We start from the raw sequence: 67,259 nt of genomic DNA on the forward strand, positions 1-67,259 counted from the left end.
GCTGACGGCCGCCGCAAAGCCCGCAGCCCCACGGGCTGTGGTGCCACGCGAGCGGCTGCCAAAGAACTTTCCAATGAGGCACGGCTTTCTCTCCTGGCTCTTCGGGCGTGGGAGCTGTGGCCAGAGCCTCGGCCCTACCGGAAAATGCTTCGCAGGCTGGCGCGGCGGCGCCAGGTGGGCGCCGGTGGCGCCGAGGCTGACGGCCACCGCAAAGCCCGCAGCCCCACGGGCTGTGGGGCCACGCGAGCGGCTGCCAAAGAGCTTTCCAATGAGGCACGGCTTTCCCTCCTGGCTCTTCGGGCGTGGGAGCTGTGGCCAGAGCCGCGGCCCTACCGGAAAATGCTTCGGGGGCTGGCGCGGCGGCGCCAGGTGGGCGCCGGTGGCGCCGAGGCTGACGGCCGCCGCAAAGCCCGCAGCCCCACGGTGTGTGGGGCCACGTGAGCGGCTGCCAAAGAGCTTTCCAACGAGGCACGGCTTTCCCTCCTGGCTCTTCGGGCGTGGGAGCTGTGGCCAGAGACGCGGCCCTACCGGAAAATGCTTCGGGGGCTGGCGCGGCGGCGCCAGGTGGGCGCCGGTGGCGCCGAGACTGACGGCCGCCGGAAAGCCCGCAGCCCCACGGGCTGTGGGGCCACGCGAGCGGCTGCCAAAGAGCTTTCCAATGAGGCACGGCTTTCCCTCCTGGCTCTTCGGGCGTGGGAGCTGTGGCCAGAGCCGCGGCCCTACCGGATAATGCTTCGGGGGCTGGCGCGGCGGCGCCAGGTGGGCGCCGGTGGCGCCGAGGCTGACGGCCGCCGCAAAGCCCGCAGCCTCACGGGCTGTGGGGCCACGCGAGCGGCTGCCAAAGAGCTTTCCAACGAGGCACGGCTTTCCCTCCTGGCTCATCAGGCGTGGGAGCTGTGGCCAGAGAGGCGGCCCTACCGGAAAATGCTTCGGGGGCTGGCACGGCGGCGCCAGGTGGGCGCCGGTGGCGCCGAGGCTGACGGCCGCCGGAAAGCCCGCAGCCCCAAGGGCTGTGGGGCCACGCGAGCGGCTGCCAAAGAGCTTTCCAACGAGGCACGGCTTTCCCTCCTGGCTCTTCGGGCGTGGGAGCTGTGGCCAGAGCCGCGGCCCTACCGGAAAATGCTTCGCAGCTTGGCGCGGCGGCGCCACGTGGGCGCCGGTGGCGCTGAGGCTGACGGCCGCTGCAAAGCCCGCAGCCCCACGGGCTGTGGGGCCACGCGAGCGGCTGCCAAAGAGCTTTCCAACGAGGCACGGCTTTCCCTCCTGGCTCTTCGGGCGTGGGAGCTGTGGCCAGAGACGCGGCCCTACCGGAAAATGCTTCGCAGCTTGGCGCGGCGGCGCCAGGTGGGCGCCGGTGGCGCCAAGGCTAACGGCCGCCGGAAAGCCCGCAGCCCCACGGGCTGTGGGGCCACGCGAGCGGCTGCCAAAGAGCTTTCCAACGAGGCACGGCTTTCCCTCCTGGCTCTTCGGGCGTGGGAGCTGTGGCCAGAGCCGCGGCCGTACCGGAAAATGATTCACAGGCTGGCGCGGGGGCGCCAGGTGGGCGCCGGTGGCACCGAGGCTGACGGCCGCCGCAAAGCCCGCAGCCCCATGGGCTCTGGGGCCACGTGAGTGGCTGCCAAAGAGCTTTGCAACGAGGCACGGCTTTCCCTCCTGGCTCTTCGGGCTTTGGAGCTGTGGCCAGAGACGCGGCCCTACCGGAAAATGCTTCGGGGGCTGGCGCGGCGGCGACAGGTGGGCGCCGGTGGCGCCGAGGCTGACGGCTGCCGCAAAGCCCGCAGCCCCACAGGCTGTGGGGCCACGCGAGCGGCTGCCAAAGAGCTTTCCAACGAGGCACGGCTTTCCCTCCTGGCTCATCAGGCGTGGGAGCTGTGGCCAGACACGCGGCCCTATCGGAAAATGCTTCGGGGGCTGGCACGGCGGCGCCAGGTGGGCGCCGGTGGCGCCGAGGCTGACGGCTGCCGCAAAGCCCGCAGCCCCACGGGCTGTGGGGCCACGCGAGCGGCTGCCAAAGAGCTTTCCAACGAGGCACGGCTTTCCCTCCTGGCTCTTCGGGTGTGGGAGCTGTGGCCAGAGAGGCGGCCCTACCGGAAAATGCTTCGCAGCTTGGCGCAGCGGCGCTACGTGGGCGCCGGTGGCGCCGAGGCTGACGGCCGCCGCAAAGCCCGCAGCCCCACGGGCTGTGGGGCCACGCGAGCGGCTGCCAAAGAGCTTTCCAACGAGGCACGGCTTTCCCTCCTGGCTCTTCGGGCGTGGGAGCTGTGGCCAGAGACGCGGCCCTACCGGAAAATGCTTCGCAGCTTGGCGCGGCGGCGCCAGGTGGGCGCCGGTGGCGCCAAGGCTAACGGCCGCCGCAAAGCCCGCAGCCCCACGGGCTGTGGGGCCACGTGAGTGGCTGCCAAAGAGCTTTCCAACGAGGCACGGCTTTCCCTCCTGGCTCTTCGGGCTTTGGAGCTGTGGCCAGAGACGCGGCCCTACCGGAAAATGCTTCGGGGGCTGGCGCGGCGGCGCCAGGTGGGCGCCGGTGGCGCCGAGGCTGACGGCCGCCGCAAAGCCCGCAGCCCCACGGGCTGTGGGGCCACGCGAGCGGATGCCAAAGAGCTTTCCAACGAGGCACGGCTTTCCCTCCTGGCTCATCAGGCGTGGGAGCTGTGGCCAGACACGCGGCCCTACCGGAAAATGCTTCGGGGGCTGGCACGGCGGCGCCAGGTGGGCGCCGGTGGCGCCGAGGCTGACGGCTGCCGCAAAGCCCGCAGCCCCACGGGCTGTGGGTCCACGCGAGTGGCTGCCAAAGAGCTTTCCAACGAGGCACGGCTTTCCCTCCTGGTTTTTCGGGCGTGGGAGCTGTGGCCAGAGAGGCGGCCCTACCGGAAAATGCTTCGCAGCTTGGCGAGGCGGCGCCAGGTGGGCGCCGGTGGCGCCGAGGCTGACGGCCGCCGCAAAGCCCGCAGCCCCACGGTGTGTGGGGCCACGCGAGCGGCTGCCAAAGAGCTTTCCAACGAGGCACGGCTTTCCCTCCTGGCTCTTCGGGCGTGGGAGCTGTGGCCAGAGACGCGGCCCTACCGGAAAATGCTTCGCAGGCTGGCGCGGCGGCGCCAGGTGGGCGCCGGTGGCGCCGAGGCTGACGGCCGCCGCAAAGCCCGCAGCCCCACGGGCTGTGGGGCCACGCGAGCGGCTGCCAAAGAGCTTTCCAACGAGGCACGGCTTTCCCTCCTGGCTCTTCGGTCGTGGGAGCTGTGGCCAGAGCCGCGGCCCTACCGGAAAATGCTTCGCAGGCTGGCGCGGCGGCGCCACGTGGGCGTCGGTGACGCCGAGACTAACGGCCGCCGCAAAGCCCGCAGCCCCACGGGCTGTGGGGCCACGCGAGCGGCTGCCAAAGAGCTTTCCAAGGAGGCACGGCTTTCCCTCCTGGCTCTTCGGGCGTGGGAGCTGTGGCCAGAGCCGCGGCCCTACCGGAAAATGCTTCGGGGGCTGGCTCGGCGGCGCCAGGTGGGCGCCGGTGGCGCCGAGACTGACGGCCGCCGCAAAGCCCGCAGCCCCACGGGCTGTGGGGCCACGCGAGCGGCTGCCAAAGAGCTTTCCAACGAGGCACGGCTTTCCCTCCTGGCTCTTCGGGCGTGGGAGCTGTGGCCAGAGCCGCGGCCCTACCGGAAAATGCTTTGCAGGCTGGCGCGGCGGCGTCAGGTGGGCGCTGGTGGCGCCGAGGCTGACGGCTGACAGAAAGCCCGCAGCCCCACGGGCTGTGGGGCCACGCGAGCGGCTGCCAAAGAGCTTTCCAATGAGGCACGGCTTTCCCTCCTGGCTCTTCGGGCGTGGGAGCTGTGGCCAGAGCCGCGGCCCTACCGGAAAATGCTTCGCAGGCTGGCGCGGCGGCGCCAGGTGGGCGCCGGTTGCGCCGAGGCTGACGGCCGCCGCAAAGCCCGCAGCCCCACGGGCTGTGGGGCCACGCGAGCGGCTGCCAAAGAGCTTTCCAACGAGGCACGGCTTTCCCTCCTGGCTCTTCGGGCGTGGGAGCTGTGGCCAGAGCCGCGGCCCTACCGGAAAATGCTTCGCAGGCTGGCGCGGCGGCGCCAGGTGGGCGTCGGTGACGCCGAGGCTGACGGCCGCCGCAAAGCCCGCAGCCCCACGGTCTGTGGGGCCACGCGAGCGGCTGCCAAAGAGCTTTCCAACGAGGCACGGCTTTCCCTCCTGGCTCTTCGGGCGTGGGAGCTGTGGCCAGAGACGCGGCCCTACCGGAAAATGCTTCGCGGGCTGGCGCGGCGGCGCCACGTGGGCGCCGGTGGAGCCGAGGCTGACGGCCGCCGGAAAGCCCGCAGCCCCACGGGGTGTGGGGCCACGCGAGCGGCTGCCAAAGAGCTTTCCAACGAGGCACGGCTTTCCCTCCTGGCTCTTCGGGCGTGGGAGCTGTGGCCAGAGCCGCGGCCCTACCGGAAAATGCTTCGCAGGCTGGCGCGGCGGCGTCAGGTGGGCGCCGGTGGCGCCGAGGCTGACGGCCGCCGCAAAGCCCGCAGCCCCACGGGCTGTGGGGCCACGCGAGCGGCTGCCAAAGAGCTTTCCAATGAGGCACGGCTTTCCCTCCTGGCTCTTCGGGCGTGGGAGCTGTGGCCAGAGACGCGGCCCTACCGGAAAATGCTTCGGGGGCTGGCGCGGCGGCGCCAGGTGGGCGCCGGTGGCGCCGAGGCTGACGGCCGCCGGAAAGCCCGCAGCCCCACGGGCTGTGGGGCCACACGAGCGGCTGCCAAAGAGCTTTCCAACGAGGCACGGCTTTCCCTCCTGGCTCTTCGGGCGTGGGAGCTGTGGCCAGAAACGCGGCCCTACCGGAAAATGCTTCGGGGGCTGGCGCGGCGGCGCCAGGTGGGCGCCGGTGGCACCGAGGCTGACGGCCGCCGCAAAGCCCGCAGCCCCACGGGCTGTGGGGCCACGCGAGCGGCTTCCAAAGAGCTTTCCAATGAGGCACGGCTTTCCCTCCTGGCTCTTCGGGCGTGGGAGCTGTGGCCAGAGCCGCGGCCCTACCAGAAAATGCTTCGGGGGCTGGCGCGGCGGCGCCAGGTGTCCGCCGGTGGCGCTGAGGCTGACGGCCGCCGCAAAGCCCGCAGCCCCACGGGCTGTGGGGCCACGCGAGCGGCTGCCAAAGAGCTTTCCAACGAGGCACGGCTTTCCCTCCTGGCTCTTCGGGCGTGGGAGCTGTGGCCAGAGCCTCGGCCCTACCGGAAAATGCTTCGGGGGCTGGCGCGGCGGCGCCACATGGGCGCCGGTGGCGCCGAGGCTGACGGCCGCCGGAAAGCCCGCAGCCCCACGGGCTGTGGGGCACGCGAGCGGCTGCCAAAGAGCTTTCCAAGGAGGCACGGCTTTCCCTCCTGGCTCTTCGGGCGTGGGAGCTGTGGCCAGAACCGCGGCCCTACCGGAAAATGCTTCGCAGGCTGGCGCGGCGGCGCCACGTGGGCGCCGTTGGCGCCGAGGCTGACGGCCGCCGCAAAGCCCGCAGCCCCACGGGCTGTGGGGCCACGCGAGCGGCTGCCAAAGAGCTTTCCAACGAGGCACAGCTTTCCCTCCTGGCTCTTCGGGCGTGGGAGCTGTGGCCAGAGACGCGGCCCTACCGGAAAATGCTTCGGGGGCTGGCGCGGCGGCGCCAGGTGGGCGCCGGTGGCGCCGAGGCTGACGGCCGCCGGAAAGCCCGCAGCCCCACGGGCTGTGGGGCCACGCGAGCGGCTGCCAAAGAGCTTTCCAACGAGGCACGGCTTTCCCTCCTGGCTCTTCGGGCGTGGGAGCTGTGGCCAGAGACGCGGCCCTACCGGAAAATGCTTCGCAGGCTGGCGCCGCGGCGCCACGTGGGCGCCGGTGGCGCCGAGGCTGACGGCCGCCGCAAAGCCCGCAGCCCCACGGGCTGTGGGGCCACGCGAGCGGCTGCCAAAGAGCTTTCCAACGAGGCACGGCTTTCCCTCCTGGCTCTTCGGGCGTGGGAGCTGTGGCCAGAGCCGCAGCCGTACTGGAAAATGCTTCGGGGGCTGGCGCGGGGGCGCCAGGTGGGCGCCGGTGGCGCCGAGGCTGACGGCCGCCGCAAAGCCCGCAGCCCCACGGTGTGTGGGGCCACGCGAGCGGCTGCCAAAAAGCTTTCCAAGGAGGCACGGCTTTCCCTCCTGGCTCTTCGGGCGTGGGAGCTGTGGCCAGAGACGCGGCCCTACCGGAAAATGCTTCGGGGGCTGGCGCGGCGGTGCCAGGTGGGCGCCGGTGGCGCCGAGGCTGACTGCCGCTGCAAAGCCCGCAGCCCCATGGGCTGTGGGGCCACGCGAGCGGCTGCCAAAGAGCTTTCCAACGAGGCACGGCTTTCCCTCCTGGCTCTTCGGGCGTGGGAGCTGTGGCCAGAGACGCGGCCCTACCGGAAAATGCTTCGCAGGCTGGCGCAGCGGCGCCAGGTGGGCGCCGGTGGCGCCGAGGCTGACGGCTGCCGCAAAGCCCGCAGCCCCACGGGCTGTGGGGCCACGCGAGCGGCTGCCAAAGAGCTTTCCAACGAGGCACGGCTTTCCCTCCTGGCTCTTCGGGCGTGGGAGCTGTGGCCAGAGCCGCGGCCCTACCGGAAAATGCTTCGCAGCTTGGCGCGGCGGCGCCAGGTGGGCGCCGGTGGCGCTGAGGCTGACGGCCGCCGCAAAGCCCGCAGCCCCACGGGCTGTGGGGCCACGCGAGCGGCTGCCAAAGAGCTTTCCAAGGAGGCACGGCTTTCCCTCCTGGCTCTTCGGGCGTGGGAGCTGTGGCCAGAGACGCGGCCCTACCGGAAAATGCTTCGCAGCTTGGCGCGGCGGCGCCAGGTGGGCGCTGGTGGCGCCAAGGCTGACGGCCGCCGGAAAGCCCGCAGCCCCACGGGCTGTGGGGCCACGCGAGCGGCTGCCAAAGAGCTTTCCAACGAGGCACGGCTTTCCCTCCTGGCTCTTCGGGCGTGGGAGCTGTGGCCAGAGACGCGGCCCTACCGGAAAATGATTCACAGGCCGGCGCGGGGGCGCCAGGTGGGCGCCGGTGGCACCGAGGCTGACGGCCGCCGCAAAGCCCGCAGCCCCATGGGCTCTGGGGCCACGTGAGTGGCTGCCAAAGAGCTTTCCAACGAGGCACGGCTTTCCCTCCTGGCTCTTCGGGCGTGGGAGCTGTGGCCAGAGACGCGGCCCTACCGGAAAATGCTTCGGGGGCTGGCACGGCGGCGCCAGTTGGGCGCCGGTGGCGCCGAGGCTGACGGCTGCCGCAAAGCCCGCAGCCCCACGGGCTGTGGGGCCACGCGAGCGGCTGCCAAAGAGCTTTCCAACAAGGCACGGCTTTCCCTCCTGGCTCTTCGGGCGTGGGAGCTGTGGCCAGAGCCGCGGCCCTACCGGAAAATGCTTCGCAGCTTGGCGCGGCGGCGCCAGGTGGGCGCCGGTGGCGCCGAGGCTGACGGCCGCCGCAAAGCCCGCAGCCCCACGGGCTGTGGGGCCACGCGAGCGGCTGCCAAAGAGCTTTCCAACGAGGCAAGGCTTTCCCTCCTGGCTCTTCGGGCGTGGGAGCTGTGGCCAGAGACGCGGCCCTACCGGAAAATGCTTCGCGGGCTGGCGCGGCGGCGCCACGTGGGCGCCGGTGGAGCCGAGGCTGACGGCCGCCGGAAAGCCCGCAGCCCCACGGGGTGTGGGGCCACGCGAGCGGCTGCCAAAGAGCTTTCCAACGAGGCACGGCTTTCCCTCCTGGCTCTTCGGGCGTGGGAGCTGTGGCCAGAGCCGCGGCCCTACCGGAAAATGCTTCGCAGGCTGGCGCGGCGGCGTCAGGTGGGCGCCGGTGGCGCCGAGGCTGACGGCCGCCGCAAAGCCCGCAGCCCCACGGGCTGTGGGGCCACGCGAGCGGCTGCCAAAGAGCTTTCCAATGAGGCACGGCTTTCCCTCCTGGCTCTTCGGGCGTGGGAGCTGTGGCCAGAGACGCGGCCCTACCGGAAAATGCTTCGGGGGCTGGCGCGGCGGCGCCAGGTGGGCGCCGGTGGCGCCGAGGCTGACGGCCGCCGGAAAGCCCGCAGCCCCACGGGCTGTGGGGCCACACGAGCGGCTGCCAAAGAGCTTTCCAACGAGGCACGGCTTTCCCTCCTGGCTCTTCGGGCGTGGGAGCTGTGGCCAGAAACGCGGCCCTACCGGAAAATGCTTCGGGGGCTGGCGCGGCGGCGCCAGGTGGGCGCCGGTGGCACCGAGGCTGACGGCCGCCGGAAAGCCCGCAGCCCCACGGGCTGTGGGGCCACGCGAGCGGCTTCCAAAGAGCTTTCCAATGAGGCACGGCTTTCCCTCCTGGCTCTTCGGGCGTGGGAGCTGTGGCCAGAGCCGCGGCCCTACCAGAAAATGCTTCGGGGGCTGGCGCGGCGGCGCCAGGTGTCCGCCGGTGGCGCTGAGGCTGACGGCCGCCGGAAAGCCCGCAGCCCCACGGGCTGTGGGGCCACGCGAGCGGCTGCCAAAGAGCTTTCCAACGAGGCACGGCTTTCCCTCCTGGCTCTTCGGGCGTGGGAGCTGTGGCCAGAGCCTCGGCCCTACCGGAAAATGCTTCGGGGGCTGGCGCGGCGGCGCCACATGGGCGCCGGTGGCGCCGAGGCTGACGGCCGCCGGAAAGCCCGCAGCCCCACGGGCTGTGGGGCACGCGAGCGGCTGCCAAAGAGCTTTCCAAGGAGGCACGGCTTTCCCTCCTGGCTCTTCGGGCGTGGGAGCTGTGGCCAGAACCGCGGCCCTACCGGAAAATGCTTCGCAGGCTGGCGCGGCGGCGCCACGTGGGCGCCGTTGGCGCCGAGGCTGACGGCCGCCGCAAAGCCCGCAGCCCCACGGGCTGTGGGGCCACGCGAGCGGCTGCCAAAGAGCTTTCCAACGAGGCACAGCTTTCCCTCCTGGCTCTTCGGGCGTGGGAGCTGTGGCCAGAGACGCGGCCCTACCGGAAAATGCTTCGGGGGCTGGCGCGGCGGCGCCAGGTGGGCGCCGGTGGCGCCGAGGCTGACGGCCGCCGGAAAGCCCGCAGCCCCACGGGCTGTGGGGCCACGCGAGCGGCTGCCAAAGAGCTTTCCAACGAGGCACGGCTTTCCCTCCTGGCTCTTCGGGCGTGGGAGCTGTGGCCAGAGACGCGGCCCTACCGGAAAATGCTTCGCAGGCTGGCGCCGCGGCGCCACGTGGGCGCCGGTGGCGCCGAGGCTGACGGCCGCCGGAAAGCCCGCAGCCCCACGGGCTGTGGGGCCACGCGAGCGGCTGCCAAAGAGCTTTCCAACGAGGCACGGCTTTCCCTCCTGGCTCTTCGGGCGTGGGAGCTGTGGCCAGAGCCGCAGCCGTACCGGAAAATGCTTCGGGGGCTGGCGCGGGGGCGCCAGGTGGGCGCCGGTGGCGCCGAGGCTGACGGCCGCCGCAAAGCCCGCAGCCCCACGGTGTGTGGGGCCACGCGAGCGGCTGCCAAAAAGCTTTCCAAGGAGGCACGGCTTTCCCTCCTGGCTCTTCGGGCGTGGGAGCTGTGGCCAGAGACGCGGCCCTACCGGAAAATGCTTCGGGGGCTGGCTCGGCGGCGCCAGGTGGGCGCCGGTGGCGCCGAGGCTGACGGCCGCCGCAAAGCCCGCAGCCCCACGGGCTGTGGGGCCACGCGAGCGGCTGCCAAAGAGCTTTCCAACGAGGCACGGCTTTCCCTCCTGGCTCTTCGGGCGTGGGAGCTGTGGCCAGAGCCGCGGCCCTACCGGAAAATGCTTTGCAGGCTGGCGCGGCGGCGTCAGGTGGGCGCTGGTGGCGCCGAGGCTGACGGCTGACAGAAAGCCCGCAGCCCCACGGGCTGTGGGGCCACGCGAGCGGCTGCCAAAGAGCTTTCCAATGAGGCACGGCTTTCCCTCCTGGCTCTTCGGGCGTGGGAGCTGTGGCCAGAGCCGCGGCCCTACCGGAAAATGCTTCGCAGGCTGGCGCGGCGGCGCCAGGTGGGCGTCGGTGACGCCGAGGCTGACGGCCGCCGCAAAGCCCGCAGCCCCACGGTCTGTGGGGCCACGCGAGCGGCTGCCAAAGAGCTTTCCAACGAGGCACGGCTTTCCCTCCTGGCTCTTCGGGCGTGGGAGCTGTGGCCAGAGACGCGGCCCTACCGGAAAATGCTTCGCGGGCTGGCGCGGCGGCGCCACGTGGGCGCCGGTGGAGCCGAGGCTGACGGCCGCCGGAAAGCCCGCAGCCCCACGGGGTGTGGGGCCACGCGAGCGGCTGCCAAAGAGCTTTCCAACGAGGCACGGCTTTCCCTCCTGGCTCTTCGGGCGTGGGAGCTGTGGCCAGAGCCGCGGCCCTACCGGAAAATGCTTCGCAGGCTGGCGCGGCGGCGTCAGGTGGGCGCCGGTGGCGCCGAGGCTGACGGCCGCCGCAAAGCCCGCAGCCCCACGGGCTGTGGGGCCACGCGAGCGGCTGCCAAAGAGCTTTCCAATGAGGCACGGCTTTCCCTCCTGGCTCTTCGGGCGTGGGAGCTGTGGCCAGAGACGCGGCCCTACCGGAAAATGCTTCGGGGGCTGGCGCGGCGGCGCCAGGTGGGCGCCGGTGGCACCGAGGCTGACGGCCGCCGGAAAGCCCGCAGCCCCACGGGCTGTGGGGCCACGCGAGCGGCTTCCAAAGAGCTTTCCAATGAGGCACGGCTTTCCCTCCTGGCTCTTCGGGCGTGGGAGCTGTGGCCAGAGACGCGGCCCTACCAGAAAATGCTTCGGGGGCTGGCGCGGCGGCGCCAGGTGTCCGCCGGTGGCGCTGAGGCTGACGGCCGCCGCAAAGCCCGCAGCCCCACGGGGTGTGGGGCCACGCGAGCGGCTGCCAAAGAGCTTTCCAACGAGGCACGGCTTTCCCTCCTGGCTCTTCGGGCGTGGGAGCTGTGGCCAGAGACGCGGCCCTACCGGAAAATGATTCACAGGCCGGCGCGGGGGCGCCAGGTGGGCGCCGGTGGCACCGAGGCTGACGGCCGCCGCAAAGCCCGCAGCCCCATGGGCTCTGGGGCCACGTGAGTGGCTGCCAAAGAGCTTTCCAACGAGGCACGGCTTTCCCTCCTGGCTCTTCGGGCGTGGGAGCTGTGGCCAGAGACGCGGCCCTACCGGAAAATGCTTCGCAGGCTGGTGCGGCGGCGCCAGGTGGGCGCCGGTGGCGCCGAGGCTGACGGCCGCCGCAAAGCCCGCAGCCCCACGGGCTGTGGGGCCACGCGAGCGGCTGCAAAAGAGCTTTCCAACGAGGCACGGCTTTCCCTCCTGGCTCTTCGGGCGTGAGAGCTGTGGCCAGAGACGCGGCCCTACCGGAAAATGCTTCGGGGGCTGGCACGGCGGCGCCAGTTGGGCGCCGGTGGCGCCGAGGCTGACGGCTGCCGCAAAGCCCGCAGCCCCACGGGCTGTGGGGCCACGCGAGCGGCTGCCAAAGAGCTTTCCAACAAGGCACGGCTTTCCCTCCTGGCTCTTCGGGCGTGGGAGCTGTGGCCAGAGCCGCGGCCCTACCGGAAAATGCTTCGCAGCTTGGCGCGGCGGCGCCAGGTGGGCGCCGGTGGCGCCGAGGCTGACGGCCGCCGCAAAGCCCGCAGCCCCACGGGCTGTGGGGCCACGCGAGCGGCTGCCAAAGAGCTTTCCAACGAGGCAAGGCTTTCCCTCCTGGCTCTTCGGGCGTGGGAGCTGTGGCCAGAGACGCGGCCCTACCGGAAAATGCTTCGGGGGCTGGCGCGGCGGAGCCAGGTGGGCCCCGGTGGCGCCGAGGCTGACGTCCGCCGCAAAGCCCGCAGCCCCACGGGCTGTGGGGCCACGCGAGCAGCTGCCAAAGAGCTTTCCAACGAGGCACGGCTTTCCCTCCTGGCTCTTCGGGCGTGGGAGCTGTGGCCAGAGACGCGGCCTTACCGGAAAATGCTTCGGGGTCTGGCGCAGCGGCGCCAGGTGGGCGCTGGTGGCGCCGAGGCTGATGGACGCCGGAAAGCCCGCAGCCCCACGGGCTGTGGGGCCACGCGATCGGCTGCCAAAGAGCTTTCCAACGAGGCACAGTTTTCCCTCCTGGCTCTTCGGGCGTGGGAGCTGTGGCCAGAGACGCGGCCCTACCGGAAAATGCTTCGGGGGCTGGCGCAGCGGCGCCAGGTGGGCGCCGGTGGCGCCGAGGCTGACGGCCGCCGCAAAGCCCGCAGCCCCACGGGCTGTGGGGCCACGCGAGCGGCTGCCAAAGAGCTTTCCAACGAGGCACGGCTTTCCCTCCTGGCTCTTCGGGCGTGGGAGCTGTGGCCAGAGACGCGGCCGTACCGGAAAATGCTTCGGGGGCTGGCGCGGCGGCACCACGTGGGCGCCGGTGGCACCGAGGCTGACGGCCGCCGCAAAGCCCGCAGCCCCACGGGCTGTGGGGCCACGCGAGCGGCTGCCAAAGAGCTTTCCAACGAGGCACGGCTTTCCCTCCTGGCTCTTCGGGCGTGGGAGCTGTGGCCAGAGCCGCGGCCCTACCGGAAAATGCTTCGGGGGCTGGCGCAGCGGCGCCAGGTGGGCGCCGGTGGCGCCGAGGCTGACGGCCGCCGCAAAGCCCGCAGCCCCACGGGCTGTGGGGCCACGCGAGCGGCTGCCAAAGAGCTTTCCAACGAGGCACGGCTTTCCCTCCTGGCTCTTCGGGCGTGGGAGCTGTGGCCAGAGACGCGGCCCTACCGGAAAATGCTTCGCAGGCTGGCGCGGCGGCGCCAGGTGGGTGCCGGTGGCGCCGAGGCTGACGGCCGCCGGAAAGCCCGCAGCCCCACGGGCTGTGGGGCCACGCGAGCGGCTGCCAAAGAGCTTTCCAACGAGGCACGGCTTTCCCTCCTGGCTCTTCGGGCGTGGGAGCTGTGGCCAGAGACGCGGCCCTACCGGAAAATGCTTCGCGGGCTGGCGCGGCGGCGCCACGTGGGCTCCGGTGGCACCGAGGCTAACGGCCGCCGGAAAGCCCGCAGCCCCACGGGGTGTGGGGCCACTCGAGCGGCTGCCAAAGAGCTTTCCAACGAGGCACGGCTTTCCCTCCTGGCTCTTTGGCCGTGGGAGCTGTGGCCAGAGCCGCGGCCCTACCGGAAAATGCTTCGGGGGCTGGCGCGGCGGCGCCAGGTGGGCGCCGGTGGCGCCGAGGCTGACGGCCGCCGCAAAGCCCGCAGCCCCACGGGCTGTGGGGCTACGCGAGCGGCTGCCAAAGAGCTTTCCAACGAGGCACGGCTTTCCCTCCTGGCTCTTCGGGCGTGGTAGCTGTGGCCAGAGCCGCGGCCCTACCAGATAATGCTTCGGGGGCTGGCGCGGCGGCACCACGTGGGCGCCGGTGGCGCCGAGGCTGACGGCCGCCACAAAGCCCGCAGCCCCACGGGCTGTGGGGCCACGCGAGCGGCTGCCAAAGAGCTTTCCAACGAGGCACGGCTTTCCCTCCTGGCTCTTCGGGCGTGGGAGCTGTGGCCAGAGACGTGGCCCTACCGGAAAATGCTTCGCAGCTTGGCGCGGCGGCGCCAGGTGGGCGCCGGTGGCGCCGAGGCTGACGGCCGCCGCAAAGCCCGCAGCCCCACGGGCTGTGGGGCCACGCGAGCGGCTTCCAAAGAGCTTTCCAACGAGGCACGGCTTTCCCTCCTGGCTCTTCGGGCGTGGGAGCTGTGGCCAGAGCCGCGGCCCTACCGGAAAATGCTTCGGGGGCTGGCGCGGCGGCGCCAGGTGGGCGCAGGTGGCGCCGAGGCTGACGGCCGCCGGAAAGCCCGCAGCCCCACGGGCTGTGGGGCCACGCGAGCGGCTGCCAAAGAGCTTTCCAACGAGGCACGGCTTTCCCTCCTGGCTCTTCGGGCGTGGGAGCTGTGGCCAGAGCCGCGGCCCTACCGGAAAATGCTTCGGGGGCTGGCGCGGCGGCGCCAGGTGGGCGCCGGTGGCGCCGAGGCTGACGGCCGCCGGAAAGCCTGCAGCCCCACGGGCTGTGGGGCCACGCGAGCGGCTGCCAAATAGCTTTCCAACGAGGCACGGCTTTCCCTCCTGGCTCTTCGGGGGTAGGAGCTGTGGCCAGAGACGCGGCCCTACCGGAAAATGCTTCGGGGGCTGGCGCAGCGGCGCCAGGTGGGCGCCGGTGGCGCCGAGGCTGACGGCCGCCGCAAAGCCCGCAGCCCCACGGGCTGTGGGGCCACGCGAGCGGCTGCCAAAGAGCTTTCCAATGAGGCACGGCTTTCCCTCCTGGCTCTTCGGGCGTGGGAGCTGTGGCCAGAGACGCGGCCCTACCGGAAAATGCTTCGGGGGCTGGCGCGGCGGTGCCAGGTGGGCGCCGGTGGCGCCGAGGCTGACGGCTGCCGCAAAGCCCGCAGCCCCACGGGCTGTGGGGCCACGCGAGCGGCTGCCAAAGAGCTTTCCAACGAGGCACGGCTTTCCCTCCTGGCTCTTCGGGCGTGGGAGCTGTGGCCAGAGACGCGGCCCTACCGGAAAATGCTTCGGGGTCTGGCGCAGCGGCGCCAGGTGGGCGCCGGTGGCGCCGAGGCTGACGGCCGCCGGAAAGCCCGCAGCCCCACGGGCTGTGGGGCCACGCGAGCGGCTGCCAAAGAGCTTTCCAACGAGGCACGGCTTTCCCTCCTGGCTCTTCGGGCGTGGGAGCTGTGGCCAGAGCCGCGGCCCTACCGGAAAATGCTTCGGGGGCTGGCGCGGCGGCGCCAGGTGGGCGCCGGTGGCGCCGAGGCTGACGGCCGCCGCAAAGCCCGCAGCCCCACGGGCTGTGGGGCCACGCGAGCGGCTGCCAAATAGCTTTCCAACGAGGCACGGCTTTCCCTCCTGGCTCTTCGGGCGTGGGAGCTGTTTCCAGAGACGCGGCCCTACCGGAAAATGCTTCGGGGGCTGGCGCAGCGGCGCCAGGTGGGCGCTGGTGGCGCCGAGGCTGACGGCCGCCGCAAAGCCCGCAGCCCCACGGGCTGTGGGGCCACGCGAGCGGCTGCCAAAGAGCTTTCCAATGAGGCATGGCTTTCCCTCCTGGCTCTTCGGGCGTGGGAGCTGTGGCCAGAGACGCGGCCCTACCGGAAAATGCTTCGGGGGCTGGCGCGGCGGCGCCACGTGGGCGCCGGTGGCGCCGAGGCTGACGGCTGCCGCAAAGCCCGCAGCCCCACGGGCTGTGGGGCCACGCGAGCGGCTGCCAAAGAGCTTTCCAACGAGGCACGGCTTTCCCTCCTGGCTCTTCGGGCGTGGGAGCTGTGGCCAGAGACGCGGCCCTACCGGAAAATGCTTCGCAGCTTGGCGCGGCGGCGCCAGGTGGGCGCCGGTGGCGCCGAGGCTGACGGCCGCCGGAAAGCCCGCAGCCCCACGGGCTGTGGGGCCACGCGAGCGGCTGCCAAAGAGCTTTCCAACGAGGCACGGCTTTCCCTCCTGGCTCTTCGGGCGTGGGAGCTGTGGCCAGAGACGCGGCCCTACCGGAAAATGCTTCGCAGCTTGGCGCGGCGGCGCCAGGTGGGTGCCGGTGGCGCCGAGGCTGACGGCCGCCGGAAAGCCCGCAGCCCCACGGGCTGTGGGGCCACGCGAGCGGCTGCCAAAGAGCTTTCCAACGAGGCACGGCTTTCCCTCCTGGCTCTTCGGGCGTGGGAGCTGTGGCCAGAGCCGCGGCCCTACCGGAAAATGATTCAGAGGCTGGCGCGGCGGCGCCAGGTGGGCGCCGGTGGCGCCGAGGCTGACGGCCGCCGCAAAGCCCGCAGCCCCACGGGCTGTGGGGCCACGCGAGCGGCTGCCAAAGAGCTTTCCAACGAGGCACGGCTTTCCCTCCTGGCTCTTCGGGCGTGGGAGCTGTGGCCAGAGACGCGGCCCTACCGGAAAATGCTTCGGGGGCTGGCGCGGCGGCGACAGGTGGGCGCCGGTGCCGCCGAGGCTGACGGCCGCCGCAAAGCCAGCAGCCCCACGGGCTGTGGGGCCACGCGAGCGGCTGCCAAAGAGCTTTCCAACGAGGCACGGCTTTCCCTCCTGGCTCTTCGGGCGTGGGAGCTGTGGCCAGAGACGCGGCCCTACCGGAAAATGCTTCGCAGGCTGTTGCGTCAGCGCCAGGTGGGCGCCGGTGGTGCCGAGGCTGACGGCCGCCGGAAAGCCCGCAGCCCCACGGGCTGTGGGGCCACGCGAGCGGCTGCCAAAGAGCTTTCCAACGAGGCACGGCTTTCCCTCCTGGCTCTTTGGGCGTGGGAGCTGTGGCCAGAGGCGCGGCCCTACCGGAAAATGCTTCCAGGGCTGGCGCAGCGGCGCCAGGTGGGCGCCGGTGGCGCCGAGGCTGACGGCCGCCGCAAAGCCCGCAGCCCCACGGGCTGTGGGGCCACACGAGCGGCTGCCAAAGAGCTTTCCAACGAGGCACGGCTTTCCCTCCTGGCTCTACGGGTGTGGGAGCTGTGGCCAGAGCCGCGGCCCTACCGGAAAATGCTTCGGGGGCTGGCACGGCGGCGCCAGGTGGGCGCCTGTGGCGCCGAGGCTGACGGCCGCCGGAAAGCCCGCAGCCCCACGGGCTGTGGGGCCACGCGAGCGGCTGCCAAAGAGCTTTCCAACGAGGCACGGCTTTCCCTCCTGGCTCTTCGGGCGTGGGAGCTGTGGCCAGATCCGCGGCCGTACCGGAAAATGCTTCGGGGGCTGGCGTGGCGGCGCCAGGTGGGCGCCGGTGGCGCCGAGGCTGACGGCCGCCGCAAAGCCCGCAGCCCCACGGGCTGTGGGGCCACGCGAGCGGCTGCCAAAGAGCTTTCCAATGAGGCACGGCTTTCCCTCCTGGCTCTTCGGGCGTGGGAGCTGTGGCCAGAGACGCGGCCCTACCGGAAAATGATTCACAGGCTGGCGCGGCAGCGCTACGTAGGCGTCAGTGGCGCCGAGGCTGACGGCCGCCGCAAAGCCCGCAGCCCCACGGGCTGTGGGGCCACACGAGCGGCTGCCAAAGAGCTTTCCAACGAGGCACGGCTTTCCCTCCTGGCTCTTCGGGTGTGGGAGCTGTGGCCAGAGCCGCGGCCCTACCGGAAAGTGCTTCGGGGGCTGGCGAGTCGGCGCCAGGTGGGCGCCGGTGGCGCCGAGGCTGACGGCCGCCGCAAAGCCCGCAGCCCCACGGGCTGTGGGGCCACGCGAGCGGCTGCCAAAGAGCTTTCCAATGAGGCACGGCTTTCCCTCCTGGCTCTTCGGGAGTGGGAGCTGTGGCCAGAGCCGCGGCCCTACCGGAAAATGCTTCGGGGGCTGGCGCGGCGGCGCCAGGTGGGCGCCGGTGGCGCCGAGGCTGACGGCCGCCGCAAAGCCCGCAGCCCCACGGGCTGTGGGGCCACACGAGCGGCTGCCAAAGAGCTTTCCAACGAGGCACGGCTTTCCCTCCTGGCTCTTCGGGCGTGGGAGCTGTGGCCAGAAACGCGGCCCTACCGGAAAATGCTTCGGGGGCTGGCGCGGCGGCGCCAGGTGGGCGCCGGTGCCGCCGAGGCTGACGGCCGCCGCAAAGCCCACAGCCCCACGGGCTGTGGGGCCACGCGAGCGGCTGCCAAAGAGCTTTCCAACGAGGCACGGCTTTCCCTCCTGGCTCTTCGGGCGTGGGAGCTGTGGACAGAGACGCGGCCCTACCGGAAAATGCTTCGCAGGCTGTTGCGTCAGCGCCAGGTGGGCGCCGGTGGTGCCGAGGCTGACGGCCGCCGGAAAGCCCGCAGCCCCACGGGCTGTGGGGCCACGCGAGCGGCTGCCAAAGAGCTTTCCAACGAGGCACGGCTTTCCCTCCTGGTTCTTCGGGCGTGGGAGCTGTGGCCAGAGCCGCGGCCCTACCGGAAAATGCTTCGCAGGCTGGCGCGGCGGTGCCAGGTGGGCGCCGGTGGCGCCGAGGCTGACGGCCGCCGCAAAGCCCGCAGCCCCACGGGGTGTGGGGCCACGCGAGCGGCTGCCAAAGAGCTTTCCAACGAGGCACGGCTTTCCCTCCTGGCTCTTCGGGCGTGGGAGCTGTGGCCAGAAACGCGGCCCTACCGGAAAATGCTTCGCAGGCTGTTGCGTCAGCGCCACGTGGGCGCCGGTGGCGCCGAGGCTGACGGCCGCCGCAAAGCCCGCAGCCCCACGGGCTGTGGGGCCACGCGAGCGGCTGCCAAAGAGCTTTCCAATGAGGCACGGCTTTCCCTCCTGGCTCTTCGGGCGTGGGAGCTGTGGCCAGAGACGCGGCCGTACCGGAAAATGATTCAGAGGCTGGCGCGGCGGCGCCAGGTGGGCGCCGGTGGCGCCGAGGCTGACGGCCGCCGCAAAGCCCGCAGCCCCACGGGCTGTGGGGCCACGCGAGCGGCTGCCAAAGAGCTTTCCAACGAGGCACGGCTTTCCCTCCTGGCTCTTCGGGCGTGGGAGCTGTGGCCAGAGCCGCGGCCCTACCGGAAAATGCTTCGGGGGCTGGCGCGGCGGCGCCAGGTGGGCGCCGGTGCCGCCGAGGCTGACGGCCGCCGCAAAGCCCGCAGCCCCACGGGCTGTGGGGCCACGCGAGCGGCTGCCAAAGAGCTTTCCAACGAGGCACGGCTTTCCCTCCTGGCTCTTCGGGCGTGGGAGCTGTGGCCAGAGCCGCGGCCCTACCGGAAAATGATTCACAGGCTGGCGCGGCGGCACCACGTGGGCGCCGGTGGCGCCGAGGCTGACGGCCGCCGCAAAGCCCGCAGCCCCACGGGCTGTGGGGCCACGCGAGCGGCTGCCAAAGAGCTTTCCAAGGAGGCACGGCTTTCCCTCCTGGCTCTTCGGGCGTGGGAGCTGTTTCCAGAGCCGCGGCCCTACCGGAAAATGCTTCACAGGCTGGCGCGGTAGTGCTACGTAGGCGCCGGTGGCGCCGAGGCTGACGGCCGCCATAAAGCCCGCAGCCCCACGGGCTGTGGGGCCACGCGAGCGGCTGCCAAAGAGCTTTGCAACGAGGCACGGCTTTCCCTCCTGGCTCTTCGGGCGTTGGAGCTGTGGCCAGAGCCGCGGCCCTACCGGAAAATGCTTCGCAGGCTGGCGCGGCGGCGCCAGGTGGGCGCCGGTGGCGCCGAGGCTGACGGCCGCCGCAAAGCCCGCAGCCCCACGGGCTGTGGGGCCACGCGAGCGGCTGCCAAAGAGCTTTCCAACGAGGCACGGCTTTCCCTCCTGGCTCTTCGGGCGTGGGAGCTGTGGCCAGAGACGCGGCCCTACCGGAAAATGCTTCCAGGCCTGGCGCAGCGGCGCCAGGTGGGCGCCGGTGGCGCCGAGGCTGACGGCCGCCGCAAAGCCCGCAGCCCCACGGGCTGTGGGGCCACGCGAGCACCTGCCAAAGAGCTTTCCAACGAGGCACGGCTTTCCCTCCTGGCTCTTCGGGCGTGGGAGCTGTGGCCAGAGACGCGGCCTTACCGGAAAATGCTTCGGGGTCTAGCGCAGCGGCGCCAGGTGGGCGCTGGTGGCGCCGAGGCTGACGGACGCCGGAAAGCCCGCAGCCCCACGGGCTGTGGGGCCACGCGATCGGCTGCCAAAGAGCTTTCCAACGAGGCACAGTTTTCCCTCCTGGCTCTTCGGGCGTGGGAGCTGTGGCCAGAGACGCGGCCCTACCGGAAAATGCTTCGCAGGCTGTTGCGTCAGCGCCAGGTGGGCGCCGGTGGTGCCGAGGCTGACGGCCGCCGGAAAGCCCGCAGCCCCACGGGCTGTGGGGCCACGCGAGCGGCTGCCAAAGAGCTTTCCAACGAGGCACGGCTTTCCCTCCTGGTTCTTCGGGCGTGGGAGCTGTGGCCAGAGCCGCGGCCCTACCGGAAAATGCTTCGCAGGCTGGCGCGGCGGTGCCAGGTGGGCGCCGGTGGCGCCGAGGCTGACGGCCGCCGGAAAGCCCGCAGCCCCACGGGCTGTGGGGCCACGCGAGCGGCTGCCAAAGAGCTTTCCAACGAGGCACGGCTTTCCCTCCTGGCTCTTCGGGCGTGGGAGCTGTGGCCAGAGCCGCGGCCCTACCGGAAAATACTTCGGGGGCTGGCGCGGCGGCGCCAGGTGGGCGCCGGTGGCGCCGAGGCTGACGGCCGCCGCAAAGCCTGCAGCCCCACGGGCTGTGGGGCCACGCGAGCGGCTGCCAAAGAGCTTTCCAACGAGGCACGGCTTTCCCTCCTGGCTCTTCGGGCGTGGGAGCTGTGGCCAGAGCCGCGGCCCTACCGGAAAATGATTCACAGGCTGGCGCGGCGGCAACACGTGGGCGCCGGTGGCGCCGAGGCTGACGGCCGCCGCAAAGCCCGCAGCCCCACGGGCTGTGGGGCCACGCGAGCGGCTGCCAAAGAGCTTTCCAATGAGGCACGGCTTTCCCTCCTGGCTCTTCGGGCGTGGGAGCTGTTTCCAGAGCCGCGGCCCTACCGGAAAATGCTTCACAGGCTGGCGCGGTAGAGCTACGTAGGCGCCGGTGGCGCCGAGGCTGACGGCCGCCATAAAGCCCGCAGCCCCACGGGCTGTGGGGCCACGCGAGCGGCTGCCAAAGAGCTTTGCAACGAGGCACGGCTTTCCCTCCTGGCTCTTCGGGCGTTGGAGCTGTGGCCAGAGACGCGGCCCTACCGGAAAATGCTTCGCAGGCTGGCGCGGCGGCGCCAGGTGGGCGCCGGTGGCGCCGAGGCTGACGGCCGCCGCAAAGCCCGCAGCCCCACGGGCTGTGGGGCCACGCGAGCGGCTGCCAAAGAGCTTTCCAACGAGGCACGGCTTTCCCTCCTGGCTCTTTGGCCGTGGGAGCTGTGGCCAGAGGCGCGGCCCTACCGGAAAATGCTTCCAGGGCTGGCGCAGCGGCGCCAGGTGGGCGCCGGTGGCGCCGAGGCTGACGGCCGCCGGAAAGCCCGCAGCCCCACGGGCTGTGGGGCCACACGAGCGGCTGCCAAAGAGCTTTCCAACGAGGCACGGCTTTCCCTCCTGGCTCTTCGGGTGTGGGAGCTGTGGCCAGAGCCGCGGCCCTACCGGAAAATGCTTCGGGGGCTGGCACGGCGGCGCCAGGTGGGCGCCTGTGGCGCCGAGGCTGACGGCCGCCGGAAAGCCCGCAGCCCCACGGGCTGTGGGGCCACGCGAGCGGCTGCCAAAGAGCTTTCCAACGAGGCACGGCTTTCCCTCCTGGCTCTTCGGGCGTGGGAGCTGTGGCCAGAGCCGCGGCCCTACCGGAAAATGCTTCGGGGGCTGGCACGGCGGCGCGAGGTGGGCGCCTGTGGCGCCGAGGCTGACGGCCGCCGGAAAGCCCGCAGCCCCACGGGCTGTGGGGCCACGCGAGCGGCTGCCAAAGAGCTTTCCAACGAGGCACGGCTTTCCCTCCTGGCTCTTCGGGCGTGGGAGCTGTGGCCAGAGCCGCGGCCCTACCGGAAAATGCTTCGGGGGCTGGCGCGGCGGCGCCAGGTGGGCGCCGGTGGCGCCGAGGCTGACGGCCGCCGCAAAGCCCGCAGCCCCACGGGCTGTGGGGCCACACGAGCGGCTGCCAAAGAGCTTTCCAACGAGGCACGGCTTTCCCTCCTGGCTCTTCGGGCGTGGGAGCTGTGGCCAGAGACGCGGCCCTACCGGAAAATGCTTCGCAGGCTGTTGCGTCAGCGCCAGGTGGGCGCCGGTGGTGCCGAGGCTGACGGCCGCCGGAAAGCCCGCAGCCCCACGGGCTGTGGGGCCACGCGAGCGGCTGCCAAAGAGCTTTCCAACGAGGCACGGCTTTCCCTCCTGGTTCTTCGGGCGTGGGAGCTGTGGCCAGAGCCGCGGCCCTACCGGAAAATGCTTCGCAGGCTGGCGCGGCGGTGCCAGGTGGGCGCCGGTGGCGCCGAGGCTGACGGCCGCCGCAAAGCCCGCAGCCCCACGGGCTGTGGGGCCACGCGAGCGGCTGCCAAAGAGCTTTCCAACGAGGCACGGCTTTCCCTCCTGGCTCTTCGGGCGTGGGAGCTGTGGCCAGAAACGCGGCCCTACCGGAAAATGCTTCGCAGGCTGTTGCGTCAGCGCCACGTGGGCGCCGGTGGCGCCGAGGCTGACGGACGCCGGAAAGCCCGCAGCCCCACGGGCTGTGGGGCCACGCGAGCACCTGCCAAAGAGCTTTCCAACGAGGCACGGCTTTCCCTCCTGGCTCTTCGGGCGTGGGAGCTGTGGCCAGAGACGCGGCCGTACCGGAAAATGATTCAGAGGCTGGCGCGGCGGCGCCAGGTGGGCGCCGGTGGCGCCGAGGCTGACGGCCGCCGCAAAGCCCGCAGCCCCACGGGCTGTGGGGCCACGCGAGCGGCTGCCAAAGAGCTTTCCAACGAGGCACGGCTTTCCCTCCTGGCTCTTCGGGCGTGGGAGCTGTGGCCAGAGCCGCGGCCCTACCGGAAAATGCTTCGGGGGCTGGCGCGGCGGCACCACGTGGGCGCCGGTGGCGCCGAGGCTGACGGCCGCCGGAAAGCCCGCAGCCCCACGGGCTGTGGGGCCACGCAAGCGGCTGCCAAAGAGCTTTCCAAGGAGGCACGGCTTTCCCTCCTGGCTCTACGGGCGTGGGAGCTGTTTCCAGAGCCGCGGCCCTACCGGAAAATGCTTCACAGGCTGGCGCGGTAGTGCTACGTAGGCGCCGGTGGCGCCGAGGCTGACGGCCGCCATAAAGCCCGCAGCCCCATGGGCTGTGGGGCCACGCGAGCGGCTGCCAAAGAGCTTTGCAACGAGGCACGGCTTTCCCTCCTGGCTCTTCGGGCGTTGGAGCTGTGGCCAGAGCCGCGGCCCTACCGGAAAATGCTTCGCAGGCTGGCGCGGCGGCGCCAGGTGGGCGCCGGTGGCGCCGAGGCTGACGGCCGCCGGAAAGCCCGCAGCCCCACGGGCTGTGGGGCCACGCGAGCGGCTGCCAAAGAGCTTTCCAACGAGGCACGGCTTTCCCTCCTGGCTCTTCGGGCGTGGGAGCTGTGGCCAGAGCCGCGGCCCTACCGGAAAATGCTTCCAGGCCTGGCGCAGCGGCGCCAGGTGGGCGCCGGTGGCGCCGAGGCTGACGGCCGCCGCAAAGCCCGCAGCCCCACGGGCTGTGGGGCCACGCGAGCACCTGCCAAAGAGCTTTCCAACGAGGCACGGCTTTCCCTCCTGGCTCTTCGGGCGTGGGAGCTGTGGCCAGAGACGCGGCCTTACCGGAAAATGCTTCGGGGTCTGGCGCAGCGGCGCCAGGTGGGCGCTGGTGGCGCCGAGGCTGACGGACGCCGGAAAGCCCGCAGCCCCACGGGCTGTGGGGCCACGCGATCGGCTGCCAAAGAGCTTTCCAACGAGGCACAGTTTTCCCTCCTGGCTCTTCGGGCGTGGGAGCTGTGGCCAGAGACGCGGCCCTACCGGAAAATGCTTCGGGGGCTGGCGTGGCGGCGCCAGGTGGGCGCCGGTGGCGCCGAGGCTGACGGCCGCCGGAAAGCCCGCAGCCCCACGGGCTGTGGGGCCACGCGAGCGGCTGCCAAAGAGCTTTCCAACGAGGCACGGCTTTCCCTCCTGACTCTTCGGGCGTGGGAGCTGTGGCCAGAGACGCGGCCCTACCGGAAAATGCTTCGGGGGCTGGCGCAGCGGCGCCAGGTGGGCGCCGGTGGCGCCGAGGCTGACGGCTGCCGCAAAGCCCGCAGCCCCACGGGCTGTGGGGCCACGCGAGCGGCTGCCAAAGAGCTTTCCAACGAGGCACGGCTTTCCCTCCTGGCTCTTCGGGCGTGGGAGCTGTGGCCAGAGACGCGGCCCTACCGGAAAATGCTTCGCGGGCTGGCACGGCGGCGCCAGGTGGGCGCCGGTGGCGCCGAGGCTGACGGCTGCCGCAAAGCCCGCAGCCCCACGGGCTGTGGGGCCACGCGAGCGGCTGCCAAAGAGCTTTCCAACGAGGCACGGCTTTCCCTCCTGGCTCTTCGGGCGTGGGAGCTGTGGCCAGAGACGCGGCCCTACCGGAAAATGCTTCGCAGCTTGGCGCGGCGGCGCCAGGTGGGCGCCGGTGGCGCCGAGGCTGACGACCGCCGGAAAGCCCGCAGCCCCACGGGCTGTGGGGCAACGTGAGCAGCTGCCAAAGAGCTTTCCAACGAGGCACGGCTTTCCCTCCTGGCTCTTCGGGCGTTGGAGTTGTGGCCATAGATGCGGCCCTACCAGAAAATGCTTCGGGGGCTGGCGCGGCGGCGCCACATGGGCGCCGGTGGAGCCGAGGCTGACGGCCGCCGCAAAGCCCGCAGCCCCATGGGCTGTGGGGCCACGCGAGCGGCTGCCAAAGAGCTTTCCAACGAGGCACGGCTTTCCCTCCTGGCTCTTCGGGCATGGGAGCTGTGGCCAGAGCCGCGGCCCTACCGGAAAATGCTTCGCAGTCTGGCGCGGCGGCGCCAGGTGGGCGCCGGTGGCGCCGAGGCTGACGGCCGCCACAAAGCCCGCAGCCCCACGGGCTGTGGGGCCACGCGAGCGGCTGCCAAAGAGCTTTCCAACGAGGCACGGCTTTCCCTCCTGGCTCTTCGGGAGTGGGAGCTGTGGCCAGAGGCGCGGCCCTACCGGAAAATGCTTCGGGGGCTGGCGCGGCGGCACCACGTGGGCGCCGGTGGCGCCGAGGCTGACGGCCGCCGCAAAGCCCGCAGCCCCACGGGCTGTGGGGCCACGCGAGCGGCTGCCAAAGAGCTTTCCAACGAGGCACGGCTTTCCCTCCTGGCTCTTCGGGCGTGGGAGCTGTGGCCAGAGCCGCGGCCCTACCGGAAAATGCTTCGGGGGCTGGCGCGGCGGAGCCAGGTGGGCGCCGGTGGCGCCGAGGCTGACGGCCGCCGCAAAGCCCGTAGCCCCACGGGCTGTGGGGCCACGCGAGCAGCTGCCAAAGAGCTTTCCAACGAGGCACGGCTTTCCCTCCTGGCTCTTCGGGCGTGGGAGCTGTGGCCAGAGACGCGGCCCTACGGGAAAATGCTTCGCAGGCTGGCGCGGCGGCGCCAGGTGGGTGCCGGTGGCGCCGAGGCTGACGGCCGCCGGAAAGCCCGCAGCCCCACGGGCTGTGGGGCCACGCGAGCGGCTGCCAAAGAGCTTTCCAACGAGGCACGGCTTTCCCTCCTGGCTCTTCGGGCGTGGGAGCTGTGGCCAGAGACGCGGCCCTACCGGAAAATGCTTCGCGGGCTGGCGCGGCGGCGCCACGTGGGCGCCGGTGGCACCGAGGCTAACGGCCGCCGGAAAGCCCGCAGCCCCACGGGGTGTGGGGCCACTCGAGCGGCTGCCAAAGAGCTTTCCAACGAGGCACGGCTTTCCCTCCTGGCTCTTTGGCCGTGGGAGCTGTGGCCAGAGCCGCGGCCCTACCGGAAAATGCTTCGGGGGCTGGCGCGGCGGCGCCAGGTGGGCGCCGGTGCCACCGAGGCTGACGGCCGCCGCAAAGCCCGCAGCCCCACGGGCTGTGGGGCCACGCGAGCGGCTGCCAAAGAGCTTTCCAACGAGGCACGGCTTTCCCTCCTGGCTCTTCGGGCGTGGTAGCTGTGGCCAGAGCCGCGGCCCTACCGGATAATGCTTCGGGGGCTGGCGCGGCGGCACCACGTGGGCGCCGGTGGCGCCGAGGCTGACGGCCGCCACAAAGCCCGCAGCCCCACGGGCTGTGGGGCCACGCGAGCGGCTGCCAAAGAGCTTTCCAACGAGGCACGGCTTTCCCTCCTGGCTCTTCGGGCGTGGGAGCTGTGGCCAGAGACGCGGCCCTACCGGAAAATGCTTCGCAGCTTGGCGCGGCGGCGCCAGGTGGGCGCCGGTGGCGCCGAGGCTGACGGCCGCCGCAAAGCCCGCAGCCCCACGGGCTGTGGGGCCACGCGAGCGGCTTCCAAAGAGCTTTCCAACGAGGCACGGCTTTCCCTCCTGGCTCTTCGGGCGTGGGAGCTGTGGCCAGAGCCGCGGCCCTACCAGAAAATGCTTCGGGGGCTGGCGCGGCGGCGCCAGGTGGGTGCCGGTGGCGCCGAGGCTGACGGCCGCCGCAAAGCCCGCAGCCCCACGGGCTGTGGGGCCACGCGAGCGGCTGCCAAAGAGCTTTCCAACGAGGCACGGCTTTCCCTCCTGGCTCTTCGGGCGTGGGAGCTGTGGCCAGAGACGCGGCCCTACCGGAAAATGCTTCGCAGGCTGGCGCGGCGGCGCCAGGTGGGTGCCGGTGGCGCCGAGGCTGACGGCCGCCGCAAAGCCCGCAGCCCCACGGGCTGTGGGGCCACGCGAGCGGCTGCCAAATAGCTTTCCAACGAGGCACGGCTTTCCCTCCTGGCTCTTCGGGCGTGGGAGCTGTGGCCAGAGACGCGGCCCTACCGGAAAATGCTTCGCGGGCTGGCGCGGCGGCGCCACGTGGGCGCAGGTGGCACCGAGGCTAACGGCTGCCGGAAAGCCCGCAGCCCCACGGGGTGTGGGGCCACTCGAGCGGCTGCCAAAGAGCTTTCCAACGAGGCACGGCTTTCCCTCCTGGCTCTTTGGCCGTGGGAGCTGTGGCCAGAGCCGCGGCCCTACCGGAAAATGCTTCGCAGGCTGGCGCGGCGGCGCCAGGTGGGCGCCCGTGGCGCCGAGGCTGACGGCCGCCACAAAGCCCGCAGCCCCACGGGCTGTGGGGCCACGCGAGCGGCTGCCAAAGAGCTTTCCAACGAGGCACGGCTTTCCCTCCTGGCTCTTCGGGCGTGGGAGCTGTGGCCAGAGACGCGGCCCTACCGGAAAATGCTTCGCAGCTTGGCGCGGCGGCGCCAGGTGGGCGCCGGTGGCGCCGAGGCTGACGGCCGCCGCAAAGCCCGCAGCCCCACGGGCTGTGGGGCCACGCGAGCGGCTTCCAAAGAGCTTTCCAACGAGGCACGGCTTTCCCTCCTGGCTCTTCGGGCGTGGGAGCTGTGGCCAGAGCCGCGGCCCTACCAGAAAATGCTTCGGGGGCTGGCGCGGCGGCGCCAGGTGGGCGCCGGTGGCGCCGAGGCTGACGGCCGCCGGAAAGCCCGCAGCCCCACGGGCTGTGGGGCCACGCGAGCGGCTGCCAAAGAGCTTTCCAACGAGGCACGGCTTTCCCTCCTGGCTCTTCGGGCGTGGGAGCTGTGGCCAGAGACGCGGCCCTACCGGAAAATGCTTCCGGGGCTGGCGCGGCGGCGCCAGGTGGGCGCCGGTGGCGCCGAGGCTGACGGCCGCCGGAAAGCCTGCAGCCCCACGGGCTGTGGGGCCACGCGAGCGGCTGCCAAATAGCTTTCCAACGAGGCACGGCTTTCCCTCCTGGCTCTTCGGGGGTAGGAGCTGTGGCCAGAGCCGCGGCCCTACCGGAAAATGCTTCGGGGGCTGGCGCAGCGGCGCCAGGTGGGCGCCGGTGGCGCCGAGGCTGACGGCCGCCGCAAAGCCCGCAGCCCCACGGGCTGTGGGGCCACGCGAGCGGCTGCCAAAGAGCTTTCCAATGAGGCATGGCTTTCCCTCCTGGCTCTTCGGGCGTGGGAGCTGTGGCCAGAGACGCGGCCCTACCGGAAAATGCTTCGGGGGCTGGCGCAGCGGTGCCAGGTGGGCGCCGGTGGCGCCGAGGCTGACGGCTGCCGCAAAGCCCGCAGCCCCACGGGCTGTGGGGCCACGCGAGCGGCTGCCAAAGAGCTTTCCAACGAGGCATGGCTTTCCCTCCTGGCTCTTCGGGCGTGAGAGCTGTGGCCAGAGACGCGGCCCTACCGGAAAATGATTCACAGGCTGGCGCGGCAGCGCTACGTAGGCGTCGGTTGCGCCGAGGCTGACGGCCGCCGCAAAGCCCGCAGCCCCATGGGCTCTGGGGCCACGCGAGCGGCTGCCAAAGAGCTTTCCAACGAGGCACGGCTTTCCCTCCTGGCTCTTCGGGCGTGGGAGCTGTGGCCAGAGACGCGGCCCTACCGGAAAATGCTTCGGGGGCTGGCGCAGCGGCGCCAGGTGGGCGCCGGTGGCGCCGAGGCTGACGGCCGCCGCAAAGCCCGCAGCCCCACGGGCTGTGGGGCCACACGAGCGGCTGCCAAAGAGCTTTCCAACGAGGCACGGCTTTCCCTCCTGGCTCTTCGGGCGTGGGAGCTGTGGCCAGAGACGCGGCCCTACCGGAAAATGCTTCGGGGGCTGGCGCGGCGGCGCCAGGTGGGCGCCGGTGGCGCCGAGGCTAACGGCCGCCGCAAAGCCCGCAGCCCCACGGGCTGTGGGGCCACGCGAGCGGCTGCCAAATAGCTTTCCAACGAGGCACGGCTTTCCCTCCTGGCTCTTCGGGCGTGGGAGCTGTGGCCAGAGACGCGGCCCTACCGGAAAATGCTTCGGGGGCTGGCGCAGCGGCGCCAGGTGGGCGCCGGTGGCGCCGAGGCTGACGGCCGCCGGAAAGCCCGCAGCCCCACGGGCTGTGGGGCCACGCGAGCGGCTGCCAAAGAGCTTTCCAACGAGGCACGGCTTTCCCTCCTGGCTCTTCGGGCGTGGGAGCTGTGGCCAGAGCCGCGGCCCTACCGGAAAATGCTTCGGGGGCTGGCGCGGCGGCGCCAGGTGGGCGCCGGTGGCGCCGAGGCTGACGGCCGCCGCAAAGCCCGCAGCCCCACGGGCTGTGGGGCCACGCGAGCGGCTGCCAAATAGCTTTCCAACGAGGCACGGCTTTCCCTCCTGGCTCTTCGGGCGTGGGAGCTGTTTCCAGAGACGCGGCCCTACCGGAAAATGCTTCGGGGGCTGGCGCAGCGGCGCCAGGTGGGCGCTGGTGGTGCCGAGGCTGACGGCCGCCGCAAAGTCCGCAGCCCCACGGGCTGTGGGGCCACGCGAGCGGCTGCCAAAGAGCTTTCCAATGAGGCATGGCTTTCCCTCCTGGCTCTTCGGGCGTGGGAGCTGTGGCCAGAGACGCGGCCCTACCGGAAAATGCTTCGGGGGCTGGCGCGGCGGCGCCAGGTGGGCGCCGGTGGCGCCGAGGCTGACGGCTGCCGCAAAGCCCGCAGCCCCACGGGCTGTGGGGCCACGCGAGCGGCTGCCAAAGAGCTTTCCAATGAGGCACGGCTTTCCCTCCTGGCTCTTCGGGCGTGAGATCTGTGGCCAGAGACGCGGCCCTACCGGAAAATGATTCACAGGCTGGCGCGGCAGCGCTACGTATGCGTCGGTGGCGCCGAGACTGACGGCCGCCGCAAAGCCCGCAGCCCCACGGGCTGTGGGGCCACGCGAGCGGCTGCCAAAGAGCTTTCCAACGAGGCACGGCTTTCCCTCCTGGCTCTTCGGGCGTGGGAGCTGTGGCCAGAGACGCGGCCCTACCGGAAAATGCTTCGCAGCTTGGCGCGGCGGCGCCAGGTGGGCGCCGGTGGCGCCGAGGCTGACGGCCGCCGCAAAGCCCGCAGCCCCACGGGCTGTGGGGCCACGCGAGCGGCTGCCAAAGAGCTTTCCAACGAGGCACGGCTTTCCCTCCTGGCTCTTCGGGCGTGGGAGCTGTGGCCAGAGACGCGGCCCTACCGGAAAATGCTTCGCAGCTTGGCGCGGCGGCGCCAGGTGGGCGCCGGTGGCGCCGAGGCTGACGGCCGCCGGAAAGCCCGCAGCCCCACGGGCTGTGGGGCCACGCGAGCGGCTGCCAAAGAGCTTTCCAACGAGGCACGGCTTTCCCTCCTGGCTCTTCGGGCGTGGGAGCTGTGGCCAGAAACGCGGCCCTACCGGAAAATGCTTCGCAGGCTGTTGCGTCAGCGCCAGGTGGGCGCCGGTGGCGCCGAGGCTGACGGCCGCCGGAAAGCCCGCAGCCCCACGGGCTGTGGGGCCACGCGAGCGGCTGCCAAAGAGCTTTCCAACGAGGCACGGCTTTCCCTCCTGGCTCTTCGGGCGTGGGAGCTGTGGCCAGAGACGCGGCCCTACCGGAAAATGATTCAGAGGCTGGCGCGGCGGCGCCACGTGGGCGCCGGTGGCGCCGAGGCTGACGGCCGCCGCAAAGCCCGCAGCCCCACGGGCTGTGGGGCCACGCGAGCGGCTGCCAAAGAGCTTTCCAACGAGGCACGGCTTTCCCTCCTGGCTCTTCGGGCGTGGGAGCTGTGGCCAGAGACGCGGCCCTACCGGAAAATGCTTCGGGGGCTGGCGCGGCGGCGACAGGTGGGCGCCGGTGCCGCCGAGGCTGACGGCCGCCGCAAAGCCCGCAGCCCCACGGGCTGTGGGGCCACGCGAGCGGCTGCCAAAGAGCTTTCCAACGAGGCACGGCTTTCCCTCCTGGCTCTTCGGGCGTGGGAGCTGTGGCCAGAGACGCGGCCCTACCGGAAAATGCTTCGCAGGCTGTTGCGTCAGCGCCAGGTGGGCGCCGGTGGTGCCGAGGCTGACGGCCGCCGGAAAGCCCGCAGCCCCACGGGCTGTGGGGCCACGCGAGCGGCTGCCAAAGAGCTTTCCAACGAGGCAAGGCTTTCCCTCCTGGTTCTTCGGGCGTGGGAGCTGTGGCCAGAGCCGCGGCCCTACCGGAAAATGCTTCGCAGGCTGGCGCGGCGGTGCCAGGTGGGCGCCGGTGGCGCCGAGGCTGACGGCCGCCGGAAAGCCCGCAGCCCCACGGGCTGTGGGGCCACGCGAGCGGCTGCCAAAGAGCTTTGCAACGAGGCACGGCTTTCCCTCCTGGCTCTTCGGGCGTGGGAGCTGTGGCCAGAGCCGCGGCCCTACCGGAAAATACTTCGGGGGCTGGCGCGGCGGCGCCAGGTGGGCGCCGGTGGCGCCGAGGCTGACGGCCGCCGCAAAGCCCGCAGCCCCACGGGCTGTGGGGCCACGCGAGCGGCTGCCAAAGAGCTTTCCAACGAGGCACGGCTTTCCCTCCTGGCTCTTCGGGCGTGGGAGCTGTGGCCAGAGACGCGGCCCTACCGGAAAATGATTCACAGGCTGGCGCGGCGGCACCACGTGGGCGCCGGTGGCGCCGAGGCTGACGGCCGCCGCAAAGCCCGCAGCCCCACGGGCTGTGGGGCCACGCGAGCGGCTGCCAAAGAGCTTTCCAATGAGGCACGGCTGTCCCTCCTGGCTCTTCGGGCGTGGGAGCTGTGGCCAGAGACGCGGCCCTACCGGAAAATGCTTCACAGGCTGGCGCGGTAGTGCTACGTAGGCGCCGGTGGCGCCGAGGCTGACGGCCGCCATAAAGCCCGCAGCCCCACGGGCTGTGGGGCCACGCGAGCGGCTGCCAAAGAGCTTTGCAACGAGGCACGGCTTTCCCTCCTGGCTCTTCGGGCGTTGGAGCTGTGGCCAGAGACGCGGCCCTACCGGAAAATGCTTCGCAGGCTGGCGCGGCGGCGCCAGGTGGGCGCCGGTGGCGCCGAGTCTGACGGCCGCCGCAAAGCCCGCAGCCCCACGGGCTGTGGGGCCACGCGAGCGGCTGCCAAAGAGCTTTCCAACGAGGCACGGCTTTCCCTCCTGGCTCTTCGGGCGTGGGAGCTGTGGCCAGAGACGCGGCCCTACCGGAAAATGCTTCCAGGGCTGGCGCAGCGGCGCCAGGTGGGCGCCGGTGGCGCCGAGGCTGACGGCCGCCGCAAAGCCCGCAGCCCCACGGGCTGTGGGGCCACACGAGCGGCTGCCAAAGAGCTTTCCAAGGAGGCACGGCTTTCCCTCCTGGCTCTTCGGGTGTGGGAGCTGTGGCCAGAGCCGCGGCCCTACCGGAAAGTGCTTCGGGGGCTGGCGAGTCGGCGCCAGGTGGGCGCCGGTGGCGCCGAGGCTGACGGCCGCCGCAAAGCCCGCAGCCCCACGGGCTGTGGGGCCACGCGAGCGGCTGCCAAAGAGCTTTCCAACGAGGCACGGCTTTCCCTCCTGGCTCTTCGGGAGTGGGAGCTGTGGCCAGAGCCGCGGCCCTACCGGAAAATGCTTCGGGGGCTGGCGCGGCGGCGCCAGGTGGGCGCCGGTGGCGCCGAGGCTGACGGCCGCCGCAAAGCCCGCAGCCCCACGGGCTGTGGGGCCACACGAGCGGCTGCCAAAGAGCTTTCCAACGAGGCACGGCTTTCCCTCCTGGCTCTTCGGGCGTGGGAGCTGTGGCCAGAGCCTCGGCCCTACCGGAAAATGCTTCGGGGGCTGGCGCGGCGGCGCCAGGTGGGCGCCGGTGCCGCCGAGGCTGACGGCCGCCGCAAAGCCCACAGCCCCACGGGCTGTGGGGCCACGCGAGCGGCTGCCAAAGAGCTTTCCAACGAGGCACGGCTTTCCCTCCTGGCTCTTCGGGCGTGGGAGCTGTGGCCAGAGACGCGGCCCTACCGGAAAATGCTTCGCAGGCTGTTGCGTCAGCGCCAGGTGGGCGCCGGTGGTGCCGAGGCTGACGGCCGCCGGAAAGCCCGCAGCCCCACGGGCTGTGGGGCCACGCGAGCGGCTGCCAAAGAGCTTTCCAACGAGGCACGGCTTTCCCTCCTGGTTCTTCGGGCGTGGGAGCTGTGGCCAGAGCCGCGGCCCTACCGGAAAATGCTTCGCAGGCTGGCGCGGCGGTGCCAGGTGGGCGCCGGTGGCGCCGAGGCTGACGGCCGCCGGAAAGCCCGCAGCCCCACGGGCTGTGGGGCCACGCGAGCGGCTGCCAAAGAGCTTTCCAACGAGGCACGGCTTTCCCTCCTGGCTCTTCGGGCGTGGGAGCTGTTTCCAGAGCCGCGGCCCTACCGGAAAATGATTCAGAGGCTGGCGCGGCGGCGCCAGGTGGGCGCCGGTGGCGCCGAGGCTGACGGCCGCCGGAAAGCCCGCAGCCCCACGGGCTGTGGGGCCACGCGAGCGGCTGCCAAAGAGCTTTCCAACGAGGCACGGCTTTCCCTCCTGGCTCTTCGGGCGTGGGAGCTGTGGCCAGAGACGCGGCCGTACCGGAAAATGATTCAGAGGCTGGCGCGGCGGCGCCAGGTGGGCGCCGGTGGCGCCGAGGCTGACGGCCGCCGCAAAGCCCACAGCCCCACGGGCTGTGGGGCCACGCGAGCGGCTGCCAAAGAGCTTTCCAACGAGGCACGGCTTTCCCTCCTGGCTCTTCGGGCGTGGGAGCTGTGGCCAGAGCCGCGGCCCTACCGGAAAATGCTTCGGGGGCTGGCGCGGCGGCGACAGGTGGGCGCCGGTGCCGCCGAGGCTGACGGCCGCCGCAAAGCCCGCAGCCCCACGGGCTGTGGGGCCACGCGAGCGGCTGCCAAAGAGCTTTCCAACGAGGCACGGCTTTCCCTCCTGGCTCTTCGGGCGTGGGAGCTGTGGCCAGAGACGCGGCCCTACCGGAAAATGATTCACAGGCTGGCGCGGCGGCACCACGTGGGCGCCGGTGGCGCCGAGGCTGACGGCCGCCGCAAAGCCCGCAGCCCCACGGGCTGTGGGGCCACGCGAGCGGCTGCCAAAGAGCTTTCCAAGGAGGCACGGCTTTCCCTCCTGGCTCTTCGGGCGTGGGAGCTGTTTCCAGAGCCGCGGCCCTACCGGAAAATGCTTCACAGGCTGGCGCGGTAGTGCTACGTAGGCGCCGGTGGCGCCGAGGCTGACGGCCGCCATAAAGCCCGCAGCCCCACGGGCTGTGGGGCCACGCGAGCGGCTGCCAAAGAGCTTTGCAACGAGGCACGGCTTTCCCTCCTGGCTCTTCGGGCGTTGGAGCTGTGGCCAGAGACGCGGCCCTACCGGAAAATGCTTCGCAGGCTGGCGCGGCGGCGCCAGGTGGGCGCCGGTGGCGCCGAGGCTGACGGCCGCCGCAAAGCCCGCAGCCCCACGGGCTGTGGGGCCACGCGAGCGGCTGCCAAAGAGCTTTCCAACGAGGCACGGCTTTCCCTCCTGGCTCTTCGGGCGTGGGAGCTGTGGCCAGAGCCGCGGCCCTACCGGAAAATGCTTCGGGGGCTGGCACGGCGGCGCCAGGTGGGCGCCTGTGGCGCCGAGGCTGACGGCCGCCGGAAAGCCCGCAGCCCCACGGGGTGTGGGGCCACGCGAGCGGCTGCCAAAGAGCTTTCCAACGAGGCACGGCTTTCCCTCCTGGCTCTTCGGGCGTGGGAGCTGTGGCCAGAGCCGCGGCCGTACCGGAAAATGCTTCGGGGGCTGGCGTGGCGGCGCCAGGTGGGCGCCGGTGGCGCCGAGGCTGACGGCCGCCGCAAAGCCCGCAGCCCCACGGGCTGTGGGGCCACGCGAGCGGCTGCCAAAGAGCTTTCCAACGAGGCACGGCTTTCCCTCCTGGCTCTTCGGGCGTGGGAGCTGTGGCCAGAGACGCGGCCCTACCGGAAAATGATTCACAGGCTGGCGCGGCAGCGCTACGTAGGCGTCAGTGGCGCCAAGGCTGACGGCCGCCGCAAAGCCCGCAGCCCCACGGGCTGTGGGGCCACACGAGCGGCTGCCAAAGAGCTTTCCAACGAGGCACGGCTTTCCCTCCTGGCTCTTCGGGTGTGGGAGCTGTGGCCAGAGCCGCGGCCCTACCGGAAAGTGCTTCGGGGGCTGGCGAGTCGGCGCCAGGTGGGCGCCGGTGGCGCCGAGGCTGACGGCCGCCGCAAAGCCCGCAGCCCCACGGGCTGTGGGGCCACGCGAGCGGCTGCCAAAGAGCTTTCCAACGAGGCACGGCTTTCCCTCCTGGCTCTTCGGGAGTGGGAGCTGTGGCCAGAGACGCGGCCCTACCGGAAAATGCTTCGGGGGCTGGCGCGGCGGCGCCAGGTGGGCGCCGGTGGCGCCGAGGCTGACGGCCGCCGCAAAGCCCGCAGCCCCACGGGCTGTGGGGCCACACGAGCGGCTGCCAAAGAGCTTTCCAACGAGGCACGGCTTTCCCTCCTGGCTCTTCGGGCGTGGGAGCTGTGGCCAGAAACGCGGCCCTACCGGAAAATGCTTCGGGGGCTGGCGCGGCGGCGCCAGGTGGGCGCCGGTGCCGCCGAGGCTGACGGCCGCCGCAAAGCCCACAGCCCCACGGGCTGTGGGGCCACGCGAGCGGCTGCCAAAGAGCTTTCCAACGAGGCACGGCTTTCCCTCCTGGCTCTTCGGGCGTGGGAGCTGTGGCCAGAGACGCGGCCCTACCGGAAAATGCTTCGCAGGCTGTTGCGTCAGCGCCACGTGGGCGTTGGTGGCGCCGAGGCTGACGGCCGCCGGAAAGCCCGCAGCCCCACGGGCTGTGGGGCCACGCGAGCGGCTGCCAAAGAGCTTTCCAACGAGGCACGGCTTTCCCTCCTGGCTCTTCGGGCGTGGGAGCTGTGGCCAGAGCCGCGGCCCTACCGGAAAATGCTTCGGGGGCTGGCGCGGCGGCACCAGGTGGGCGCCGGTGGCGCCGAGGCTGACGGCCGCCGCAAAGCCCGCAGCCCCACGGGCTGTGGGGCCACGCGAGCGGCTGCCAAAGAGCTTTCCAACGAGGCACGGCTTTCCCTCCTGGCTCTTCGGGCATGGGAGCTGTGGCCAGAGCCGCGGCCCTACTGGAAAATGCTTCGCAGGCTGACGCGGCGGCACCAGGTGGGCCCGGTGGCGCCGAGGCTGACGGCCGCCGGAAAGCCCGCAGCCCCACGGGCTATGGGGCCACGCGAGCGGCTGCCAAAGAGCTTTCCAACGAGGCACGGCTTTCCCTCCTGGCTCTTCGGGCGTGGGAGCTGTTTCCAGAGCCGCGGCCCTACCGGAAAATGATTCAGAGGCTGGCGCGGCGGCGCCAGGTGGGCGCCGGTGGCGCCGAGACTGACGGCCGCCGGAAAGCCCGCAGCCCCACGGGCTGTGGGGCCACGCGAGCGGCTGCCAAAGAGCTTTCCAACGAGGCACGGCTTTCCCTCCTGGCTCTTCGGGCGTGGGAGCTGTGGCCAGAAACGCGGCCCTACCGGAAAATGCTTCGCAGGCTGTTGCGTCAGCGCCAGGTGGGCGCCGGTGGCGCCGAGGCTGACGGCCGCCGCAAAGCCCGCAGCCCCACGGGCTGTGGGGCCACGCGAGCGGCTGCCAAAGAGCTTTCCAACGAGGCACGGCTTTCCCTCCTGGCTCTTCGGGCGTGGGAGCTGTGGCCAGAGACGCGGCCGTACCGGAAAATGATTCAGAGGCTGGCGCGGCGGCGCCAGGTGGGCGCCGGTGGCGCCGAGGCTGACGGCCGCCGCAAAGCCCACAGCCCCACGGGCTGTGGGGCCACGCGAGCGGCTGCCAAAGAGCTTTCCAACGAGGCACGGCTTTCCCTCCTGGCTCTTCGGGCGTGGGAGCTGTGGCCAGAGCCGCGGCCCTACCGGAAAATGCTTCGGGGGCTGGCGCGGCGGCGACAGGTGGGCGCCGGTGGCGCCGAGGCTGACGGCCGCCGCAAAGCCCGCAGCCCCACGGGCTGTGGGGCCACGCGAGCGGCTGCCAAAGAGCTTTCCAACGAGGCACGGCTTTCCCTCCTGGCTCTTCGGGCGTGGGAGCTGTGGCCAGAGCCGTGGCCCTACCGGAAAATGATTCACAGGCTGGCGCGGCGGCACCACGTGGGCGCCGGTGGCGCCGAGGCTGACGGCCGCCGCAAAGCCCGCAGCCCCACGGGCTGTGGGGCCACGCGAGCGGCTGCCAAAGAGCTTTCCAAGGAGGCACGGCTTTCCCTCCTGGCTCTTCGGGCGTGGGAGCTGTTTCCAGAGCCGCGGCCCTACCGGAAAATGCTTCACAGGCTGGCGCGGTAGTGCTACGTAGGCGCCGGTGGCGCCGAGGCTGACGGCCGCCATAAAGCCCGCAGCCCCACGGGCTGTGGGGCCACGCGAGCGGCTGCCAAAGAGCTTTCCAACGAGGCACGGCTTTCCCTCCTGGCTCTTCGGGCGTTGGAGCTGTGGCCAGAGCCGCGGCCCTACCGGAAAATGCTTCGCAGGCTGGCGCGGCGGCGCCAGGTGGGCGCCTGTGGCGCCTAGGCTGACGGCCGCCGCAAAGCCCGCAGCCCCACGGGCTGTGGGGCCACGCGAGCGGCTGCCAAAGAGCTTTCCAACGAGGCACGGCTTTCCCTCCTGGCTCTTCGGGTGTGGGAGCTGTGGCCAGAGCCGCGGCCCTACCGGAAAATGCTTCGGGGGCTGGCACGGCGGCGCCAGGTGGGCGCCTGTGGCGCCGAGGCTGACGGCCGCCGCAAAGCCCGCAGCCCCACGGGGTGTGGGGCCACGCGAGCGGCTGCCAAAGAGCTTTCCAACGAGGCACGGCTTTCCCTCCTGGCTCTTCGGGCGTGGGAGCTGTGGCCAGAGCCGCGGCCGTACCGGAAAATGCTTCGGGGGCTGGCGTGGCGGCGCCAGGTGGGCGCCGGTGGCGCCGAGGCTGACGGCCGCCGCAAAGCCCGCAGCCCCACGGGCTGTGGGGCCACGCGAGCGGCTGCCAAAGAGCTTTCCAACGAGGCACGGCTTTCCCTCCTGGCTCTTCGGGCGTGGGAGCTGTGGCCAGAGACGCGGCCCTACCGGAAAATGCTTCGGGGGCTGGCGCGGCAGCGCTACGTAGGCGTCAGTGGCGCCAAGGCTGACGGCCGCCGCAAAGCCCGCAGCCCCACGGGCTGTGGGGCCACACGAGCGGCTGCCAAAGAGCTTTCCAACGAGGCACGGCTTTCCCTCCTGGCTCTTCGGGTGTGGGAGCTGTGGCCAGAGCCGCGGCCCTACCGGAAAGTGCTTCGGGGGCTGGCGAGTCGGCGCCAGGTGGGCGCCGGTGGCGCCGAGGCTGACGGCCGCCGCAAAGCCCGCAGCCCCACGGGCTGTGGGGCCACGCGAGCGGCTGCCAAAGAGCTTTCCAACGAGGCACGGCTTTCCCTCCTGGCTCTTCGGGAGTGGGAGCTGTGGCCAGAGCCGCGGCCCTACCGGAAAATGCTTCGGGGGCTGGCGCGGCGGCGCCAGGTGGGCGCCGGTGGCGCCGAGGCTGACGGCCGCCGCAAAGCCCGCAGCCCCACGGGCTGTGGGGCCACACGAGCGGCTGCCAAAGAGCTTTCCAACGAGGCACGGCTTTCCCTCCTGGCTCTTCGGGCGTGGGAGCTGTGGCCAGAAACGCGGCCCTACCGGAAAATGCTTCGGGGGCTGGCGCGGCGGCGCCAGGTGGGCGCCGGTGCCGCCGAGGCTGACGGCCGCCGCAAAGCCCACAGCCCCACGGGCTGTGGGGCCACGCGAGCGGCTGCCAAAGAGCTTTCCAACGAGGCACGGCTTTCCCTCCTGGCTCTTCGGGCGTGGGAGCTGTGGCCAGAGACGCGGCCCTACCGGAAAATGCTTCGCAGGATGTTGCGTCAGCGCCACGTGGGCGTTGGTGGCGCCGAGGCTGACGGCCGCCGGAAAGCCCGCAGCCCCACGGGCTGTGGGGCCACGCGAGCGGCTGCCAAAGAGCTTTCCAACGAGGCACGGCTTTCCCTCCTGGCTCTTCGGGCTTGGGAGCTGTGGCCAGAGACGCGGCCCTACCGGAAAATGCTTCGGGGGCTGGCGCGGCGGCACCAGGTGGGCGCCGGTGGCGCCGAGGCTGACGGCCGCCGCAAAGCCCGCAGCCCCACGGGCTGTGGGGCCACGTGAGCGGCTGCCAAAGAGCTTTCCAACGAGGCACGGCTTTCCCTCCTGGCTCTTCGGGCATGGGAGCTGTGGCCAGAGCCGCGGCCCTACTGGAAAATGCTTCGCAGGCTGACGCGGCGGCACCAGGTGGGCCCGGTGGCGCCGAGGCTGACGGCCGCCGGAAAGCCCGCAGCCCCACGGGCTATGGGGCCACGCGAGCGGCTGCCAAAGAGCTTTGCAACGAGGCACGGCTTTCCCTCCTGGCTCTTCGGGCGTGGGAGCTGTTTCCAGAGCCGCGGCCCTAACGGAAAATGATTCAGAGGCTGGCGCGGCGGCGCCAGGTGGGCGCCGGTGGCGCCGAGGCTGACGGCCGCCGCAAAGCCCGCAGCCCCACGGGCTGTGGGGCCACGCGAGCGGCTGCCAAAGAGCTTTCCAACGAGGCACGGCTTTCCCTCCTGGCTCTTCGGGAGTGGGAGCTGTGGCCAGAGCCGCGGCCCTACCGGAAAATGCTTCGGGGGCTGGCGCGGCGGCGCCAGGTGGGCGCCGGTGGCGCCGAGGCTGACGGCCGCCGCAAAGCCCGCAGCCCCACGGGCTGTGGGGCCACACGAGCGGCTGCCAAAGAGCTTTCCAACGAGGCACGGCTTTCCCTCCTGGCTCTTCGGGCGTGGGAGCTGTGGCCAGAAACGCGGCCCTACCGGAAAATGCTTCGGGGGCTGGCGCGGCGGCGCCAGGTGGGCGCCGGTGCCGCCGAGGCTGACGGCCGCCGCAAAGCCCACAGCCCCACGGGCTGTGGGGCCACGCGAGCGGCTGCCAAAGAGCTTTCCAACGAGGCACGGCTTTCCCTCCTGGCTCTTCGGGCGTGGGAGCTGTGGCCAGAGACGCGGCCCTACCGGAAAATGCTTCGCAGGCTGTTGCGTCAGCGCCACGTGGGCGTTGGTGGCGCCGAGGCTGACGGCCGCCGGAAAGCCCGCAGCCCCACGGGCTGTGGGGCCACGCGAGCGGCTGCCAAAGAGCTTTCCAACGAGGCACGGCTTTCCCTCCTGGCTCTTCGGGCTTGGGAGCTGTGGCCAGAGCCGCGGCCCTACCGGAAAATGCTTCGGGGGCTGGCGCGGCGGCACCAGGTGGGCGCCGGTGGCGCCGAGGCTGACGGCCGCCGCAAAGCCCGCAGCCCCACGGGCTGTGGGGCCACGTGAGCGGCTGCCAAAGAGCTTTCCAACGAGGCACGGCTTTCCCTCCTGGCTCTTCGGGCATGGGAGCTGTCGCCAGAGCCGCGGCCCTACTGGAAAATGCTTCGCAGGCTGACGCGGCGGCACCAGGTGGGCCCGGTGGCGCCGAGGCTGACGGCCGCCGGAAAGCCCGCAGCCCCACGGGCTATGGGGCCACGCGAGCGGCTGCCAAAGAGCTTTGCAACGAGGCACGGCTTTCCCTCCTGGCTCTTCGGGCGTGGGAGCTGTTTCCAGAGCCGCGGCCCTAACGGAAAATGATTCAGAGGCTGGCGCGGCGGCGCCAGGTGGGCGCCGGTGGCGCCGAGGCTGACGGCCGCCGCAAAGCCCGCAGCCCCACGGGCTGTGGGTCCACGCGAGCGGCTGCCAAAGAGCTTTCCAACGAGGCACGGCTTTCCCTCCTGGCTCTTCGGGCGTGGGAGCTGTGGCCAGAGACGCGGCCCTACCGGAAAATGCTTCGGGGGCTGGCGCGGCGGCGCCAGGTGGGCGCCGGTGCCGCCGAGGCTGACGGCCGCCGCAAAGCCCACAGCCCCACGGGCTGTGGGACCACGCGAGCGGCTGCCAAAGAGCTTTCCAAGGAGGCACGGCTTTCCCTCCTGGCTCTTCGGGCGTGGGAGCTGTGGCCAGAGACGCGGCCCTACCGGAAAATGCTTCGCAGGCTGTTGCGTCAGCGCCAGGTGGGCGCCGGTGGTGCCGAGGCTGACGGCCGCCGCAAAGCCCGCAGCCCCACGGGCTGTGGGGCCACGCGAGCGGCTGCCAAAGAGCTTTCCAACGAGGCACGGCTTTCCCTCCTGGTTCTTCGGGCGTGGGAGCTGTGGCCAGAGCCGCGGCCCTACCGGAAAATGCTTCGCAGGCTGGCGCGGCGGTGCCAGGTGGGCGCCGGTGGCGCCGAGGCTGACGGCCGCCGGAAAGCCCGCAGCCCCACGGGCTGTGGGGCCACGCGAGCGGCTGCCAAAGAGCTTTCCAACGAGGCACGGCTTTCCCTCCTGGCTCTTCGGGCGTGGGAGCTGTTTCCAGAGCCGCGGCCCTACCGGAAAATGCTTCACAGGCTGGCGCGGTAGTGCTACGTAGGCGCCGGTGGCGCCGAGGCTGACGGCCGCCATAAAGCCCGCAGCCCCACGGGCTGTGGGGCCACGCGAGTGGCTGCCAAAGAGCTTTGCAACGAGGCACGGCTTTCCCTCCTGGCTCTTCGGGCGTTGGAGCTGTGGCCAGAGACGCGGCCCTACCGGAAAATGCTTCGCAGGCTGGCGCGGCGGCGCCAGGTGGGCGCCGGTGGCGCCGAGGCTGACGGCCGCCGCAAAGCCCGCAGCCCCACGGGCTGTGGGGCCACGCGAGCGGCTGCCAAAGAGCTTTCCAACGAGGCACGGCTTTCCCTCCTGGCTCTTCGGGCGTGGGAGCTGTGGCCAGAGACGCGGCCCTACCGGAAAATGCTTCCAGGGCTGGCGCAGCGGCGCCAGGTGGGCGCCTGTGGCGCCGAGGCTGACGGCCGCCGCAAAGCCCGCAGCCCCACGGGCTGTGGGGCCACACGAGCGGCTGCCAAAGAGCTTTCCAACGAGGCACGGCTTTCCCTCCTGGCTCTTCGGGTGTGGGAGCTGTGGCCAGAGACGCGGCCCTAACGGAAAATGCTTCGGGGGCTGGCACGGCGGCGCCAGGTGGGCGCCTGTGGCGCCGAGGCTGACGGCCGCCGGAAAGCCCGCAGCCCCACGGGGTGTGGGGCCACGCGAGCGGCTGCCAAAGAGCTTTCCAACGAGGCACGGCTTTCCCTCCTGGCTCTTCGGGCGTGGGAGCTGTGGCCAGATCCGCGGCCGTACCGGAAAATGCTTCGGGGGCTGGCGTGGCGGCGCCAGGTGGGCGCCGGTGGCGCCGAGGCTGACGGCCGCCGCAAAGCCCACAGCCCCACGGGCTGTGGGACCACGCGAGCGGCTGCCAAAGAGCTTTCCAAGGAGGCACGGCTTTCCCTCCTGGCTCTTCGGGCGTGGGAGCTGTGGCCAGAGACGCGGCCCTACCGGAAAATGCTTCGCAGGCTGTTGCGTCAGCGCCAGGTGGGCGCCGGTGGTGCCGAGGCTGACGGCCGCCGCAAAGCCCGCAGCCCCACGGGCTGTGGGGCCACGCGAGCGGCTGCCAAAGAGCTTTCCAACGAGGCACGGCTTTCCCTCCTGGTTCTTCGGGCGTGGGAGCTGTGGCCAGAGCCGCGGCCCTACCGGAAAATGCTTCGCAGGCTGGCGCGGCGGTGCCAGGTGGGCGCCGGTGGCGCCGAGGCTGACGGCCGCCGCAAAGCCCGCAGCCCCACGGGCTGTGGGGCCACGCGAGCGGCTGCCAAAGAGCTTTCCAACGAGGCACGGCTTTCCCTCCTGGCTCTTCGGGCGTGGGAGCTGTTTCCAGAGCCGCGGCCCTACCGGAAAATGCTTCACAGGCTGGCGCGGTAGTGCTACGTAGGCGCCGGTGGCGCCGAGGCTGACGGCCGCCATAAAGCCCGCAGCCCCACGGGCTGTGGGGCCACGCGAGCGGCTGCCAAAGAGCTTTGCAACGAGGCACGGCTTTCCCTCCTGGCTCTTCGGGCGTTGGAGCTGTGGCCAGAGACGCGGCCCTACCGGAAAATGCTTCGCAGGCTGGCGCGGCGGCGCCAGGTGGGCGCCGGTGGCGCCGAGGCTGACGGCCGCCGCAAAGCCCGCAGCCCCACGGGCTGTGGGGCCACGCGAGCGGCTGCCAAAGAGCTTTCCAACGAGGCACGGCTTTCCCTCCTGGCTCTTCGGGCGTGGGAGCTGTGGCCAGAGACGCGGCCCTACCGGAAAATGCTTCCAGGGCTGGCGCAGCGGCGCCAGGTGGGCGCCGGTGGCGCCGAGGCTGACGGCCGCCGCAAAGCCCGCAGCCCCACGGGCTGTGGGGCCACACGAGCGGCTGCCAAAGAGCTTTCCAACGAGGCACGGCTTTCCCTCCTGGCTCTTCGGGTGTGGGAGCTGTGGCCAGAGACGCGGCCCTAACGGAAAATGCTTCGGGGGCTGGCACGGCGGCGCCAGGTGGGCGCCTGTGGCGCCGAGGCTGACGGCCGCCGGAAAGCCCGCAGCCCCACGGGCTGTGGGGCCACGCGAGCGGCTGCCAAAGAGCTTTCCAATGAGGCACGGCTTTCCCTCCTGGCTCTTCGGGCGTGGGAGCTGTGGCCAGAGACGCGGCCCTACCAGAAAATGCTTCGGGGGCTGGCGCGGCGGTGCCAGGTGGGCGCCGGTGGCGCCGAGGCTGACGGCTGCCGCAAAGCCCGCAGCCCCACGGGCTGTGGGGCCACGCGAGCGGCTGCCAAAGAGCTTTCCAACGAGGCACGGCTTTCCCTCCTGGCTCTTCGGGCGTGGGAGCTGTGGCCAGAGACGCGGCCCTACCGGAAAATGCTTCGCAGGATGTTGCGTCAGCGCCACGTGGGCGTTGGTGGCGCCGAGGCTGACGGCCGCCGGAAAGCCCGCAGCCCCACGGGCTGTGGGGCCACGCGAGCGGCTGCCAAAGAGCTTTCCAACGAGGCACGGCTTTCCCTCCTGGCTCTTCGGGCTTGGGAGCTGTGGCCAGAGACGCGGCCCTACCGGAAAATGCTTCGGGGGCTGGCGCGGCGGCACCAGGTGGGCGCCGGTGGCGCCGAGGCTGACGGCCGCCGCAAAGCCCGCAGCCCCACGGGCTGTGGGGCCACGTGAGCGGCTGCCAAAGAGCTTTCCAACGAGGCACGGCTTTCCCTCCTGGCTCTTCGGGCATGGGAGCTGTGGCCAGAGCCGCGGCCCTACTGGAAAATGCTTCGCAGGCTGACGCGGCGGCACCAGGTGGGCCCGGTGGCGCCGAGGCTGACGGCCGCCGGAAAGCCCGCAGCCCCACGGGCTATGGGGCCACGCGAGCGGCTGCCAAAGAGCTTTGCAACGAGGCACGGCTTTCCCTCCTGGCTCTTCGGGCGTGGGAGCTGTTTCCAGAGCCGCGGCCCTAACGGAAAATGATTCAGAGGCTGGCGCGGCGGCGCCAGGTGGGCGCCGGTGGCGCCGAGGCTGACGGCCGCCGCAAAGCCCGCAGCCCCACGGGCTGTGGGGCCACGCGAGCGGCTGCCAAAGAGCTTTCCAACGAGGCACGGCTTTCCCTCCTGGCTCTTCGGGAGTGGGAGCTGTGGCCAGAGCCGCGGCCCTACCGGAAAATGCTTCGGGGGCTGGCGCGGCGGCGCCAGGTGGGCGCCGGTGGCGCCGAGGCTGACGGCCGCCGCAAAGCCCGCAGCCCCACGGGCTGTGGGGCCACACGAGCGGCTGCCAAAGAGCTTTCCAACGAGGCACGGCTTTCCCTCCTGGCTCTTCGGGCGTGGGAGCTGTGGCCAGAAACGCGGCCCTACCGGAAAATGCTTCGGGGGCTGGCGCGGCGGCGCCAGGTGGGCGCCGGTGCCGCCGAGGCTGACGGCCGCCGCAAAGCCCACAGCCCCACGGGCTGTGGGGCCACGCGAGCGGCTGCCAAAGAGCTTTCCAACGAGGCACGGCTTTCCCTCCTGGCTCTTCGGGCGTGGGAGCTGTGGCCAGAGACGCGGCCCTACCGGAAAATGCTTCGCAGGCTGTTGCGTCAGCGCCACGTGGGCGTTGGTGGCGCCGAGGCTGACGGCCGCCGGAAAGCCCGCAGCCCCACGGGCTGTGGGGCCACGCGAGCGGCTGCCAAAGAGCTTTCCAACGAGGCACGGCTTTCCCTCCTGGCTCTTCGGGCTTGGGAGCTGTGGCCAGAGCCGCGGCCCTACCGGAAAATGCTTCGGGGGCTGGCGCGGCGGCACCAGGTGGGCGCCGGTGGCGCCGAGGCTGACGGCCGCCGCAAAGCCCGCAGCCCCACGGGCTGTGGGGCCACGTGAGCGGCTGCCAAAGAGCTTTCCAACGAGGCACGGCTTTCCCTCCTGGCTCTTCGGGCATGGGAGCTGTCGCCAGAGCCGCGGCCCTACTGGAAAATGCTTCGCAGGCTGACGCGGCGGCACCAGGTGGGCCCGGTGGCGCCGAGGCTGACGGCCGCCGGAAAGCCCGCAGCCCCACGGGCTATGGGGCCACGCGAGCGGCTGCCAAAGAGCTTTGCAACGAGGCACGGCTTTCCCTCCTGGCTCTTCGGGCGTGGGAGCTGTTTCCAGAGCCGCGGCCCTAACGGAAAATGATTCAGAGGCTGGCGCGGCGGCGCCAGGTGGGCGCCGGTGGCGCCGAGGCTGACGGCCGCCGCAAAGCCCGCAGCCCCACGGGCTGTGGGTCCACGCGAGCGGCTGCCAAAGAGCTTTCCAACGAGGCACGGCTTTCCCTCCTGGCTCTTCGGGCGTGGGAGCTGTGGCCAGAGACGCGGCCCTACCGGAAAATGCTTCGGGGGCTGGCGCGGCGGCGCCAGGTGGGCGCCGGTGCCGCCGAGGCTGACGGCCGCCGCAAAGCCCACAGCCCCACGGGCTGTGGGACCACGCGAGCGGCTGCCAAAGAGCTTTCCAAGGAGGCACGGCTTTCCCTCCTGGCTCTTCGGGCGTGGGAGCTGTGGCCAGAGACGCGGCCCTACCGGAAAATGCTTCGCAGGCTGTTGCGTCAGCGCCAGGTGGGCGCCGGTGGTGCCGAGGCTGACGGCCGCCGCAAAGCCCGCAGCCCCACGGGCTGTGGGGCCACGCGAGCGGCTGCCAAAGAGCTTTCCAACGAGGCACGGCTTTCCCTCCTGGTTCTTCGGGCGTGGGAGCTGTGGCCAGAGCCGCGGCCCTACCGGAAAATGCTTCGCAGGCTGGCGCGGCGGTGCCAGGTGGGCGCCGGTGGCGCCGAGGCTGACGGCCGCCGGAAAGCCCGCAGCCCCACGGGCTGTGGGGCCACGCGAGCGGCTGCCAAAGAGCTTTCCAACGAGGCACGGCTTTCCCTCCTGGCTCTTCGGGCGTGGGAGCTGTTTCCAGAGCCGCGGCCCTACCGGAAAATGCTTCACAGGCTGGCGCGGTAGTGCTACGTAGGCGCCGGTGGCGCCGAGGCTGACGGCCGCCATAAAGCCCGCAGCCCCACGGGCTGTGGGGCCACGCGAGCGGCTGCCAAAGAGCTTTGCAACGAGGCACGGCTTTCCCTCCTGGCTCTTCGGGCGTTGGAGCTGTGGCCAGAGACGCGGCCCTACCGGAAAATGCTTCGCAGGCTGGCGCGGCGGCGCCAGGTGGGCGCCGGTGGCGCCGAGGCTGACGGCCGCCGCAAAGCCCGCAGCCCCACGGGCTGTGGGGCCACGCGAGCGGCTGCCAAAGAGCTTTCCAACGAGGCACGGCTTTCCCTCCTGGCTCTTCGGGCGTGGGAGCTGTGGCCAGAGACGCGGCCCTACCGGAAAATGCTTCCAGGGCTGGCGCAGCGGCGCCAGGTGGGCGCCTGTGGCGCCGAGGCTGACGGCCGCCGCAAAGCCCGCAGCCCCACGGGCTGTGGGGCCACACGAGCGGCTGCCAAAGAGCTTTCCAACGAGGCACGGCTTTCCCTCCTGGCTCTTCGGGTGTGGGAGCTGTGGCCAGAGACGCGGCCCTAACGGAAAATGCTTCGGGGGCTGGCACGGCGGCGCCAGGTGGGCGCCTGTGGCGCCGAGGCTGACGGCCGCCGGAAAGCCCGCAGCCCCACGGGCTGTGGGGCCACGTGAGCGGCTGCCAAAGAGCTTTCCAACGAGGCACGGCTTTCCCTCCTGGCTCTTCGGGCATGGGAGCTGTCGCCAGAGCCGCGGCCCTACTGGAAAATGCTTCGCAGGCTGACGCGGCGGCACCAGGTGGGCCCGGTGGCGCCGAGGCTGACGGCCGCCGGAAAGCCCGCAGCCCCACGGGCTATGGGGCCACGCGAGCGGCTGCCAAAGAGCTTTGCAACGAGGCACGGCTTTCCCTCCTGGCTCTTCGGGCGTGGGAGCTGTTTCCAGAGCCGCGGCCCTAACGGAAAATGATTCAGAGGCTGGCGCGGCGGCGCCAGGTGGGCGCCGGTGGCGCCGAGGCTGACGGCCGCCGCAAAGCCCGCAGCCCCACGGGCTGTGGGTCCACGCGAGCGGCTGCCAAAGAGCTTTCCAACGAGGCACGGCTTTCCCTCCTGGCTCTTCGGGCGTGGGAGCTGTGGCCAGAGACGCGGCCCTACCGGAAAATGCTTCGGGGGCTGGCGCGGCGGCGCCAGGTGGGCGCCGGTGCCGCCGAGGCTGACGGCCGCCGCAAAGCCCACAGCCCCACGGGCTGTGGGACCACGCGAGCGGCTGCCAAAGAGCTTTCCAAGGAGGCACGGCTTTCCCTCCTGGCTCTTCGGGCGTGGGAGCTGTGGCCAGAGACGCGGCCCTACCGGAAAATGCTTCGCAGGCTGTTGCGTCAGCGCCAGGTGGGCGCCGGTGGTGCCGAGGCTGACGGCCGCCGCAAAGCCCGCAGCCCCACGGGCTGTGGGGCCACGCGAGCGGCTGCCAAAGAGCTTTCCAACGAGGCACGGCTTTCCCTCCTGGTTCTTCGGGCGTGGGAGCTGTGGCCAGAGCCGCGGCCCTACCGGAAAATGCTTCGCAGGCTGGCGCGGCGGTGCCAGGTGGGCGCCGGTGGCGCCGAGGCTGACGGCCGCCGGAAAGCCCGCAGCCCCACGGGCTGTGGGGCCACGCGAGCGGCTGCCAAAGAGCTTTCCAACGAGGCACGGCTTTCCCTCCTGGCTCTTCGGGCGTGGGAGCTGTTTCCAGAGCCGCGGCCCTACCGGAAAATGCTTCACAGGCTGGCGCGGTAGTGCTACGTAGGCGCCGGTGGCGCCGAGGCTGACGGCCGCCATAAAGCCCGCAGCCCCACGGGCTGTGGGGCCACGCGAGCGGCTGCCAAAGAGCTTTGCAACGAGGCACGGCTTTCCCTCCTGGCTCTTCGGGCGTTGGAGCTGTGGCCAGAGACGCGGCCCTACCGGAAAATGCTTCGCAGGCTGGCGCGGCGGCGCCAGGTGGGCGCCGGTGGCGCCGAGGCTGACGGCCGCCGCAAAGCCCGCAGCCCCACGGGCTGTGGGGCCACGCGAGCGGCTGCCAAAGAGCTTTCCAACGAGGCACGGCTTTCCCTCCTGGCTCTTCGGGCGTGGGAGCTGTGGCCAGAGACGCGGCCCTACCGGAAAATGCTTCCAGGGCTGGCGCAGCGGCGCCAGGTGGGCGCCTGTGGCGCCGAGGCTGACGGCCGCCGCAAAGCCCGCAGCCCCACGGGCTGTGGGGCCACACGAGCGGCTGCCAAAGAGCTTTCCAACGAGGCACGGCTTTCCCTCCTGGCTCTTCGGGTGTGGGAGCTGTGGCCAGAGACGCGGCCCTAACGGAAAATGCTTCGGGGGCTGGCACGGCGGCGCCAGGTGGGCGCCTGTGGCGCCGAGGCTGACGGCCGCCGGAAAGCCCGCAGCCCCACGGGGTGTGGGGCCACGCGAGCGGCTGCCAAAGAGCTTTCCAACGAGGCACGGCTTTCCCTCCTGGCTCTTCGGGCGTGGGAGCTGTGGCCAGATCCGCGGCCGTACCGGAAAATGCTTCGGGGGCTGGCGTGGCGGCGCCAGGTGGGCGCCGGTGGCGCCGAGGCTGACGGCCGCCGCAAAGCCCACAGCCCCACGGGCTGTGGGACCACGCGAGCGGCTGCCAAAGAGCTTTCCAAGGAGGCACGGCTTTCCCTCCTGGCTCTTCGGGCGTGGGAGCTGTGGCCAGAGACGCGGCCCTACCGGAAAATGCTTCGCAGGCTGTTGCGTCAGCGCCAGGTGGGCGCCGGTGGTGCCGAGGCTGACGGCCGCCGCAAAGCCCGCAGCCCCACGGGCTGTGGGGCCACGCGAGCGGCTGCCAAAGAGCTTTCCAACGAGGCACGGCTTTCCCTCCTGGTTCTTCGGGCGTGGGAGCTGTGGCCAGAGCCGCGGCCCTACCGGAAAATGCTTCGCAGGCTGGCGCGGCGGTGCCAGGTGGGCGCCGGTGGCGCCGAGGCTGACGGCCGCCGCAAAGCCCGCAGCCCCACGGGCTGTGGGGCCACGCGAGCGGCTGCCAAAGAGCTTTCCAACGAGGCACGGCTTTCCCTCCTGGCTCTTCGGGCGTGGGAGCTGTTTCCAGAGCCGCGGCCCTACCGGAAAATGCTTCACAGGCTGGCGCGGTAGTGCTACGTAGGCGCCGGTGGCGCCGAGGCTGACGGCCGCCATAAAGCCCGCAGCCCCACGGGCTGTGGGGCCACGCGAGCGGCTGCCAAAGAGCTTTGCAACGAGGCACGGCTTTCCCTCCTGGCTCTTCGGGCGTTGGAGCTGTGGCCAGAGACGCGGCCCTACCGGAAAATGCTTCGCAGGCTGGCGCGGCGGCGCCAGGTGGGCGCCGGTGGCGCCGAGGCTGACGGCCGCCGCAAAGCCCGCAGCCCCACGGGCTGTGGGGCCACGCGAGCGGCTGCCAAAGAGCTTTCCAACGAGGCACGGCTTTCCCTCCTGGCTCTTCGGGCGTGGGAGCTGTGGCCAGAGACGCGGCCCTACCGGAAAATGCTTCCAGGGCTGGCGCAGCGGCGCCAGGTGGGCGCCGGTGGCGCCGAGGCTGACGGCCGCCGCAAAGCCCGCAGCCCCACGGGCTGTGGGGCCACACGAGCGGCTGCCAAAGAGCTTTCCAACGAGGCACGGCTTTCCCTCCTGGCTCTTCGGGTGTGGGAGCTGTGGCCAGAGACGCGGCCCTAACGGAAAATGCTTCGGGGGCTGGCACGGCGGCACCAGGTGGGCGCCTGTGGCGCCGAGGCTGACGGCCGCCGGAAAGCCCGCAGCCCCACGGGGTGTGGGGCCACGCGAGCGGCTGCCAAAGAGCTTTCCAACGAGGCACGGCTTTCCCTCCTGGCTCTTCGGGCGTGGGAGCTGTGGCCAGATCCGCGGCCGTACCGGAAAATGCTTCGGGGGCTGGCGTGGCGGCGCCAGGTGGGCGCCGGTGGCGCCGAGGCTGACGGCCGCCGCAAAGCCCGCAGCCCCACGGGCTGTGGGGCCACGCGAGCGGCTGCCAAAGAGCTTTCCAATGAGGCACGGCTTTCCCTCCTGGCTCTTCGGGCGTGGGAGCTGTGGCCAGAGACGCGGCCCTACCGGAAAATGATTCACAGGCTGGCGCGGCAGCGCTACGTAGGCGTCAGTGGCGCCGAGGCTGACGGCCGCCACAAAGCCCGCAGCCCCACGGGCTGTGGGGCCACGCGAGCGGCTGCCAAAGAGCTTTCCAACGAGGCACGGCTTTCCCTCCTGGCTCTTCGGGTGTGGGAGCTGTGGCCAGAGCCGCGGCCCTACCGGAAAGTGCTTCGGGGGCTGGCGCGGCGGCGCCAGGTGGGCGCCGGTGGCGCCGAGGCTGACGGCCGCCGCAAAGCCCGCAGCCCCACGGGCTGTGGGGCCACACGAGCGGCTGCCAAAGAGCTTTCCAACGAGGCACGGCTTTCCCTCCTGGCTCTTCGGGCGTGGGAGCTGTGGCCAGAAACGCGGCCCTACCGGAAAATGCTTCGGGGGCTGGCGCGGCGGCGCCAGGTGGGCGCCGGTGCCGCCGAGGCTGACGGCCGCCGCAAAGCCCACAGCCCCACGGGCTGTGGGGCCACGCGAGCGGCTGCCAAAGAGCTTTCCAACGAGGCACGGCTTTCCCTCCTGGCTCTTCGGGCGTGGGAGCTGTGGCCAGAAACGCGGCCCTACCGGAAAATGCTTCGCAGGCTGTTGCGTCAGCGCCAGGTGGGCGCCGGTGGCGCCGAGGCTGACGGCCGCCGCAAAGCCCGCAGCCCCACGGGCTGTGGGGCCACGCGAGCGGCTGCCAAAGAGCTTTCCAACGAGGCACGGCTTTCCCTCCTGGCTCTTCGGGCGTGGGAGCTGTGGCCAGAGCCGCGGCCCTACCGGAAAATGCTTCGGGGGCTGGCGCGGCGGCGACAGGTGGGCGCCGGTGGCGCCGAGGCTGACGGCCGCCGCAAAGCCCGCAGCCCCACGGGCTGTGGGGCCACACGAGCGGCTGCCAAAGAGCTTTCCAACGAGGCACGGCTTTCCCTCCTGGCTCTTCGGGTGTGGGAGCTGTGGCCAGAGACGCGGCCCTAACGGAAAATGCTTCGGGGGCTGGCACGGCGGCGCCAGGTGGGCGCCTGTGGCGCCGAGGCTGACGGCCGCCGGAAAGCCCGCAGCCCCACGGGGTGTGGGGCCACGCGAGCGGCTGCCAAAGAGCTTTCCAACGAGGCAGGGCTTTCCCTCCTGGCTCTTCGGGCGTGGGAGCTGTGGCCAGATCCGCGGCCGTACCGGAAAATGCTTCGGGGGCTGGCGTGGCGGCGCCAGGTGGGCGCCGGTGGCGCCGAGGCTGACGGCCGCCGCAAAGCCCGCAGCCCCACGGGCGGTGGGGCCACGCGAGCGGCTGCCAAAGAGCTTTCCAATGAGGCACGGCTTTCCCTCCTGGCTCTTCGGGCGTGGGAGCTGTGGCCAGAGACGCGGCCCTACCGGAAAATGATTCACAGGGTGGCGCGGCAGCGCTACGTAGGCGTCAGTGGCGCCGAGGCTGACGGCCGCCACAAAGCCCGCAGCCCCACGGGCTGTGGGGCCACGCGAGCGGCTGCCAAAGAGCTTTCCAACGAGGCACGGCTTTCCCTCCTGGCTCTTCGGGAGTGGGAGCTGTGGCCAGAGCCGCGGCCCTACCGGAAAATGCTTCGGGGGCTGGCGCGGCGGCGCCAGGTGGGCGCCGGTGGCGCCGAGGCTGACGGCCGCCGCAAAGCCCGCAGCCCCACGGGCTGTGGGGCCACACGAGCGGCTGCCAAAGAGCTTTCCAACGAGGCACGGCTTTCCCTCCTGGCTCTTCGGGCGTGGGAGCTGTGGCCAGAAACGCGGCCCTACCGGAAAATGCTTCGGGGGCTGGCGCGGCGGCGCCAGGTGGGCGCCGGTGCCGCCGAGGCTGACGGCCGCCGCAAAGCCCACAGCCCCACGGGCTGTGGGGCCACGCGAGCGGCTGCCAAAGAGCTTTCCAACGAGGCACGGCTTTCCCTCCTGGCTCTTCGGGCGTGGGAGCTGTGGCCAGAAACGCGGCCCTACCGGAAAATGCTTCGCAGGCTGTTGCGTCAGCGCCAGGTGGGCGCCGGTGGCGCCGAGGCTGACGGCCGCCGCAAAGCCCGCAGCCCCACGGGCTGTGGGGCCACGCGAGCGGCTGCCAAAGAGCTTTCCAACGAGGCACGGCTTTCCCTCCTGGCTCTTCGGGCGTGGGAGCTGTGGCCAGAGCCGCGGCCCTACCGGAAAATGCTTCGGGGGCTGGCGCGGCGGCGACAGGTGGGCGCCGGTGGCGCCGAGGCTGACGGCCGCCGCAAAGCCCGCAGCCCCACGGGCTGTGGGGCCACGCGAGCGGCTGCCAAAGAGCTTTCCAACGAGGCACGGCTTTCCCTCCTGGCTCTTCGGGCGTGGGAGCTGTGGCCAGAGCCGCGGCCCTACCGGAAAATGATTCACAGGCTGGCGCGGCGGCACCACGTGGGCGCCGGTGGCGCCGAGGCTGACGGCCGCCGCAAAGCCCGCAGCCCCACGGGCTGTGGGGCCACGCGAGCGGCTGCCAAAGAGCTTTCCAAGGAGGCACGGCTTTCCCTCCTGGCTCTTCGGGCGTGGGAGCTGTTTCCAGAGCCGCGGCCCTACCGGAAAATGCTTCACAGGCTGGCGCGGTAGTGCTACGTAGGCGCCGGTGGCGCCGAGGCTGACAGCCGCCATAAAGCCCGCAGCCCCACGGGCTGTGGGGCCACGCGAGCGGCTGCCAAAGAGCTTTGCAACGAGGCACGGCTTTCCCTCCTGGCTCTTCGGGCGTTGGAGCTGTGGCCAGAGCCGCGGCCCTACCGGAAAATGCTTCGGGGGCTGGCGCGGCGGCGACAGGTGGGCGCCGGTGGCGCCAAGGCTGACGGCCGCCGCAAAGCCCGCAGCCCCACGGGCTGTGGGGCCACGCGAGCGGCTGCCAAAGAGCTTTCCAACGAGGCACGGCTTTCCCTCCTGGCTCTTCGGGCGTGGGAGCTGTTTCCAGAGCCGCGGCCCTACCGGAAAATGCTTCACAGGCTGGCGCGGTAGTGCTACGTAGGCGCCGGTGGCGCCGAGGCTGACGGCCGCCATAAAGCCCGCAGCCCCACGGGCTGTGGGGCCACGCGAGCGGCTGCCAAAGAGCTTTGCAACGAGGCACGGCTTTCCCTCCTGGCTCTTCGGGCGTTGGAGCTGTGGCCAGAGACGCGGCCCTACCGGAAAATGCTTCGCAGGCTGGCGCGGCGGCGCCAGGTGGGCGCCGGTGGCGCCGAGGCTGACGGCCGCCGCAAAGCCCGCAGCCCCACGGGCTGTGGGGCCACGCGAGCGGCTGCCAAAGAGCTTTCCAACGAGGCACGGCTTTCCCTCCTGGCTCTTCGGGTGTGGGAGCTGTGGCCAGAGCCGCGGCCCTACCGGAAAATGCTTCGGGGGCTGGCACGGCGGCGCCAGGTGGGCGCCTGTGGCGCCGAGGCTGACGGCCGCCGGAAAGCCCGCAGCCCCACGGGCTGTGGGGCCACGCGAGCGGCTGCCAAAGAGCTTTCCAACGAGGCACGGCTTTCCCTCCTGGCTCTTCGGGCGTGGGAGCTGTGGCCAGATCCGCGGCCGTACCGGAAAATGCTTCGGGGGCTGGCGTGGCGGCGCCAGGTGGGCGCCGGTGGCGCCGAGGCTGACGGCCGCCGCAAAGCCTGCAGCCCCACGGGCGGTGGGGCCACGCGAGCGGCTGCCAAAGAGCTTTCCAATGAGGCACGGCTTTCCCTCCTGGCTCTTCGGGCGTGGGAGCTGTGGCCAGAGACGCAGCCCTACCGGAAAATGATTCACAGGGTGGCGCGGCAGCGCTACGTAGGCGTCAGTGGCGCCGAGGCTGACGGCCGCCGTAAAGCCCGCAGCCCCACGGGCTGTGGGGCCACGCGAGCGGCTGCCAAAGAGCTTTCCAACGAGGCACGGCTTTCCCTCCTGGCTCTTCGGGAGTGGGAGCTGTGGCCAGAGCCGCGGCCCTACCGGAAAATGCTTCGGGGGCTGGCGCGGCGGCGCCAGGTGGGCGCCGGTGGCGCCGAGGCTGACGGCCGCCGCAAAGCCCACAGCCCCACGGGCTGTGGGGCCACGCGAGCGGCTGCCAAAGAGCTTTCCAACGAGGCACGGCTTTCCCTCCTGGCTCTTCGGGCGTGGGAGCTGTGGCCAGAGACGCGGCCCTACCGGAAAATGCTTCGCAGGCTGTTGCGTCAGCGCCAGGTGGGCGCCGGTGGCGCCGAGGCTGACGGCCGCCGCAAAGCCCGCAGCCCCACGGGCTGTGGGGCCACGCGAGCGGCTGCCAAAGAGCTTTCCAACGAGGCACGGCTTTCCCTCCTGGCTCTTCGGGCGTGGGAGCTGTGGCCAGAGACGCGGCCGTACCGGAAAATGATTCAGAGGCTGGCGCGGCGGCGCCAGGTGGGCGCCGGTGGCGCCGAGGCTGACGGCCGCCGCAAAGCCCGCAGCCCCACGGGCTGTGGGGCCACGCGAGCGGCTGCCAAAGAGCTTTCCAACGAGGCACGGCTTTCCCTCCTGGCTCTTCGGGCGTGGGAGCTGTGGCCAGAGCCGCGGCCCTACCGGAAAATGCTTCGGGGGCTGGCGCGGCGGCGACAGGTGGGCGCCGGTGGCGCCGAGGCTGACGGCCGCCGCAAAGCCCGCAGCCCCACGGGCTGTGGGGCCACGCGAGCGGCTGCCAAAGAGCTTTCCAACGAGGCACGGCTTTCCCTCCTGGCTCTTCGGGCGTGGGAGCTGTGGCCAGAGCCGCGGCCCTACCGGAAAATGATTCACAGGCTGGCGCGGCGGCACCACGTGGGCGCCGGTGGCGCCGAGGCTGACGGCCGCCGCAAAGCCCGCAGCCCCACGGGCTGTGGGGCCACGCGAGCGGCTGCCAAAGAGCTTTCCAAGGAGGCACGGCTTTCCCTCCTGGCTCTTCGGGCGTGGGAGCTGTTTCCAGAGCCGCGGCCCTACCGGAAAATGCTTCACAGGCTGGCGCGGTAGTGCTACGTAGGCGCCGGTGGCGCCGAGGCTGACGGCCGCCATAAAGCCCGCAGCCCCACGGGCTGTGGGGCCACGCGAGCGGCTGCCAAAGAGCTTTGCAACGAGGCACGGCTTTCCCTCCTGGCTCTTCGGGCGTTGGAGCTGTGGCCAGAGCCGCGGCCCTACCGGAAAATGCTTCGCAGGCTGGCGCGGCGGCGCCAGGTGGGCGCCGGTGGCGCCAAGGCTGACGGCCGCCGCAAAGCCCGCAGCCCCACGGGCTGTGGGGCCACGCGAGCGGCTGCCAAAGAGCTTTCCAACGAGGCACGGCTTTCCCTCCTGGCTCTTCGGGAGTGGGAGCTGTGGCCAGAGCCGCGGCCCTACCGGAAAATGCTTCGGGGGCTGGCACGGCGGCGCCACGTGGGCGCCGGTGGCGCCGAGGCTGACGGCCGCCGCAAAGCCCACAGCCCCACGGGCTGTGGGGCCACGCGAGCGGCTGCCAAAGAGCTTTCCAACGAGGCACGGCTTTCCCTCCTGGCTCTTCGGGCGTGGGAGCTGTGGCCAGAGACGCGGCCCTACCGGAAAATGCTTCGCAGGCTGTTGCGTCAGCGCCAGGTGGGCGCCGGTGGCGCCGAGGCTGACGGCCGCCGCAAAGCCCGCAGCCCCACGGGCTGTGGGGCCACGCGAGCGGCTGCCAAAGAGCTTTCCAACGAGGCACGGCTTTCCCTCCTGGCTCTTCGGGCGTGGGAGCTGTGGCCAGAGACGCGGCCGTACCGGAAAATGATTCAGAGGCTGGCGCGGCGGCGCCAGGTGGGCGCCGGTGGCGCCGAGGCTGACGGCCGCCGCAAAGCCCGCAGCCCCACGGGCTGTGGGGCCACGCGAGCGGCTGCCAAAGAGCTTTCCAACGAGGCACGGCTTTCCCTCCTGGCTCTTCGGGCGTGGGAGCTGTGGCCAGAGCCGCGGCCCTACCGGAAAATGCTTCGGGGGCTGGCGCGGCGGCGACAGGTGGGCGCCGGTGGCGCCGAGGCTGACGGCCGCCGCAAAGCCCGCAGCCCCACGGGCTGTGGGGCCACGCGAGCGGCTGCCAAAGAGCTTTCCAACGAGGCACGGCTTTCCCTCCTGGCTCTTCGGGCGTGGGAGCTGTGGCCAGAGCCGCGGCCCTACCGGAAAATGATTCACAGGCTGGCGCGGCGGCACCACGTGGGCGCCGGTGGCGCCGAGGCTGACGGCCGCCGCAAAGCCCGCAGCCCCACGGGCTGTGGGGCCACGCGAGCGGCTGCCAAAGAGCTTTCCAAGGAGGCACGGCTTTCCCTCCTGGCTCTTCGGGCGTGGGAGCTGTTTCCAGAGCCGCGGCCCTACCGGAAAATGCTTCACAGGCTGGCGCGGTAGTGCTACGTAGGCGCCGGTGGCGCCGAGGCTGACGGCCGCCATAAAGCCCGCAGCCCCACGGGCTGTGGGGCCACGCGAGCGGCTGCCAAAGAGCTTTGCAACGAGGCACGGCTTTCCCTCCTGGCTCTTCGGGCGTTGGAGCTGTGGCCAGAGCCGCGGCCCTACCGGAAAATGCTTCGCAGGCTGGCGCGGCGGCGCCAGGTGGGCGCCGGTGGCGCCAAGGCTGACGGCCGCCGCAAAGCCCGCAGCCCCACGGGCTGTGGGGCCACGCGAGCGGCTGCCAAAGAGCTTTCCAACGAGGCACGGCTTTCCCTCCTGGCTCTTCGGGCGTGGGAGCTGTGGCCAGAGCTGCGGCCCTACCGGAAAATGCTTCCAGGGCTGGCGCAGCGGCGCCAGGTCGGCGCCGGTGGCGCCGAGGCTGACGGCCGCCGCAAAGCCCGCAGCCCCACGGGCTGTGGGGCCACACGAGCGGCTGCCAAAGAGCTTTCCAACGAGGCACGGCTTTCCCTCCTGGCTCTTCGGGCGTGGGAGCTGTGGCCAGAGCCGCGGCCCTACCGGAAAATGCTTCGGGGGCTGGCGCGGCGGCGCCAGGTGGGCGCCGGTGGCGCCGAGGCTGACGGCCGCCGCAAAGCCCGCAGCCCCACGGGCTGTGGGGCCACGCAAGCGGCTGCCAAAGAGCTTTCCAACGAGGCACGGCTTTCCCTCCTGGCTCTTCGGGCGTGGGAGCTGTGGCCAGAGACGCGGCCCTACCGGAAAATGCTTCGCAGGCTGTTGCGTCAGCGCCAGGTGGGCGCCGGTGGTGCCGAGGCTGACGGCCGCCGGAAAGCCCGCAGCCCCACGGGCTGTGGGGCCACGCGAGCGGCTGCCAAAGAGCTTTCCAACGAGGCACGGCTTTCCCTCCTGGTTCTTCGGGCGTGGGAGCTGTGGCCAGAGCCGCGGCCCTACCGGAAAATGCTTCGGGGGCTGGCGCGGCGGCGCCACGTGGGCGCCGGTGGCGCCGAGGCTGACGGCCGCCGCAAAGCCCGCAGCCCCACGGGCTGTGGGGCCACGCGAGCGGCTGCCAAAGAGCTTTCCAACGAGGCACGGCTTTCCCTCCTGGCTCTTCGGGCGTGGGAGCTGTTTCCAGAGCCGCGGCCCTAACGGAAAATGATTCAGAGGCTGGCGCGGCGGCGCCAGGTGGGCGCCGGTGGCGCCGAGGCTGACGGCCGCCGGAAAGCCCGCAGCCCCACGGGCTGTGGGGCCACGCGAGCGGCTGCCAAAGAGCTTTCCAACGAGGCACGGCTTTCCCTCCTGGCTCTTCGGGCGTGGGAGCTGTGGCCAGAAACGCGGCCCTACCGGAAAATGCTTCGCAGGCTGTTGCGTCAGCGCCACGTGGGCGCCGGTGGCGCCGAGGCTGACGGCCGCCGGAAAGCCCGCAGCCCCACGGGCTGTGGGGCCACGCGAGCGGCTGCCAAAGAGCTTTCCAACGAGGCACGGCTTTCCCTCCTGGCTCTTCGGGCGTGGGAGCTGTGGCCAGAGACGCGGCCGTACCGGAAAATGATTCAGAGGCTGGCGCGGCGGCACCACGTGGGCGCCGGTGGCGCCGAGGCTGACGGCCGCCGCAAAGCCCGCAGCCCCACGGGCTGTGGGGCCACGCGAGCGGCTGCCAAAGAGCTTTCCAACGAGGCACGGCTTTCCCTCCTGGCTCTTCGGGCGTGGGAGCTGTGGCCAGAGCCGCGGCCCTACCGGAAAATGCTTCGGGGGCTGGCGTGGCGGCGCCACGTGGGCGCCGGTGCCGCCGAGGCTGACGGCCGCCGCAAAGCCCGCAGCCCCACGGGCTGTGGGGCCACGCGAGCGGCTGCCAAAGAGCTTTCCAACGAGGCACGGCTTTCCCTCCTGGCTCTTCGGGCGTGGGAGCTGTGGCCAGAGCCGTGGCCCTACCGGAAAATGATTCACAGGCTGGCGCGGCGGCACCACGTGGGCGCCGGTGGCGCCGAGGCTGACGGCCGCCGCAAAGCCCGCAGCCCCACGGGCTGTGGGGCCACGCGAGCGGCTGCCAAAGAGCTTTCCAACGAGGCACGGCTTTCCCTCCTGGCTCTTCGGGCGTGGGAGCTGTGGCCAGATCCGCGGCCGTACCGGAAAATGCTTCGGGGGCTGGCGTGGCGGCGCCAGGTGGGCGCCGGTGGCGCCGAGGCTGACGGCCGCCGCAAAGCCCGCAGCCCCACGGCGGTGGGGCCACGCGAGCGGCTGCCAAAGAGCTTTCCAATGAGGCACGGCTTTCCCTCCTGGCTCTTCGGGCGTGGGAGCTGTGGCCAGAGACGCGGCCCTACCGGAAAATGATTCACAGGGTGGCGCGGCAGCGCTACGTAGGCGTCAGTGGCGCCGAGGCTGACGGCCGCCGCAAAGCCCGCAGCCCCACGGGCTGTGGGGCCACGCGAGCGGCTGCCAAAGAGCTTTCCAACGAGGCACGGCTTTCCCTCCTGGCTCTTCGGGAGTGGGAGCTGTGGCCAGAGCCGCGGCCCTACCGGAAAATGCTTCGGGGGCTGGCGCGGCGGCGCCAGGTGGGCGCCGGTGGCGCCGAGGCTGACGGCCGCCGCAAAGCCCGCAGCCCCACGGGCTGTGGGGCCACGCGAGCGGCTGCCAAAGAGCTTTCCAACGAGGCACGGCTTTCCCTCCTGGCTCTTCGGGCGTGGGAGCTGTGGCCAGAAACGCGGCCCTACCGGAAAATGCTTCGCAGGCTGTTGCGTCAGCGCCAGGTGGGCGCCGGTGGCGCCGAGGCTGACGGCCGCCGCAAAGCCCGCAGCCCCACGGGCTGTGGGGCCACGCGAGCGGCTGCCAAAGAGCTTTCCAACGAGGCACGGCTTTCCCTCCTGGCTCTTCGGGCGTGGGAGCTGTGGCCAGAGACGCGGCCGTACCGGAAAATGATTCAGAGGCTGGCGCGGCGGCGCCAGGTGGGCGCCGGTGGCGCCGAGGCTGACGGCCGCCGCAAAGCCCGCAGCCCCACGGGCTGTGGGGCCACGCGAGCGGCTGCCAAAGAGCTTTCCAACGAGGCACGGCTTTCCCTCCTGGCTCTTCGGGCGTGGGAGCTGTGGCCAGAGCCGCGGCCCTACCGGAAAATGCTTCGGGGGCTGGCGCGGCGGCGACAGGTGGGCGCCGGTGGCGCCGAGGCTGACGGCCGCCGCAAAGCCCGCAGCCCCACGGGCTGTGGGGCCACGCGAGCGGCTGCCAAAGAGCTTTCCAACGAGGCACGGCTTTCCCTCCTGGCTCTTCGGGCGTGGGAGCTGTGGCCAGAGCCGCGGCCCTACCGGAAAATGATTCACAGGCTGGCGCGGCGGCACCACGTGGGCGCCGGTGGCGCCGAGGCTGACGGCCGCCGCAAAGCCCGCAGCCCCACGGGCTGTGGGGCCACGCGAGCGGCTGCCAAAGAGCTTTCCAAGGAGGCACGGCTTTCCCTCCTGGCTCTTCGGGCGTGGGAGCTGTTTCCAGAGCCGCGGCCCTACCGGAAAATGCTTCACAGGCTGGCGCGGTAGTGCTACGTAGGCGCCGGTGGCGCCGAGGCTGACGGCCGCCATAAAGCCCGCAGCCCCACGGGCTGTGGGGCCACGCGAGCGGCTGCCAAAGAGCTTTGCAACGAGGCACGGCTTTCCCTCCTGGCTCTTCGGGCGTTGGAGCTGTGGCCAGAGCCGCGGCCCTACCGGAAAATGCTTCGCAGGCTGGCGCGGCGGCGCCAGGTGGGCGCCGGTGGCGCCAAGGCTGACGGCCGCCGCAAAGCCCGCAGCCCCACGGGCTGTGGGGCCACGCGAGCGGCTGCCAAAGAGCTTTCCAACGAGGCACGGCTTTCCCTCCTGGCTCTTCGGGCGTGGGAGCTGTGGCCAGAGCCGCGGCCCTACCGGAAAATGCTTCGGGGGCTGGCGCAGCGGCGCCAGGTGGGCGCCGGTGGCGCCGAGGCTGACGGCCGCCGGAAAGCCCGCAGCCCCACGGGCTGTGGGGCCACGCGAGCGGCTGCCAAAGAGCTTTCCAACGAGGCACGGCTTTCCCTCCTGGCTCTTCGGGCGTGGGAGCTGTGGCCAGAAACGCGGCCGTACCGGAAAATGCTTCGGGGGCTGGCGTGGCGGCGCCAGGTGGGCGCCGGTGGCGCCGAGGCTGACGGCCGCCGCAAAGCCCGCAGCCCCACGGGCGGTGGGGCCACGCGAGCGGCTGCCAAAGAGCTTTCCAATGAGGCACGGCTTTCCCTCCTGGCTCTTCGGGCGTGGGAGCTGTGGCCAGAGACGCGGCCCTACCGGAAAATGATTCACAGGGTGGCGCGGCAGCGCTACGTAGGCGTCAGTGGCGCCGAGGCTGACGGCCGCCGCAAAGCCCGCAGCCCCACGGGCTGTGGGGCCACGTGAGCGGCTGCCAAAGAGCTTTCCAACGAGGCACGGCTTTCCCTCCTGGCTCTTCGGGCTTGGGAGCTGTGGCCAGAGACGCGGCCCTACCGGAAAATGCTTCGGGGGCTGGCGCGGCGGCACCAGGTGGGCGCCGGTGGCACCGAGGCTGACGGCCGCCGCAAAGCCCGCAGCCCCACGGGCGGTGGGGCCACGCGAGCGGCTGCCAAAGAGCTTTCCAACGAGGCACGGCTTTCCCTCCTGGCTCTTCGGGCGTGGGAGCTGTGGCCAGAGACGCGGCCCTACCGGAAAATGCTTCGCAGGCTGTTGCGTCAGCGCCACGTGGGCGTTGGTGGCGCCGAGGCTGACGGCCGCCGGAAAGCCCGCAGCCCCACGGGCTGTGGGGCCACGCGAGCGGCTGCCAAAGAGCTTTCCAACGAGGCACGGCTTTCCCTCCTGGCTCTTCGGGCTTGGGAGCTGTGGCCAGAGACGCGGCCCTACCGGAAAATGCTTCGGGGGCTGGCGCGGCGGCACCAGGTGGGCGCCGGTGGCACCGAGGCTGACGGCCGCCGCAAAGCCCGCAGCCCCACGGGCTGTGGGGCCACGTGAGCGGCTGCCAAAGAGCTTTCCAACGAGGCACGGCTTTCCCTCCTGGCTCTTCGGGAGTGGGAGCTGTGGCCAGAGCCGCGGCCCTACCAGAAAATGCTTCGGGGGCTGGCGCGGCGGCGCCAGGTGGGCGCCGGTGGCGCCGAGGCTGACGGCCGCCGCAAAGCCCGCAGCCCCACGGGCTGTGGGGCCACACGAGCGGCTGCCAAAGAGCTTTCCAACGAGGCACGGCTTTCCCTCCTGGCTCTTCGGGCGTGGGAGCTGTGGCCAGAAACGCGGCCCTACTGGAAAATGCTTCGCAGGCTGACGCGGCGGCACCAGGTGGGCCCGGTGGCGCCGAGGCTGACGGCCGCCGGAAAGCCCGCAGCCCCACGGGCTATGGGGCCACGCGAGCGGCTGCCAAAGAGCTTTGCAACGAGGCACGGCTTTCCCTCCTGGCTCTTCAGGCGTGGGAGCTGTTTCCAGAGCCGCGGCCCTAACGGAAAATGATTCAGAGGCTGGCGCGGCGGCGCCAGGTGGGCGCCGGTGGCGCCGAGGCTGACGGCCGCCGGAAAGCCCGCAGCCCCACGGGCTGTGGGGCCACGTGAGCGGCTGCCAAAGAGCTTTCCAACGAGGCACGGCTTTCCCTCCTGGCTCTTCGGGCGTGGGAGCTGTGGCCAGAGCCGCGGCCCTACCGGAAAATGCTTCGGGGGCTGGCGCGGCGGCGCCAGGTGGGCGCCGGTGGCGCCGAGGCTGACGGCCGCCGCAAAGCCCGCAGCCCCACGGGCTGTGGGTCCACGCGAGCGGCTGCCAAAGAGCTTTCCAACGAGGCACGGCTTTCCCTCCTGGCTCTTCGGGCGTGGGAGCTGTGGCCAGAGACGCGGCCCTACCGGAAAATGCTTCGCAGGCTGTTGCGTCAGCGCCAGGTGGGCGCCGGTGGTGCCGAGGCTGACGGCCGCCGGAAAGCCCGCAGCCCCACGGGCTGTGGGGCCACGCGAGCGGCTGCCAAAGAGCTTTCCAACGAGGCACGGCTTTCCCTCCTGGTTCTTCGGGCGTGGGAGCTGTGGCCAGAGCCGCGGCCCTACCGGAAAATGCTTCACAGGCTGGCGCGGTAGTGCTACGTAGGCGCCGGTGGCGCCGAGGCTGACGGCCGCCATAAAGCCCGCAGCCCCACGGGCTGTGGGGCCACGCGAGCGGCTGCCAAAGAGCTTTCCAACGAGGCACGGCTTTCCCTCCTGGCTCTTCGGGCGTTGGAGCTGTGGCCAGAGACGCGGCCCTACCGGAAAATGCTTCGCAGGCTGGCGCGGCGGCGCCAGGTGGGCGCCGGTGGCGCCGAGGCTGACGGCCGCCGCAAAGCCCGCAGCCCCACGGTCTGTGGGGCCACGCGAGCGGCTGCCAAAGAGCTTTCCAACGAGGCACGGCTTTCCCTCCTGGCTCTTCGGGCGTGGGAGCTGTGGCCAGAGCCGCGGCCCTACCGGAAAATGCTTCGGGGGCTGGCACGGCGGCGCCAGGTGGGCGCCGGTGGCGCCGAGGCTGACGGCCGCCGGAAAGCCCGCAGCCCCACGGGCTGTGGGGCCACGCGAGCGGCTGCCAAAGAGCTTTCCAACGAGGCACGGCTTTCCCTCCTGGCTCTTCGGGCGTGGGAGCTGTGGCCAGAAACGCGGCCGTACCGGAAAATGCTTCGGGGGCTGGCGTGGCGGCGCCAGGTGGGCGCCGGTGGCGCCGAGGCTGACGGCCGCCGCAAAGCCCGCAGCCCCACGGGCGGTGGGGCCACGCGAGCGGCTGCCAAAGAGCTTTCCAATGAGGCACGGCTTTCCCTCCTGGCTCTTCGGGCGTGGGAGCTGTGGCCAGAGACGCGGCCCTACCGGAAAATGATTCACAGGGTGGCGCGGCAGCGCTACGTAGGCGTCAGTGGCGCCGAGGCTGACGGCCGCCGGAAAGCGCGCAGCCCCACGGGCTGTGGGGCCACGCGAGCGGCTGCCAAAGAGCTTTCCAACGAGGCACGGCTTTCCCTCCTGGCTCTTCGGGCGTGGGAGCTGTGGCCAGAAACGCGGCCCTACCGGAAAATGCTTCGGGGGCTGGCGCGGCGGCGCCAGGTGGGCGCCGGTGCCGCCGAGGCTGACGGCCGCCGCAAAGCCCACAGCCCCACGGGCTGTGGGGCCACGCGAGCGGCTGCCAAAGAGCTTTCCAACGAGGCACGGCTTTCCCTCCTGGCTCTTCGGGCGTGGGAGCTGTGGCCAGAGCCACGGCCCTACCGGAAAATGCTTCGCAGGCTGTTGCGTCAGCGCCACGTGGGCGTTGGTGGCGCCGAGGCTGACGGCCGCCGGAAAGCCCGCAGCCCCACGGGCTGTGGGGCCACGCGAGCGGCTGCCAAAGAGCTTTCCAACGAGGCACGGCTTTCCCTCCTGGCTCTTCAGGCTTGGGAGCTGTGGCCAGAGACGCGGCCCTACCGGAAAATGCTTCGGGGGCTGGCGCGGCGGCACCAGGTGGGCGCCGGTGGCACCGAGGCTGACGGCCGCCGCAAAGCCCGCAGCCCCACGGGCTGTGGGGCCACGCGAGCGGCTGCCAAAGAGCTTTCCAACGAGGCACGGCTTTCCCTCCTGGCTCTTCGGGCATGGGAGCTGTGGCCAGAGCCGCGGCCCTACTGGAAAATGCTTCGCAGGCTGACGCGGCGGCGCCAGGTGGGCCCGGTGGCGCCGAGGCTGACGGCCGCCGGAAAGCCCGCAGCCCCACGGGCTATGGGGCCACGCGAGCGGCTGCCAAAGAGCTTTGCAACGAGGCACGGCTTTCCCTCCTGGCTCTTCGGGCGTGGGAGCTGTTTCCAGAGCCGCGGCCCTAACGGAAAATGATTCAGAGGCTGGCGCGGCGGCGCCAGGTGGGCGCCGGTGGCGCCGAGGCTGACGGCCGCCGCAAAGCCCGCAGCCCCACGGGCTGTGGGGCCACGCGAGCGGCTGCCAAAGAGCTTTCCAACGAGGCACGGCTTTCCCTCCTGGCTCTTCGGGAGTGGGAGCTGTGGCCAGAGCCGCGGCCCTACCGGAAAATGCTTCGGGGGCTGGCGCGGCGGCGCCAGGTGGGCGCCGGTGGCGCCGAGGCTGACGGCCGCCGCAAAGCCCGCAGCCCCACGGGCTGTGGGGCCACACGAGCGGCTGCCAAAGAGCTTTCCAACGAGGCACGGCTTTCCCTCCTGGCTCTTCGGGCGTGGGAGCTGTGGCCAGAAACGCGGCCCTACTGGAAAATGCTTCGCAGGCTGACGCGGCGGCACCAGGTGGGCCCGGTGGCGCCGAGGCTGACGGCCGCCGGAAAGCCCGCAGCCCCACGGGCTATGGGGCCACGCGAGCGGCTGCCAAAGAGCTTTGCAACGAGGCACGGCTTTCCCTCCTGGCTCTTCAGGCGTGGGAGCTGTTTCCAGAGCCGCGGCCCTAACGGAAAATGATTCAGAGGCTGGCGCGGCGGCGCCAGGTGGGCGCCGGTGGCGCCGAGGCTGACGGCCGCCGCAAAGCCCGCAGCCCCACGGGCTGTGGGTCCACGCGAGCGGCTGCCAAAGAGCTTTCCAACGAGGCACGGCTTTCCCTCCTGGCTCTTCGGGCGTGGGAGCTGTGGCCAGAGACGCGGCCCTACCGGAAAATGCTTCGGGGGCTGGCGCGGCGGCGCCAGGTGGGCGCCGGTGCCGCCGAGGCTGACGGCCGCCGCAAAGCCCACAGCCCCACGGGCTGTGGGGCCACGCGAGCGGCTGCCAAAGAGCTTTCCAACGAGGCACGGCTTTCCCTCCTGGCTCTTCGGGCGTGGGAGCTGTGGCCAGAGACGCGGCCCTACCGGAAAATGCTTCGCAGGCTGTTGCGTCAGCGCCAGGTGGGCGCCGGTGATGCCGAGGCTGACGGCCGCCGGAAAGCCCGCAGCCCCACGGGCTGTGGGGCCACGCGAGCGGCTGCCAAAGAGCTTTCCAACGAGGCACGGCTTTCCCTCCTGGTTCTTCGGGCGTGGGAGCTGTGGCCAGAGCCGCGGCCCTACCGGAAAATGCTTCGCAGCTTGGCGCGGCGGTGCCAGGTGGGCGCCGGTGGCGCCGAGGCTGACGGCCGCCGGAAAGCCCGCAGCCCCACGGGCTGTGGGGCCACGCGAGCGGCTGCCAAAGAGCTTTCCAACGAGGCACGGCTTTCCCTCCTGGCTCTTCGGGCGTGGGAGCTGTTTCCAGAGCCGCGGCCCTACCGGAAAATGATTCAGAGGGTGGCGCGGCGGCGCCAGGTGGGCGCCGGTGGCGCCGAGGCTGACGGCCGCCGCAAAGCCCGCAGCCCCACGGGCTGTGGGGCCACGCGAGCGGCTGCCAAAGAGCTTTCCAACGAGGCACGGCTTTCCCTCCTGGCTCTTCGGGCGTGGGAGCTGTGGCCAGAGCCGCGGCCCTACCGGAAAATGCTTCGGGGGCTGGCGCAGCGGCGCCAGGTGGGCGCCGGTGGCGCCGAGGCTGACGGCCGCCGCAAAGCCCGCAGCCCCACGGGCTGTGGGGCCACGCGAGCGGCTGCCAAAGAGCTTTCCAACGAGGCACGGCTTTCCCTCCTGGCTCTTCGGGCTTGGGAGCTGTGGCCAGAGACGCGGCCCTACCGGAAAATGCTTCGGGGGCTGGCGCGGCGGCACCAGGTGGGCGCCGGTGGCGCCGAGGCTGACGGCCGCCGCAAAGCCCGCAGCCCCACGGGCTGTGGGGCCACGTGAGTGGCTGCCAAAAAGCTTTCCAACGAGGCACGGCTTTCCCTCCTGGTTCTTCGGGCATGGGAGCTGTGGCCAGAGCCGCGGCCCTACTGGAAAATGCTTCGCAGGCTGACGCGGCGTCACCAGGTGGGCCCGGTGGCGCCGAGGCTGACGGCCGCCGGAAAGCCCGCAGCCCCACGGGCTATGGGGCCACGTGAGCGGCTGCCAAAGAGCTTTGCAACGAGGCACGGCTTTCCCTCCTGGCTCTTCGGGCGTGGGAGCTGTTTCCAGAGCCGCGGCCCTAACGGAAAATGATTCAGAGGCTGGCGCGGCGGCGCCAGGTGGGCGCCGGTGGCGCCGAGGCTGACGGCCGCCGCAAAGCCCGCAGCCCCACGGGCTGTGGGGCCACGCGAGCGGCTGCCAAAGAGCTTTCCAACGAGGCACGGCTTTCCCTCCTGGCTCTTCGGGCGTGGGAGCTGTGGCCAGAGACGCGGCCCTACCGGAAAATGCTTCGGGGGCTGGCGCGGCGGCGCCAGGTGGGCGCCGGTGCCGCCGAGGCTGACGGCCGCCGCAAAGCCCACAGCCCCACGGGCTGTGGGGCCACGCGAGCGGCTGCCAAAGAGCTTTCCAACGAGGCACGGCTTTCCCTCCTGGCTCTTCGGGCGTGGGAGCTGTGGCCAGAGACGCGGCCCTACCGGAAAATGCTTCGCAGGCTGTTGCGTCAGCGCCAGGTGGGCGCCGGTGGTGCCGAGGCTGACGGCCGCCGCAAAGCCCGCAGCCCCACGGGCTGTGGGGCCACGCGAGCGGCTGCCAAAGAGCTTTCCAACGAGGCACGGCTTTCCCTCCTGGCTCTTCGGGCGTGGGAGCTATGGCCAGAGCCGCGGCCCTACCGGAAAATGCTTCGCAGGCTGGCGCGGCGGTGCCAGGTGGGCGCCGGTGGCGCCGAGGCTGACGGCCGCCGGAAAGCCCGCAGCCCCACGGGCTGTGGGGCCACGCGAGCGGCTGCCAAAGAGCTTTCCAACGAGGCACGGCTTTCCCTCCTGGCTCTTCGGGCGTGGGAGCTGTGGCCAGAGCCGCGGCCCTACCGGAAAATGCTTCGGGGGCTGGCGCAGCGGCGCCAGGTGGGCGCCGGTGGCGCCGACGCTGACGGCCGCCGCAAAGCCCGCAGCCCCACGGGCTGTGGGGCCACGCGAGCGGCTGCCAAAGAGCTTTCCAACGAGGCACGGCTTTCCCTCCTGGCTCTTCGGGTGTGGGAGCTGTGGCCAGAGCCGCGGCCCTACCGGAAAATGCTTTTGGGGCTGTCGTGGCGGCGCCAGGTGGGCGCCGGTGGCGCCGAGGCTGACGGCCGCCGCAAAGCCCGCAGCCCCACGGGCTGTGGGGCCACGCGAGCGGCTGCCAAAGAGCTTTCCAACGAGGCACGGCTTTCCCTCCTGGCTCTTCGGGCGTGGGAGCTGTGGCCAGAGACGCGGCCCTACCGGAAAATGCTTCGCAGGCTGTTGCGTCAGCGCCAGGTGGGCGCCGGTGGCGCCGAGGCTGACGGCCGCCGGAAAGCCCGCAGCCCCACGGGCTGTGGGGCCACGCGAGCGGCTGCCAAAGAGCTTTCCAACGAGGCACGGCTTTCCCTCCTGGTTCTTCGGGCGTGGGAGCTGTGGCCAGAGCCGCGGCCCTACCGGAAAATGCTTCGCAGCTTGGCGCGGCGGTGCCAGGTGGGCGCCGGTGGCGCCGAGGCTGACGGCCGCCGGAAAGCCCGCAGCCCCACGGGCTGTGGGGCCACGCGAGCGGCTGCCAAAGAGCTTTCCAACGAGGCACGGCTTTCCCTCCTGGCTCTTCGGGCGTGGGAGCTGTTTCCAGAGCCGCGGCCCTACCGGAAAATGATTCAGAGGGTGGCGCGGCGGCGCCAGGTGGGCGCCGGTGGCGCCGAGGCTGACGGCCGCCGCAAAGCCCGCAGCCCCACGGGCTGTGGGGCCACGCGAGCGGCTGCCAAAGAGCTTTCCAACGAGGCACGGCTTTCCCTCCTGGCTCTTCGGGCGTGGGAGCTGTGGCCAGAGCCACGGCCCTACCGGAAAATGCTTCGGGGGCTGGCGCAGCGGCGCCAGGTGGGCGCCGGTGGCGCC

Source organism: Larus michahellis, unplaced genomic scaffold, assembly GCF_964199755.1.
Source record: "Larus michahellis unplaced genomic scaffold, bLarMic1.1 SCAFFOLD_26, whole genome shotgun sequence".
In the NCBI taxonomy this organism is placed as follows: Eukaryota; Metazoa; Chordata; class Aves; order Charadriiformes; family Laridae; genus Larus; species Larus michahellis.